The sequence below is a fragment of the Trachurus trachurus genome, assembly GCF_905171665.1.
Source record: "Trachurus trachurus genome assembly, chromosome: 21".
Taxonomy (NCBI): Eukaryota; Metazoa; Chordata; class Actinopteri; order Carangiformes; family Carangidae; genus Trachurus; species Trachurus trachurus.
In genome coordinates, this window is record NC_139899.1 from 12835005 (window position 1) to 12907093 (window position 72089).

General features: G+C 39.8%; 1 protein-coding gene across 1 annotated transcript; it reads left to right on the forward strand.

Annotated features, from left to right (window-relative positions):
• The first annotated feature begins 1512 nt into the window (after positions 1-1512).
• cps1 (carbamoyl-phosphate synthase 1, mitochondrial) lies at positions 1513-56881 on the forward strand. The gene is made up of 38 exons (XM_083996272.1): positions 1513-1750; positions 2978-3087; positions 3312-3456; positions 4226-4315; positions 4404-4460; positions 4550-4642; positions 4753-4842; positions 5236-5364; positions 5597-5703; positions 5925-6066; positions 6336-6413; positions 7941-8039; positions 8487-8582; positions 9598-9787; positions 10003-10160; positions 10386-10514; positions 11394-11538; positions 12400-12610; positions 13009-13207; positions 13321-13497; positions 17308-17426; positions 27550-27691; positions 28330-28395; positions 28624-28687; positions 29227-29408; positions 32253-32447; positions 33995-34062; positions 36606-36681; positions 39151-39228; positions 41684-41791; positions 42005-42094; positions 42384-42554; positions 48026-48100; positions 48221-48319; positions 51994-52053; positions 52275-52387; positions 55368-55497; positions 55630-56881. Exons 1-38 carry the CDS (start codon positions 1625-1627, stop codon positions 55741-55743), a joined length of 4521 nt encoding a protein of 1506 aa, XP_083852398.1. The 5' UTR covers positions 1513-1624; the 3' UTR covers positions 55744-56881.
• The last annotated feature ends 15208 nt before the right edge of the window (positions 56882-72089 follow it).

Consider the following 72089-nt stretch of genomic DNA (forward strand, 5'->3'; position numbering starts at 1 on the left):
AATTAAATGCATCACTTGCATGTGTGTGTTACACATAGAGACGTAAGTGTGTCACATGATCATCACCTGTAAAGCCGTCATGACTGGCAGTGAAATGACACAGGAAGCTTCCCACTTGGTAATGTAACTTATAGCTATTAATACAGAGAGAGCTGCACTGTCATCTACACATGAAGTGTGCCACTACAACATTGGTGCTGCTAACTCAAAATATACCTCTCTATGAATTGAGCAAAAGTCACCACTGGATGTCAGCAGTGCTCTACAGACGAAAGATAAGCTCTGGGGCTAAATTTGGTCAAGAGAAACATGATCTATGTGTAGCGCGGGGCGTTTAGAAAAACACAGAAAAGCAATACAAAGCTAAAGTTCAAAATAAAGGCATCAGGCACAAATTAATTTAACAGTATGCATTCAAATTGAAATGTAGGCTAAGTTATTTTGCCATGAACTGTCTCTACTCACATTTTTAATGATGGGTTTTTGCAATTTGGTTATCATAGTTGTTTTATTTTGACAGATATAGTGTATTGTTCCACATCAGACATCTGGAGAGTGGAGGTATTTCCTGATCTGCACAGGTCCTATTACTCACACCCACTTTGTTCAGACTGCTGAACCCAGCAGAGTGGCAGTCAGGCAGCCTTCTCCACAGAGGACCAGTCTTGCAGTGATCAGCAAATACACAGACCACTCTAATCCCACCACCATGGAGCCTGTCCATGGCCAGTTTGCCTTTTTTTTTTTTTTTTTTTGCACGCAACTGACCTCAAAGAAAAAACTGCAAAAGAGTTTGTTGCACAGAAACCACACACAAAAGTTTGTTGTAAGCAGGTGCAGTCATTCCCGGTCGACCTGCATTTCCCTTTAGTTTATTTTCAATGTGCTAAAATGTAGGTCTGTTTATGTAATTTTCTATGTGGATTTTTTAAAAACTCACTGTAGCATTTTCTTTCTTTCATAGCACCAGTGCAGAATTAAAAAGAATAGCCTACTATTAAAAATAAAGAATTATATTAGTGAATTAGTGAATGAATGAATGAAAATGAAATGAACAAAAACTGCTGTCTGATGTTCAACCATATATGGTACAGCCTACAAATTCAACACAGAAAACTTTATAAAAAATAACAGCATATTCAATTGGTAAACAAACGTGTAGGCTATTTAATGGTCACGGCTGTATGCACTACAGTATTTCCATTCAGTTTGCTGGGTTAGTATTAAGATGCATCAGACTGAGACAAGACGAGACACATCATTGTTCACACCTATCTTGTGTTTTGGCATTTAGACAGATGTGAATCTCACGATCATCCCTCTAGTTTCACAAAAAAAGATAGGCGTATGTTTGCAGACCAATCTAAACGCGGTGCGTTTCACGTGTTGAGAAAAACAACGCACCGCGGCCAATCCTGTGCAACTTTTCAAGCGCTCAGTTGAACTGTGTGTGTGAGCGAGGACACGAGGGGGACAGGACAGCCCATAACTCACTCATTCATTTGTGTTTCAACGAAATTTAACCCGCTGGCTGCACAAGTCACCAAGTTGTAACACTGTGTAGTTGTTTAGTCGTTTATTTCTTTTTGTTGTTTTTTCCCCACACCGATAACTTTATGCTAACATGACAAAAATCCTGTTAGCTTACAGCGTTGTTAAATCTCTGAGACATGGATGTGTGGTTGGCAGGAGAGTGGGTAACACGTCGGGCTGGCTAAGGCTGCAAACTACCAGACTTTTTAGTGTGAAGGTAAGAAAGCGCTGTGTGAGGAAAAAACTGTTGTTGTCAGCGGTAAAAGGAAGAAATTAGAAACAAAAACTTTGTCACAACTGAGCGCTAAAGCAGGCCGAGGCCAAACTCCACCGAGAAACCTGTGAAGTCTGCAAAAGCTGTCCACACGTGAATGTATGGTTACGTTAAAAACTTATTACCACGTATTTAATGAATTATCAGAGGGAAACCTTTTATTCGGCTAAGGTTTAACACAACATACAGTTATTTTTTAAACGGGAGCTGCAGTTTTACATTTCGGGTTTAACCGCTCTTGCATCAGAAACGCAGCATGGTGGACAGCGGAGCAGCAGCGTTGGTCGGTTTTAAAAAGTTTAAAAAGTGTTAAACACTCTCGCTGTGTGTGGGTTATCATTATGCCGAAGTGAAATTTATCTATCTTTGATTAATAATTAACACAGGAAGTCATTATATAAAGTATGCGGTTATTTCCTTTAGTAAAACCTGAATAAACTACTAGATTTTACTTTGCAGTTTTGAACGGTGATTGACATCTCACCAAAAAATAAAAATAAAACGTTGAAAAGAGATTTTTTTTTTTGTCATGGCTGATTAGATTCAGGGTGCTGCCTCAGCAGTTGTGTAGCATGCACCCACTAGACTTGTATGTGTGTGAGTGTGTGTGTGTGTGTGTGATAGGCGTGAGAATTATATTGTGAAGTGCATCATGGTACAAGGGCAGTTGCAACATCTCACTGACCTATATACCACATACATACCAGAAATCCCACACCATCAGAGTTATGGTTGATGCTCAAGTGTCGGCTCAACTTTTGAGCATGGACAATAATTTTATAGTCAATATACAGTATATTGGTGACATCAACACTAGCCTGTATCAGAATGTGGACATTTTGTGTGTATTATAATGTATTTGAGTAGTCATGCTGCAACCTTTAAATGAACATAATACACACACTACACAGACACACACATATACACACACACACGCAGAAGAACAGATTTGTCGGTCTCAGCATTCACAGCACAATTCACAGTGGCCTGCAGTTTCAGCATTAGGTCCCAGAGGCTCACTGCTTTCCATCACCATCACACCTAAACTCATAGTCTACAACACATCAAAGTTTTGCCTTTGGTCTCTCCAAATTCGCTTCATAAAAAGGGAATGCATTATTCTTGGGTGAGATTTTGCTCGACATCTGTCTGCTCTCTTTTAACTGCCAGGCCCAGACAGCCCACCTGGTCTTGGAGGATGGCACCAGGATGAAAGGGTTTTCCTTTGGGCATGATGCCTCAGTAGCCGGAGAACTAGTCTTCAACACTGGCCTTGTTGGGTAAGGAGGACAAGTCCTGACATAAATCAGACTTGATTGGATTAGACAGAATTGTGCAAAAAGATTGTATGTATATTTTGCAAACCTTTCAATACCAAAATATAAGTCTTGCATTTCAGTATATGTATTAAGTTTTAAAGTTTTCATAAAGTGTTACATTTTAACCCTTTTTTTGCACCACCACAAAAGCCTGGTATATTTGTTGTGTCATTCCCCTGCTTTAGGTACCCCGAGGCCCTGACTGACCCCAGCTACAAAGGTCAGATTCTGACCCTGACTTACCCAATCGTAGGGAACTATGGAGTACCCAACACCCAGGAGTTGGATGAGCTGGGACTGAGAAAGCATGTGGAGTCAGATCGCATACAGGTTGGAAAACTGGCTGTGCTATGCAGGTTTTTCGTGGAAACCTCAGTGCATTTTATTTCTCAAAAATTCATGGTTTTTCACATTTTCATTGCATCGATTTTGTTTCCGTCCTTGTCTCTTCTGTAACTTGACTCATTCACAAATAATAAATAATTGATTAATGAATTAATCAGTAAATTAGTTAGTTATGTAACAGAAAAGTGATGGTTCTTAAATTTGATTACTATTTAATCAAGTTCATCATCACATTCGTCTGCTAAAATGCATAATACAAAACATTTGGATTTTAAAAAGGCAGATTTAGGGTGATACCATATGAAATCAGGTTACTGGTGTTTGTATGTTTGGTTGCTCTGTAAACAGATAGAACAGCTAACCCTCTGTTATACTTTGACATGGCCAAATCAACCAGGTCTTACATCTTTATCATTTCACCTTTAATAGAGTAACCAAACGGCAGATCATCGCAGCCCTACTGTACATGCAATGACAATCACAGCATTGCAGTTTTTCCTGGAATGAGAGCCAACATTAGCAACAGGATTTTAACTGAGATTCACATGCCTAAGAAATAGGATTTCTTTGTTTTGAATTTTCCCTGCTCAGGATATGTTGGGAAGTTCACACACATTATAGTATTTTGTGCTTGACAGCTTGACACCATACAGTGCTCATATTAGGGTCAGGTGCAGTTAATGGACAGAGGTACTTCCATGCTTTTTTAGTTGACCTTTTTCTCAAGGATAATATTGTGTTTTGGTCCCTCTAGGTATCCGGCCTTCTGGTTCAAGACTATAGCCACGAGTACAGCCACTGGAACTCTGTCAAGTCTCTGGGTCACTGGTTACAAGAAGAGAAGGTTAGGAGTCAAATTGCACCTGGGGTAGAGTGGTGAACAGGACACTACTGGTGGTAAATTTCCAAAATTTTGCTCTGATCCTCTAAAGGTTCCTGCACTGTTCGGGATAGACACCAGAATGCTGACCAAGGTCATCAGAGACAAGGTACTGTAAATACAAAACTGTGACCTACTGCATCTTTCCTAAGAGGATAGCTTTAGCACTCAGTGTTTTGAATGTGCTTGTGGTTTCAGGGCACAGTTTTGGGGAAGATTGAATTTGATGGGCAGCCTGTTGAAATATCTGATCCCAACCAGAACAATCTGGTAGCAGAAGTGTCAACCAAGGTAACAGCTTGCACCCATTATATTGAACGGTTTTTGAACAGCTGTTGTGCCCACTACATCAGGTAAACCTGGACTCAAAACGCATTCTCTCTGTCCCCTCTTCTTACCAGGAAACCAAAATCTTTGGAAAAGGAAACCCAATCAAAGTGGTGGCTGTTGATTGTGGGATTAAACACAACATCATACGCCTGCTGGTTAAGGTGAGAATGAATGCAGAAGGAGTTCTTGGCGTTCTGTGTGTATCCTCATTAGATTACACACTGAGAGATGATGTTTTTATGTCGGAGGCCCTAATGAACCTTCTCCGCACAAATATAGAAAGAGAAATCGACACTTTGTCGCATGTTTCCTGCAACCTGACCTAGAAAATTTGTGATAAGTAATGTTAGGTCTAATGAGCTCCAGAAATCATTAAATCATTCTGTAGTATTTATTTGTGTCATCCTGTTGTAACAGAAAGTGGGTTTCTCGTTTGTTTATGCTCTAGTTAATGGTTTTATGTTATTTATAATGTTGATATTATCTTGCAATTGGTTGTTGCAACCTTGCAACAGTGTATTCACTACAGATTTTCTCTCTGTCTCTGTGTGCAGAGGGGTGCAGAGGTTCACCTTGTACCATGGAACCAGGACTTGCTGAGTCTAGACTATGATGGTCTGTTCATCTCCAATGGACCGGGAGATCCGTCTCTGGCCAAGACACTCGTCCAGAATGTCCGCAAGGTACAGTAGGACGGGATGCTCTCCAGTCATTTTACATTAGAGGACAAAAAACTTTGTTCAACAGTAGTGCAACACAATTTTGCACTTAATAAAATCACTTTATAATGTCACATATTAGCAATAAACATAATTAATCTGTAATCTGTTTTTTTCTTACATATTCTTACAGTATATTTCTACAATGATCTAAACCATCATAAATAAATAATTGTGTTTGTTTTGACTTGTGTAGGTGCTGGAGAGTGATCGTCCTCAGCCAGTGTTTGGAATTTGTATGGGAAACCAAATTACTGCTCTTGCCGCGGGAGCTAAGTCATATAAACTACCTATGGGCAACAGGTGAGCTTGTAAACATCTAAGCACGGTGAAGAATAATTAACAAGATGCACAGTAATGATCTCTCTCAAGTCTCTGTGGGCCCAGACTGAGACTCTTGTGGTTTAGTATGGTACTCAGTGTGATGTATGGCTTTATCCATTTTTAGGACTTTCAATATCTTGTCTCCATAAAAAGATAAATAAAACTCAGACTGTGTTTTATGCATATCTGTGGTTTCCCAGAGGCCAGAACCAGCCGGTGCTGAATGTGATGACGGGCCAGGCGTTCATTACGGCACAGAACCACGGCTACGGAATAGACAGCGAGTCCCTGCCCCCGGGCTGGAGCCCACTGTTCATTAACGCCAATGATGGCACCAATGAGGTTGATTTCACTTGATGTGAATGTTCAGTGTTTCTATAAGACAACTTGGCATATTGATATTTTTGTGTATGGATGTTGCCCAAAATTCTGAAGTGTCTCTCATAAAATAAGTGCAGCCAAGCAAAAAGATGCCATATGGAGTCTTCAAATGTTGGTTTACGAAATAACATTTTAAGGAGACTCGCTTTTTTTCCCCGAGATGTTACTAAATTAGATTCAGAAATGTAAAATACTGCTCTTTCCTTATATCCACTGTGCATATTTTGCAGGGCATCATGCACAACACTAAACCTGTTTTCACGGCTCAGTTCCACCCGGAGGCTAAAGGTGGTCCCACAGACACAGAGGTAATTAAAGACTTTGATAGCGATGCATAAAGTACCTGAATACTATACTAAAGCTGAGTAAAGGTAATACCACAGCATTGGGATTAAGTGAAAGTTGAAGCCTTCCATTGAATTGTAGCCTGGATAAGTCATTTGGTGTTTTGAAAGAAGAGGAATAAAGGAGAGAAGAAATAGGAAAAGAAGTTATGATAAAAACCTGGAGTGTAAATGTGTAACTACACAAATAGGCAAACCTCGGTAAAAAGCTTGAGCTATCATTGATACTTGAAACATAAAACATGTGATAAAACATGTGATGCACCATATTGTAATCTGTGGCCAGCTTCTAGGTGTTATTTTTAGATTTGGACTTAAAATACCCAACAAACAAATAAACCATAAAGGCCTTGATATTTGATTGCACCAAGGCTCAGGTGTTTAGGAGAACCTCTAAAAGTGCCTGTCCTTTTCCCTGCAATAAAGCTTTGATGAGTCCGTGGCACAGTCTCCCACATGGCGGGCAAGGACTGTAGTTCAAGTCCTGGTCAAAGTTTATGTTGTAACCTCTGTCATATTAAGGCAGAATAATAAGCCACTTCCCCTGGACCAAAATATACAGCTGACAGCTCAGTTGGAGAATTCCTCCACCTGGGGTTGACTCCGGGAGATGTCACAAAAATTTTGCACAGTGTCCGTGACAAATGTTTTATAACCATGACGCGCAGGGAGATGGATAGTTTTCTAATGCATTTGTTTCAGACATTGAGAAAACTTTTCATTTTTTGTACTTAATGCATAATATTGGACAAATGAAAGTTGGTCTGTCTGTTGAAAAATAGGCATAGTCAGTTACAGTGTGTCATAAAAGCAAGTTTAGCTTGACAGGTTGGCACATGTCAATAACAGCTGACAATTTCTTCCTCAGCCTAAGTTTGTTGTTACTCTATTTTAACTGGCAGTGATTAGTTTTATAGATTAGATCATTTAACACACCGTCACACTGTCACTTTCACTGACTCTGTCATGTCACTCACCTGTAATCTAAAACACAGTGGTGACTTTATTATCATTGAGGAAAAAATACATTGTATCTTGGACTCCTCTTAAAAGCTGTAATGTGAATCATTTTAGCCCCACATGTTATAATATATAACATGCAGTGTATAGTATTATATGTTTTAATGTGAAAGCTGACAACTTACTCAAGTCCAGCTACTTTGTTGCTTTATTGTGAATTTAAATGATGCAGTGCCAGTTCATAAAGTCTCAGTGTTTTCCTGGATTGTTTGTCTGTATATTTTATACAGATACGACGTCTTTTAATAAAGAACACTCTGAGCCAAAACTTTATAAGAGCACATCAGAAGTAACAAGGGTTGTTTTTTTTCAATGTGCAAAAATTAATTAGAAAATCAGTAGATTTCCATCGATCACAATTTTAGTTCAACACCCAGTATGAAGGTAAAACAAAAACAGCAAACAATACTCTGAATGTTATTAATATACTGTTAATACTAATATTATAAACATTTTTCTCTGATTCTACAGTTCCTCTTTGATGCCTTCATATCCTTGATCAAGAAAGAAAATGATGCCAACCTGGTGTCAGTCATGCCCAAGAAACCCAGCATCCCTCCCAGGGCCCAGGTACAGCACGAGCATGTCACGCAGGTTCTCCAGGTTAACCTTGAACTTTCTGAGCAGCAGATAATTATAGGTGTGGTTGACATTGATGATTACCTTGTACTGTATGTGTAAAAGCTTATCAAGTCACTTAACAGGAAACTATTAAGAGGGGGTATGTAATAAGCAGGGAACCAGACTCCATGACATCCTCTCAATGATTCATAAGTGAATACCATTTACGAACGAGCAAAGAATTACTTTCCTAAATCATTAAAATGCTGCTCAGTGCTACGCTGCGTGTCAGAGTTTCAAGTCAGGAACATCGTGTAAGCACTCAGAAAGACATGAATGCAATTATGTTAGTTAAAACTTAATTGCAATGGATCCTCATGCTGCACAGTTGCTGTTTTATTTACTGCGTTACATGCAGATAATCACTTTGGTTATTGTCTATTTGTAATAACATAGGTGTCCAAGGTGCTTGTCTTGGGATCCGGTGGTCTTTCTATTGGTCAGGCTGGAGAGTTTGACTACTCTGGATCTCAGGCCATCAAGGCAATGAAGGTGAGAGACAACACAACAACAGATCAGTGGGTATTTTCTATGAACACTTCACCCCATCATTCTCAAACATGTCTGTGAATGATGGCTCCCTATACCTTTTATATGTAGCTTCATGTTGAAGGGGATATCAACCAACATCAGTGTAATGCACAATGTAATATGGGAAGACTAAGACTAATATCACATCATTGCATCACATCATGTCCAATTATTTGTCATAATGACCTAATTTGTCAGCATTTCAGGCAATATGACCTTTATCCTAAAACACTATAGGATATACTGTAGCTGATATTTTTTATCCCTGATTACCTTATGCCTCTGTACCATACACCTTAAGTTCTTTTTAATGTAAAAAATATAATAAAGGTTGGGCACTAATGTGTGCTAATCTGCAGCTAAAAATAGGTTCCAATATTATTTACTTTGGTTGGAGAAACATGGTTAAAACTACTGTGCTCAGCATTTAAGATAATAACTTCTCCTTCTGTACCCATTCTTAAGACTGATATAAAGATTAATGGTCTTGGTGCAAACAGACATAGATAGATATTTTAGTTCCAGTACATGCCAGTTTTTATAATAGATGAATAGATTTATTTTATTCATTCATTTACTGATAAATGAGTCTGTTTTAATGCGTTTGCTGAGTTAAGGCTGAACTGAATTGATTCTCGCCATAGTCTTTAACATTTAGAAGCGTCTTTGCTGGAAACCTTCACAACAGCTTTTATACAACAGTTTGAATAATTTGTTGTGCATGCTGTGTTTTACCCATTCTAGTCCCTGAAATGAAATAAATAGGCCTTTTTCACAGAAGACACTTTGACATGTCACAGGAGGAAAAGCGAAAAAAGTGCAAATAGGAAAATTAATGACGGCTAAATTCTTTTTAGCTGCTTTGGTTTGAAGGTAGAAAAATCAGCACATTTATGAATGTTGAAGCTCATAACTAATCTTCATACTCGAGCTTTCTTTTAAACAGATTTTAATTAACCCAGTGGATGTGTTGTAGGAGGAGAATCTGAAGACAGTGCTCATGAACCCAAACATAGCCTCTGTTCAGACCAACGAGGTGGGCACCAAGCAGGCCGACTCAGTCTACTTCCTGCCTGTCACACCACAATTTGTAACTGAAGTCATCAAGATCGAGCGTCCGGACGGCGTCCTGCTCTCCATGGGTGGACAGACTGCACTTAACTGTGGTAAGAAATAGGAGTGACCATTTTTGCAACTAAACTCTTTGGAGAGTCGTGAAAAAATACAAATTGTCTGACATTGCTGAAAACACACGTGATAAAAAGTTTACAAACATGTTGATACTTTTATCTATCTACTTTTATCTTTTACATTTAAAAAAAAAAAAAAAAAAAATCTTCACCAAAACCTGTATGCGGCTCTGTGTTTGTGTGTTGTTCAGGAGTGGAACTGTTCCAACGTGGCGTCCTGGAGAAGTACGGAGTGAAGGTCCTTGGCACCCCGGTGGAGTCCATCATGGCCACAGAGGACAGACAGCTCTTTGCTGACAAACTGATGGAAATCAATGAGAAGATCGCACCCAGTATCGCTGTTGAGTCGGTGAGTATACAAGATCACTCACACAAACAAATGTGTATTTATTCAACGCTGTAGCAGCAATTAGTGATTGCATGACCAGTTATTTTTTGAGTATATAACTGTAGTTTTGCCTTTGTAATACAAATACATATTGCAGACATTCTCAATGTATTTGGTAAATTCTGTAATGGCTTCCTGCATGTGTGAGTGTTTTTGTGATTTCAAACATCTTTGTGCATCTTCCAGGTGTCTGATGCCCTGAAAGCAGCAGAACAGATTGGCTACCCAGTGATGCTACGCTCGGCCTATGCCCTGGGAGGTCTGGGCTCTGGTCTGTGTGCCAACAAAGAAATACTGGAGGAAACTGCCCACAAGGTCAGAATAACATTTTCACAGCAAGGATGATAGGCATCTGGGTACAGCTATTATCATTAATCTGTGTATGTTTTCTTTTTCTTTTTTTGATGCTTGATCAGTCGTTCTAGTTAGATCAGAAATGGAGACATTTTACCCAGACCTTTACCAACAAACTTTTCTTTAGGTTTATATCTTCACCTGTGTTTACAGCATAAACCTGCACAGAGATAAAAGCTCTGTAATAGTTGAGATGCGTTTCTTTGGTCTTCTGCTAAGAAAGGGATAGTTTTGCTGTTGCTAAGCAACATTCTTTTGTGCTCCTTCAGTATCCAGCATTATGTCTGACAGCTCAGTCAGTTCTAATCTGTGATCACAGGCTGCAAAATGAACTGTTTGTGCCAGACTGTTTTAGATTGATGCATACCTTTTTATGCCATGCTGAAGATTCTTTACTCATCTGCCATTTTAAATGATGTACCGTTCAAAGGTTTCCATGGCAATTGTTTTTTTTTTTTTTTTTTTACCAGTTATGGTCAGTTAGTATCAGTTCGTAGGAAATACATGTATTTCCTACGAACTGATACTAACTGACCATATTGTTGATTATATATAATATAATATTATATTATATTGTGAATTATACATCTGCCATGTATGGCAGATGTATAATTCACAAGATCTTCTTCTAATCAGTGAAAAAAATAGAAAATAAAAATCCAAGATAAACACTTTTTTATACACTCTCGTTCAATATCATATTAGAAACAGTTTATACATGTCCCTGTAGAGGCTAAGCAAGTTATGTTTTTAACAAAAATAGAATATAAAATAAAGTAAATAGGAATAAAAAAAACATCAAGTCTCATCTAAAGTGATGACATTCTGTGCTTGTTGTAGGCTCTGGCCATGAGCAGTCAGATCCTGGTGGAGAAGTCTTTACTGGGCTGGAAGGAGGTGGAATACGAGGTGGTGAGAGATGTTGCTGATAACTGTGTTACCGTCTGCAACATGGAGAACTTTGACCCACTGGGCATTCACACAGGTACCAATGATACAGACTACCTACTAATGTGTTCCTCAGACTACTACAAACTACTACAAGACTGTGCTTTGTGTTACTGTTTTCTTATCTGTTCAGATTCTTGTTCTGGGGTGTTTGATTCACTTTTTTTTGTTGTTTTCAAGTCTGTTGTTTTCAGTGTAGGCTGGTTGCTCAGGCAGACCAGACTCACTGTGTGTGTACCTTGCAAGATGATACAGATGTTTTGGACAACTGTGTTCCTTGCCTCATTCCTTTTGTCTTGTTTCTGTAGATCAAGGAAAGTACTGAAAATCAATATGTGAGCCGCAAACTTAAACCTTTGGGTTTAGTTCAGTTCTGCCTGTATAGACTCACTGAGATACTTTGTGGTGTATCTAAGATTAAAGGTGTTTTGAGTTCTCCTCACAAAATCCATGGGATAAACAAGAATGCTGTGTTGTTTATCTGAAATGTGATTCTGTACCCCAGAGATCCTCCTATACAATCCAACAGATGAGAACAAATTTTTCAGGTTGCCAACTGTAAAATCATTTTGTTGCACATTGATTTTAAGAACTGTACATGAACTACTGTACACAGAATTATAATTATATAACAGATTTAATATTTAGTTTCTGATGATATACAATGTATTGTTTACTTCTGGGAAAAAAAGGGCATAACCTTTTTGGTTAGAGAGATAAAAAGATTTGCTTTACACATCGATTCTTTTCAGTTTAAAATCCAAATGAAAAACAAACTTTTGTTACTTTAGGCGTAAGCTGATGACTTTTGTGTAGGATGAATATTTTTCACGTTGTATTCAGATGCTGTTAATATTGTTTAAAGCCACTTCATGTTCTTATCCCCCTTCTTCTTCAGGTGACTCTATAGTGGTGGCACCGAGCCAGACATTGTCCAACGAGGAGTACCACATGCTCCGTGAGACGGCCATTAAAGTGGTCCGTCACCTCGGCATTGTAGGCGAATGCAACATCCAGTACGCTCTGCACCCATCATCCTTAGAGTACTGCATCATTGAGGTCAACGCCCGGCTCTCCAGAAGCTCAGCTCTGGCATCCAAAGCCACTGGGTGAGAGAATCCCTGCAGACTCCTGATAGCAGTTTTATAGTTTTAAATAGATATCCTAAATTATTAATGCAGCATCACTCCAAACATTATGTTCATTGCATTTTTCCAGACAGTGAGATTGTATCAGTTCAGTTCAGACTGGAATTAAGAATTTTAAAAGCACATTTCTAAACAAACCCAGCCCTGTTAAGTAATATAAAAAGACTGTGGATATCAAAAAGATCTTAGACTTGAAGATCAAAATATAAATGTCAAAACAATATTACAGTTTTAATCAGCATCGCCAGTTTGATGATGGCAAACATGTTTGTGTTACAGTGTGAGAGAGAGAGATACAAAGTTTGCTGTCCAACATGAACTTATTTTGGTCATCCTGCTGCTTGGTCTTTGTCTCACAGGTACCCCTTAGCGTTTGTAGCTGCTAAGCTGGCTCTGGGAATCCCCTTACCAGAGATAAAGAATGCTGTATCAGAGAAGACCACAGCCTGCTTCGAACCCAGTCTAGACTACATCGTCACCAAGATCCCCCGCTGGGACCTGGACCGCTTTCAGGGCATGTCCCGTGAAATAGGCAGTGCCATGAAGAGTGTTGGAGAGGTGGGGGAAGATCCTAGGATAAACAATCACTCTCTCACTCATTCACTTGTTTATTCACTATGCTCGCTCACCCATATTGTTCTGTGTCGTATCTCCCCCTCTTCTGGATTCAGGTGATGGCGGTGGGCCGGACCTTTGAGGAGAGTATGCAAAAGGCCCTGAGGATGTGTCATCCATCAGTGGACGGCTTCGTGCCCCGGCTGCCACTCAAGAAAGCCTGGGCCGACACTCAGGACCTACAACAGGAGCTGGCTGTGCCCTCCAGCACCCGCATCTTCTCCCTTGCAAAGGTACACTAATTTTTCATAGCTTTAATAATGAATGACACCAACTACAGTTTTCTCATTAAAACCACATTTTGAAGTGTTGCAGGAAAAAAAATCATCATGAAAAAAATATGAAAACTGTGTCCCTGGCCTTCCTTCATGCAAAGTTGTGAATGCCTAATTGTGTGGAAATGCTCAAAATGTAGATTTTGTTCAGTTGAAGCAGAGATTTGATCATCTAGCTAACAGTATCCCTTTCAGAAATGTTCATATGTTGGTAATAATTTGAAATGTGTTTTTTTGAAAGTTTGCTTTTGTACTTTCTCAATAGTCAGTCTCTATTTTCCCTCATACAATCACAGAAAAGGAAAGCAAAGTAGCACTTTTGTAAGCACATCTAGACACAGGGTCAAGCTCCATCATTCAAACACAGAGATGGTACATGAACTATTACAAGGTGAAGCACATCTACAGGTCTAGCACTTCAATATGCTTTTATCACCAGCTGAGAGAAGGGAAGACTGAGGTCACATCAGTGTCAAACCCTCCAGCTGTGTGAGCTTGGTGTCATGACAGGGGAGACAGATCTGTTCCCGTAAGTACGCTGTCATGGGGAAGGCTACGGCATTAGGGATTAATGATCCACATCTTATCTCCGGGCAATCAAACACCAGCTACAGACAAGCGTTGGTACCCTTACACCTCATTTAAACAATGCTGAGTTCCAAGTGAAAAGTGTTGAAATGTAAAAATTCTTTCGTGATGCAGGTTTCAATAAACTGATAATCAATCATTTAACCAACTTAAATGGAAAAGAGTATTCCTGCTGTTTGGTATCATTGTGTGCACTATGCTCATCATGGAAAGGAGAAAGGAAAGAAGAGATAGGGTAAAAAGTAATTGCTAAGCATGGTCAAGGTGGAGGCTACAGGACCATCTCTGAGCATCCTGATGTTGCTTTTGTCACATTGTTAAGAAGTATACGGTCTATTTGATTGCTGCCAACCACCAACCATGGCTGCATGATGAAGAGTTAAAGTGATGGAAAAAGAACCAGGGAAAACTTTAAATACAGATACAAGCTTAACCCCAGGATCAAAGTACAAGAGTGGGCTGAAGACTAGAGTTTGTTAAAATACACAATGGAATGCAAAGACGCAGTGCTTCTCAGATTACTGGGTTTCTGTTATCCGGTAATTACCGGATTTTGACCGGTAAAATCTGCTGAAGTTCGGTATTTTTTAACCCCTTCGTCAAAGTGTCCAATGAAAATATTCCCTCTATGCACAAGTTGAATTTTAGGCAATTTCCACATGTTTTTTATAAAAGTGTAGGCCAGGCCTATGTGGAACGAAACTTTTTCTTTTTTCACACGGTACTAAACTTGTTGCATTTGTTTCATTTACTGCACGCATTCTACGCGCAGTAGCTACAACAATAGCGCAAGGTCAGACATGTCGAAACAAGCAAATCTTAAAAACTATTTTCTGAAACCAAACAGGTCTAAGGAGAAAGATTTTTTATAGCATCTATATTTCAAATGCATATAGCGAACGGACATTATTTGGTTTCAAGTTGGCAGCACGCTGCCTTAAGTATGAGCCAGTCCAGATGTGTCCTTTGTTTGCAAACTGATTTATCTGAGAATAGGTAGGCATTCAGCTATACGTATGTGCCAGTTATGCAGGGCAGTCCCTGTGAAGTAAGGTGAGACGATAAATGGACGTCTGCATGTGTGTCACCTGTAAGGACGGTGCTGCTAAAAAAAAAAAAAAAAAAAAAAAAGCAGCGCTGCGTTCTCCAGCCGGTTCACCTCTAACTCACCTGTAGCTGACTGTGAGGAGCTCTGCTGTTCCTCTCTCTTAAGCCTGGTGTTTGGATGCACTTTGTATAAAAACAGTTCATGTGAAGAAGTGCTGATCAGCTGAGCCAGAGCTCAGTGGATGTGGCTGCACAGCTGTAGCAGTGTGTCTTGATTTATAACATAGGCAAGAAAAAAAAAGGAAAATAAAAACATTGGCGATCATCCTCTCAATGGCCAATAGAGGATCGGGTTGCAGATCGGCACAAGCCTATAGTCACAGACGTCGGTTATCAGTTATAAAATATATTCAGAATGTGCATCCCTATTTTCAATAAAAAGATTATAAATTGGCATGCCTTGAGATGATTCTTATATAGCCTGCATATCATTTATCATTTTAAAGCAGAAGTAAGCGATCCGGTCGTTTTGGCTAATGCTGCATTCCAGGCAGGCTTTTGAAACCGTAAATTACAGCTTCAAGTCACAACTTACGACTTTGTAGCGTTCCAGGCAACCCACTCGTGTTTTTCCGACCTGTTTTACCGGTGAAAGTCACTATAACGGCCACTCGTAACTTCTGACCCGTGAACTCGTACCAGATCGAACTGGTACAACTTCACAGGTCGGAAAAACACGAGTTACGGGCTGCCTTGAACGCACCATAACAGTCCTCGTCCCTACGTCACCACATTCACGGCGTCCCTTGGCTGCACACACAGCCCTGCATGCCGTTCTCTCTCCTCATTGGATAAAAACTGTAGGATACGAGAAATGTTTTCTCCTCGGCTCAGAGCAGAGCAGAGTGACTGACAGACCCGTGTTTCGGTCCAAACACTCTATGTAAGTGATTGCTGTCGGAAGATATAACTATTTAAGACTTATATTAACACAAATATATCACTTACTTCTGCTTTAAGCTAAAAAATTCAGATAATAGGCTACTTGACCGGAATTTCAAACAATTGTCAGGTAGATTGAAAACCTGACGGTCACGTTGTCCGGCACCATTTTTTTCTAGCAGAAATCCTGTCAGATAATATCATTTGGACAGATGAAACTTTTTGATAGTTGGGTGGGTGATTTGAATCTGTTCAGGACAAATCAGAAGATTATAATATAAAGGGGTTCTGGAGCAACATGTATCGCCCACTGAAGCCCTCCCAAAGGTGGCCTGGAATAACTTCTCTGGTCAGACATGTACTGTAATATAGAAATAATGAAACATATTCACGAGCTGTTGCCAAGGCAACGCTTCTGTGATATTACACGTTTTTTTTAATAAAAGGCCAATATTGGCAAATGACGTACTGTATTGTTTCTGCAATATAGTTTGCTTGAAGGAGTGATGGATAAAGCCATAGTACTAACAGTGGCTGTTGAGTGTGACCATTCCCTTCCAATGACACTTCACTGAATGATCTCTTACATTATTTTAATTATAGCATTAACAGAATTGTTATGACCCGGCTCAAACGGCTGCAACAAAAGATGGGAGACACGGGTATATGCTGAACAAAAAGAACCAATTTATTGTCCAAATTATAATAAGCCAAATCAGAACTTCAATAACTGGTGAGGTGTGAGTTTTCAGCCGAGTCAGTAGTGTGGGTGCAGGTGATGACTGTGTGGGAATATGATGAGGTGCGAGTGTGTGAGAGATGCGTTAAAGGAAAAAGAAAAGAACGATAAGGTCGGGGAGTGGAGGCCCGGCTGCACCGGCAGCGCGGCTCGAGTGGAGAGGGGGAACCGGAGGGAAAGGCGGGGCTTTTAAAGCTGGAGAGACACCAGGCCCGGGTGCCTCGTTAACGGGGAAGACGCTGCCCACTACCACAGCCAGCTACAGAAGAAAGACAAGACACAGCACATGCAGGCCAGCAGGATGCTACAGGCATACCAGGGGCTGTCACAGAATCTATTGAAACATCAAATCTATCAGATGTCTGGTTAAAGAATTCTCTGATCAGGGCCGTGGTTGATGAGCCTGATAAAAATTATGAATGTGATGCTGAATCTGTTTCTCTGTATTTTAGGCCCTCCACAGTGGTATAAGTGTCGATCAGATCCACCAGCTGACGGCCATAGACAAGTGGTTCCTTCATAAACTCCGCAGGATAACGCAGCTGGAGCAGCACCTAAGAAATTACAAGAGGTAATGCAAACACACAGATGCACACTAATGTCAAACAAAGTAACTTTTACAAGTCTGTAATGTGCTGGCTAACTAATGGTCTTATTTGAAAACTTAGACAAAACAAAAATTATGATCCACAAAAAGGGACGTTAGTGCAACAAGAGGAGGGCAGAGTGACTTGTCACTTTCTGCCATGGATCACTGCATTTGCAGCATAAGTAGGGCCACGGGGCAATCGCACTGAGCACTAGTTATTGTGTGGATTTTTTCTTATCTTTATTCCTCTTCCGGACACAATTTCGATTTGCTACTTGTCCTACAGCTTTAAGAGGACCCAGGTAAATTATATATCAAAACGTGCGTCTTTACAGAATACGAAAAACTGCTAACATTTTCTCATAGAGAGTGAATGGGAGGAGGTCAAAAAATTAACAAATCATTGAACATTTCGTACTGCCTACTGCTGTCTACTGCTCAGGCATACTTTCACCTAGAAACTCCATTTAAACTTTAAACAGTAGACACAAGTCTTTTGAAGTAGTGTACTAATTCACGTTTTGATAGGTCATATCGTTTTTGATCAATCACTGTTCAATGACCATCATCATTTTTGGAGAAATTTTGAGATTACTGTATAATGGGTGTGTATTGCACGGAAAGTTTGTGTCAGAGTGCGCGACATCATCGGTCAGAGTGGGAGAGAGCCCCAAAAAAATCCAGATTTTGGGGCCGTCCATACGAACCCGGGTATTTTTGAAACCGTGTGTTTCTCTACACGGTTTGGCCTTTCATCCACACGTAACCGCAGTTGTGGGCTCCTGAAACCGACAGGAAATGCTGGCAGGAAAACAGGACATGTTTCACAAAGCCCCACCCCCCTTAGTTACTGTTGCTAGCACGTCAAGCTTCTCGACGCTGACCCATGGATCATCATGCGCTGACCTGCTACTGTGATCACTAAACATGCGGACACTAATACAAAATCGCGTGGTCCCCATATGTAAACATAATGCTGATATGGCGAAAATAGGCTTTTATCAAATTGTAAATTGCGGTCACTTCCCCACTGCTTTGCTTCCTCCCATCCCGTACATTTGTTTTCAATGAAGCCTTTCAGAATCAATCAGTGGATCGATGGATTATCGTTACGATGTGTGTATTTGCGTATCTGTCATAAACAAGAGATTACGGGCGGGGTGTGTTAGTATAGCGCGGACTCGCGGTGCCGGTCAGTTTGAGCCTCCACTCCTACAAGTTACTGTACAGCTGCTTTCCTGTTAGGAGTGATATCGCCACCTACTGCTTTGGAATGTGCATGACATTGTTTGAGATGGATTTGCGGTCTCATGTGGACTGAGTTATTTTTTATCACACCGGTGGTGTGGACGCACATTTTTTTTTAACCGGGGTCCATAAAAGTTCAGTTTCAAAAATACCTGTGTTCGTGTGGACTAGGCCTTTGTCTCTTTCCACACTCCTCCTGGACACAGTTTACACTCTACACAGACACATGATTTTTTTCAAACTTGTTCTGTCTCTCAGAATGTGCTCAAAAAATCAGAGAGATTTACAGAATTTTAATTGTCAGCCTCTAAGTGCGGCCAAGTCTGTCTCTGCTCCTCATTGACTTCAATACAAAGATTTTCTGAGAGAAGCAGAATGGACCCCTGTTTTAAACTCGCAAGTGTCTACAAAATATTTACTGTAGAAACATCAAAATCACACCAAATTTTTCAGGAAGTCCTTACAGCGATGACGGTCTGTGTTTTTTTTCTGATAGGAGCTACCGTTATGTCAGAATAAGCCCAAATGTGAGACCAGTGCAGAGGCAGAAAATCGCCCTTTTTCTCCACGTTTCTGTCTGCCTCAGTCTGGGGGGCCCCTATCGTCATTGGCAACCGTTTCCGTGGTACCTGTAACCTCTGAGCCTCTGGCCAGAGCCACGTCTCTGTCAAACACAACCACATACATGTGCGCGTGCATATGCGCGCACTCCTCTACCACACACATATGCACACACACACAAACACACACACACACGCTCTCCCTTACCACACACACACAGGTAACTTAATGTGATTACAGCTCCTCCATATCAGTGCTCAGTGAAAGATGATCATGTGTCTTGTCTGATCATCGTCGTGGGTTTGATTCCCATGTTGACAGAGATGGTATCCCCCCGTGGTCCTATCAAAATTTCCCAGAGAAAATTTTCTAGTTGGATAATAATCTCCTCAGATGTTGGTGATTTACCTGACCCCTCGGCCATCCTCAGGCTTACAATGCCTGTATCTGCACTGTGTGTTTTGACTAACCTGGTCCTGAAACGACAAGAAGAGATCCACACATCAGTTTTTGTAGTCAAACAGCAGCCCGGAGGACCGGGGCATATCAAACAAAGAACTTGTTGATTCTGATGGTGTAAAGGTGTTTTCCTGGTCGATTTGATTATGATATTTGGAAGAGTAGATGCTGTATGAAATTGACTCTTGTCCTCACTGCCAGATCTAAGCGGTGGCAGACACTCCTGGCTCATCAGGTCTGGGTAGTAGTAGTGTAATGCCATTTTTGATGGCAGTGTTTTGTAGCACGCGATATGCCCTGCCAGTATAGCAATCCTAAAAAGGAATTTACACATTGTATTACAGTCACATAATGATATTTGAAGAATATCATTTCAGAGGCAAACCTTGCTGGGCTGGTATTGTAGCGAGCCTTTTCTCCCAGATGAGCACAGCCAATGCCATTTAAGCTGCCCTGTGGTGTGCTGTTGTCTGTTGTACATATGTGGGCTTTGTTTGTATCCTGCCTCTTGTTGGTTTGAGGGATTTATGAGGGGATTCATCAGACATGTTTTTAATGGGTGGCCTCAGTCTCCTGCAGTTATGAAAACATCATTCAGATATTGGCTCCCAGTAGCACTTAACATTGCAAATAAAACATAACAACAACACAAGTCACTTTCCATCTCCAAAGTTACTGGTGAGGAATCGAAATATTGATGCTCCAATTGCTCCAATGACATTCTGAAATCCAGCTATGGCATGGAAATTACTTTTCACTCTTTCATGTTGCACAACAGTATATGGAAACTAGGCTGCCCAAAAATAAAATCCTGATTTTCTTCTCTCAAAAACCGATTGACGTTTTACAAATATTTTTATATATATATATATATATATATATATATATATAAAATAATTGTATCTGTGTGCAGTTTGTGTCTTTTTAAATGGACCTGGTGTCTAATAATGGAATCTATCTATCTATCTATCTATCTATCTATCTATCTATCTATCTATCTATCTATCTATCTATCTATCTATCTATCTATCTATCTATCTATCTATCTATCTATCGGCTTCCACTGAATGGCCAGAGCATTGTCACCGGAGATGCGAACATCTGACACGAGAATCAAACCTGCTAATTTAAAAAACACACTGACAACTAGAGGTCGACCGATTAATCGTTTTGGCCGATTAATCGGCGCCGATAGGACGTTTTACAAACTATCGGAATCAGCGGAACTTGGTTCCGATAGTGGCCGATGGCTGCAGTTTTTTCCACAGCGCCATAAACTGCCTCTTCCCTGCCGCTCTCTGTCTCTCTGATCACTGAGGGGCGGGGCTGCTCTTCACACACACACAGAGCATAGGAGAGAGAGAGACGGGGCGTGTGCAGCGGCAGCAGCGGAGAAGTGACCCAGGTGAGGGTAGGTGCGGTGCGACCGCACTAAGAGAGAGGTGGCAGGTGGAGGGGCTGACTGGAACGAAACTGTCTTGTTATTTAATGAGAAACACTGTAGTATTTTCTCTTAATCATATACGTATGTACAGGGTTCCTGCATAGATAATGTGGTGGCGGCTGCCACGCTAAATATCTTACCGCCACCAGCTCATGAGTCAGTGTTTTTTTTTTTTTTTTACCCCCTCTGGCTTTTTGTGCTTTCATTTTGAAAGGACAGCTAGAGAAAGACGGGAAGGAGGAAGAGAGAGCGCCGCTTCAGCTTCAGAGTTGGGGCAGACGCACAATAATGGCTCTTTACACTACAAAGTTGGGCTCTATGGGCTCTAATCGACTTGGTTTAGGTCCTGTTCCATAACAGCCGAGTTCCTCCTCAGCGGGGACGGGGTCGTCATATCACGGTCGCTCTCTTTTTTCTCTCCTCCCGTCAGCTCCAAGCAACTCGATCACGATCATTACAGTGTGGTTTTTCTTTTTACAGTCTATGGGTTTTCCACACAGTAGGCTAATTGTAGTGAAACAGTCACCTGTTAATGTACGGCGTAACCACACCACATATATACGTATATATATATATATATATATATATATATATATATTTTTTTTTTTTTCCGCAGCGGGGTGGAGGGGTGGGGGTGGTATCGGCCGATTAATCGGCTGATTAATCGGCTATCGGCTTTTTCCTGCTCCAAACTATCGTTATTATATCGGAATTTAAAAATCCACTATCGATCGACCTCTACTGACAACTGTGACCACTTATCTGTTCTGAGACTGTTGTTACTCTGTCACCTGAGTTACATAAATGGCTGGTCAGTAATTGAGGTGCAGACGAGTGAGAATCGGAAAAAGAGAGCGAGACGACGCGGCCGTAGCCGGTGTGATATGATGACCCCGTCCCCGCTGAAGAAAAAGACCTAAGTCGAGTCAAGTCGAGCAGAGCTGTAACTGTGTAGTGGAAAAGGGCCATTGGTCTTTTTGGCAACAAAATCCTTGCTGGCCTTGGGAAACGCTGACATGTTTGTTTACAGTGTGTGTGGAGAGCACAATGGGAGGAAGGAGGTGGAAATCACTACAGTAACCCAGTGCAGCCCAGATACATGAACGGGGGCTGTATCATAATTACCCTAGTTAGAGTAAAAAAAATCGATTTTAAGATTTCACGTTTTTAACTAAATGATCCAGATTATGATTTTAAAACGATTATTCGAACAGGCCTAATGGAAACAGTATGTGTTGTTGGATCAATATAATTCTGCCATGGAGAATGTCAGGCAGGCATTATTAGGCTCATGGTTGGTTGTGAAATAAATGAATGTGAATCACCGTTTCACAATCTTTCATTGGAATCTTCCAGCGGCCAAAAAAATCAAAACAAGTTTGGACCTTTGTATAAACTGGAATTGCATCAATGTGCTTCATCTCCCTTTCTAAGCCTGGACAGAGTTGGCTGCAGAGACCCAATCAAATATGCCTTAGACAACGAAATCCACTAAGAAGCAAGAAATTTCTCTGAGGAAAAATAAACAAACAAACAAAATAAATTGTTGAAAAAAAATATGCATGCTCCTTGAAAACATGCTCACTGTGTAATGCAGCTTGTGCTCCACCAACGCGAAATTTGCCATTCTGGACAAGGTATAAACTATGAGTGATCATTTTGTGACTTGTTACAAATGTTGTCTTATTTAACTGCTTTAAAGGGCTAGGTCAGTTTTTTTTAATGGAGTTGTATGAGGTACAAATGGCCCCTATAAGTACAACATCTGCAGTAGGTGCTCTCCCCCAGTGAGCCATACCAGTGCATAGTGCTGGACAGGGATACAGGCAATAAACATCTGTGAACGGACCCAAACTAACAGCATACAAGTTGAGCAGTCTGCCTGAGTGGAGGAATACGATCGATGAGTTGGTTAGTCCCAGATAAACAGCTTTTTTCTTATAATACACTTAAATGGTGTATTACTTCGAGATTGGACTTCTTGTAGGCAGCAAAAATACGCTGTTAGGTCGGGTCTGTTCACAGCTGTTTATCGCCTGTATCTCTATCCAGCATATGCGCTGGTATGGCAAACTGGGGGAAAGCGCAGAGCTGTCTACTACAACAACAAGCATGTTAAATAGAAAGAAAGAAACATTACGGAAATTCTGAATTCATCCGAGGTAACTGAAAAAGGTTGGTGCTCAAAATGAGATGAATGCCAGTCTCTTCACGTCTGTTTCCTTCTCTGTCGTGGTTCACCTCCTCTCAGCTGCCGCCCTCTCTGTCTCTCTGCCCTCTGGCTCTTACCTGGACAGCTCAAATCAAAGCCGCTGTGAATTTTCACGGCTCAGCCACAGGTAACCTGCTGCTTCCGTCTGGCTCTGCTATTTAATAATTAATGGCTGGCCGCCTGGTGAGCACCCAGCGCTACCAGCTGACGCACAGTGGGCTGTTGTGCTCTCCTCTGCCTCTGGAGCAGGGGACTTTGGGATGGGGACTTAACAATAGGCTGCTGCTGCCAGACCGATGGAGCGTAGAGCTGAGTACAGGTGGGCTTCAGGCTCTGTTGGTCAGCAGACTCGTTTGTGTGCATAAAAGTGTGCTTTCGACTGGCAGATAGTCAACATCGATTCCTCTTTTTATTTGTGGAAGAATTACTTTTAATGTTTGGGTTGTTGTGTAGGTTAAGTAGTAAAGGAGGTGTAGGAGTAAGGAGTGACAAATGGTTGGTTCCTTGAATGAAGCTGTCCACATTGGCAGGTGTGAAAAATGTCTTGACCCCAGGGTCAAAAATCTTAGGCAACCTACCTGTATCTGCCCCAACATTTAATATGTTGTTATGTGAGCCCAGATGCGTCTTTTCACCAAGTTTGGTTCAATTCACACCAGAAAGTGCCGACAACTGAGTGAGGACAGAATGAAAAATGTCTTGACCCTAGAGTCAAAAAATCTAATTTTAGGCGACCTGCCTGGATCTGCCCAAACATTTAGTGTGGCATCTGTACTACTACTGATATTACATGACGTAAGTTGTGAAAAATTCTGAAACATTTCCCATTGAAATGAGTCTGGAGTGGGAGAAGTCATCTGAATTTTCAGGGTCTGAAATCTATTTTCCAAAAGTAGGGGGAATCTCCCCCCTAAGACTTCACATGGGAGGGACTACAGATCTTATACTGTACGCCCATTTTGTCACTCTTCTGCAATTTAAAACAGTGTTCATTGAACTATATGTCTTTAGTCTTCTTGCTCTATTCCCTCCGGAGCTGAAATATCACATATTATATTTTATGCATCAGATATAAATGACGCTGCAACTTCACAGCAGTTCAAAGTTGTATTTGTCACATGCTTAGGTATACAGTAATACTTAGTTAACAACTAAGTATCAGAGTTGGGTGGACATCTGCCTGTGCTTCACCCTGTAAGGATGATGCTGCTAAAAAAAAAAAAAAAGAGAAAAGAAAAGGACGAAGCTGCGGTCTCCAGCTGGCTCACCTGTCAGAGGAGTGCTCTGCTGTTCCTCTCTCTTTGGCCTGGTGTTTGGCGGCACTTTGTATAAAAGAGTTCAACAGATCTAAACACCATCTGAGCCCTCATCAGCTGAGCCAGATAACAATGGCGTGTGTGTTTTATACAGTAACATTGACAAGGAAAAAAAATCTTTACCCAACTTTACCCAACTTTATTTAGTAGGCTAAACTAGTCCGAAATTGCGGCACGTATTTGACCTCATGTTATGTCGATCATGTTTGACAGCGGCTCTGTCATTAAAGTTTTCGGAACCCGTTCGATTTTCTGCATTTTTTGCATCCATGAAAAGCCTTTCTGACAACTCAGTGTTTCAAGGCTGTTAGATAGTGTGTGTGCCGACTGCACTCCTCTCGCTCTCTCTCTCTCTCTCTCTCACACTCACACTCATACACACACACACACACACACACACACACACACACACACACACACACACACACACACACACACACACACACACACACACACACACAACAGCTCCTCAGTCTCAGTGTCAGCCCTCAGAGAAAGAAGATCATGTGTCTGTCTGATTAGCTCGTACTTGACTTTAAGGTCGTGGGTTTGAGTCCCATGTTGACAGAGATGGCAGCCTGGCAGCGGCCTCTGTGGCATTCTGCAAATAAATTGTCTAGTTAGGAAATGAGCCCCATGCATGACCTGTATTACGATTAAGAGGACTGCAGTTATACAGCACGCCAAAAGTGTCATTGTAATAAGGTTCAATTTTACAAATGACAAATGAAAAGCATGAAATCACAGAAATTGGTTCTCACAATTTGTATGTTTCTGTGTGCTTGTTTTATAACTATATGTATCGAGCCGTCCTTCCTTGCACATACACACACACCATACTTTGTGCTAAAACGTTTTTCAAGTTTTATTTGCGTAGGATGGTATAAAATACACAACATACAGGATTTCCCTCATGCTCTCAAACTGCCTTTCCAGACGGGACAGTTCTTCAAAAGACAACCAAGCTCTCAGATCAAATTTCATTCCTTCCTGTGATTTTCAGAAATCTTGCTACTCTTTTTTTTCCATTGGTCCTAGAGTTTGTTATTTCTCAGCCCAGCCATGTGCGGTGGGAGTTAAAACACATTTGACATTTCCAATATTGTTACGCTACAAGGTCATAAATAATTCAGAAAGGGAGGTAGGGAGAGCAAGTTGTGGTTTACCAGAAATAAGGATTTTGTCCTGTTGTCTCTACAACATTATGCTTGTTGCTTTCTTAGTGGGACTTAGATGAGAAGATCAATATCAATTTCATCACCATGCATTCATGTGTTTAGTTTGACTTTAAAAAACAGAAATCAAAAGGGGAGTTGGCCAAACTCAGGCAAAAGAGCCTTCAGCAACTCCAGAGCTGTCACATTTACAACCTGTATCTTTCTCACTATGTCTTGTAATAGAAAACCAACCACTTTGATTTTATACCTACAGTATTGCTCATGCATTGAAACTATTTCATGACCAAACACAGTGACTGCACCTGCAACTCAAATGTCCTGTCCTTATTGTGATTTTGTGTTGTTGTTTAGCTTGGGGGAAATACAATAAAACTTTGTAAACCATACAGTTTTAGAGGGCTTACCGGTATTTTAGAAATACCTCTCATGGCAGAAGGTAGCCATTTAACTTCAGGAGCTATTTGCAATTTTTGCTATGGCTAAATAGTGAGAGTTAGATGTAGTACTTCTCAGCCTAGTACAGGTATTTGAAATTAGCCTGCTAACAAGCTAGCCCATCCCATTAGCGACTTTCTGCAATCTCCAGTCTGTCCTGAAGACATAGAGCTGCATTTTTATTTACAGCACATCCACACTGCCCTTACTTTGTTGCTTACTGGGTAAAATTAATTAAAGTAAGACATATTGTATTCTCAGTGAAGATTGCATGTATGATATTTTCCCTCTATTATAAAAATAAACCATCATCATCAGAGATCATATCCTTGGTTATAATTTCTCTGTCAGACCGTTACTGTCTGGTTTCAATTAAATTAACTACTTTATTTTATTTATTTGACTTCCCCTTCGTCATCCCCTTTCTCACTGTCTCAGACTGTCTAATCACTAATACGTGCACAGTTAATAAAGTGCATGAAAGTACAGGTGCAAAATTGCTTGAAGTTTTTAAATAGTTCATATTTCTCCAGTTCAGAATTGCAGAACTGTATTTTCAGTTTAACCTCACAGCTCACATTAAAGTTTTATTGATTTAAAATGGGTTTTAAATGGTTGCACTTGCCAACCTGGTGCTCTGGAACCTTGGTGCCTTGTTTGTCGATGTGATATTGATCGCTCTGAGGTGGGCCGTTCCCTGCTGTCCACACTGCTTGGTAAGCAAGCCAGTCATGACCCACTTGCTAGATTGACCCTCTTAGTTCAGTGGACTTGAAAGTACCACAGACGGGGAAAAAAACACACACATTCAAAAATAAACTTGCTTCTGTTTCTTTTTCGTCTACTTGGGGACACTTCTTTTTCCTCACACAGCATGCCTGATTCATGCCAGACATGTTGTGCCACTAAACCGTTAAGCTGAAGAGACAGACAGATTGACTTGTGGTAACAGAATGAATATAACAGTAAATCCTGCACTTTTCTCCTGGTATAAAGGGGGATTTGGTTACAAAACACCAAGAGCTCTGTTGCTCCATTGCAAATGATGTCGAATGTTTTTGGCAATGATCCTGATGCCCAAATTAGTCAAAGACAGAAATTCTGAAAAGCCAAACTCAACCGAAGTACACATTGCTGAATCTTAGTAAAGATTCAGTTACACTGACTTTTAATGAAGCAATTAAAAAAAACTATTGTAAGATGTGACAAAAAAACAAACTTTGTAATGTTTACTTCCTGTCCTTTCCTACAGTGACACAGTCTCCAAGGGGCTGCTGCTGAAGGCCAAACAGGACGGCTTCTCAGACCGACAGGTTGGTCAGATTCTGGGATCCAATGAGGAAGCAGCCAGAGAGCTGAGGCTCAAGCATAATATCCGACCCTGGGTCAAACAGGTGAGAGTCACTGGCTGCTTTTTACAGCTTCCAACATTGCTCAGACAAACTTTCAGTATTTGTCTAAATGATAACAGTTACGCCCCTTACGGTTAGGGTTCTGTACATTTTTATCCACAAATCATTGATCACCCAAAGCTTCAAGGCTTTGAAGCAGTTTAAATAATAGATTAATTTGTTAAGAAGAACAATGTCAGCCTTAATTGTTGTTTTCAGTCAGTTTCTTTTGTGTGTTTTTTATTTTTTAATCAGAAGTAGAAATGGCCACACTGGAATAATACCCATCACAAGTACCGTAATAGTTTTGCATTTAAGCATTTATTCAAATTAATGTACAAAAGAATGAGTGGTGATGTTTGGCAAAAGTAAAAGTTATTATACTCATTATGTAAAATTGCTCCTTTCAGAGTGTTAAAATATTAGTGCACAAACCATGTAAAAATAATTCCTAGGTCTAAACTGAAACAACTGCCACTTTTCTGTGATGGAGTTCACACTTCTGATAATTGAGATAAATGTAACAAGGAATATTAAACCTTTTCATTACTGCTACTCTGTGGCAAATCAACTAACACTCCCTTTGCATGTGAATACATCAGCCATTTCACCCCTTTCTTTTCTGTGTTCCCTCTTTTCAGATTGATACCTTGGCAGCAGAGTACCCAGCTATGACCAACTACCTGTACTGTACCTATCATGGTCAGGTATGTATTGCATATTCTACATGTATGGAGCCATTATGATGCATATATGCCCAACTAATCACTGAAAATAGAACTAATATATAGTATACTAGTATATTTGCTATGATAAAAATATCTTATTTTTAATCTAAATTGTAAGATGGATGTTGTTTCGCTGTGTAAAGGAAAGACTGGCTTCTACACAAGTTTGTTTGTACAATGTTATGGTTTATTTATCCTTTTCATCAGGAACACGACCTGGACTTTAAAGACCAGGGAATTATGGTTCTTGGTTGTGGGCCTTACCACATTGGTAAGTCCAACAATTTGATTAGTAGGTTTCTTGTATATTCTGCTAAATGTCGCAGTTGTAAATATATGAGCCTGTTTATATTCCTGTGGCATGCTATATTTATTTACAACAAGAGTTCATACATAATAAATGATTAGGTTAAAGAATCAGACTTTTTGTAAAAATACAAAAAGTGTCAACCTCACAAAGGCTGACAGTATTAGAATTTTTTTTTGCCAATAATAATCAGCAATGGTTTGTATCTCGTAAACAGCCAGCTGTTACGTTTAAACTTTGATTTGGAAAGACTTACTGAAAAGGGTTGTTTCAGCTCTATCCCAGTAATATTGTCCAGGAACAACAGACAAGATCTTACTAAGAAATGTGGTTCTAACACGTAATTCTAAATATGGCAAGTTAAAAGTTAATAATTATAAAATAATAAATAATAAGACATTTGCATTGTATCCCTGCAAGTGACAACTTTGTAGTTGTATAGTTCTTATGCTGAATTTGTGATCTTCATGGTGCTCAAATTCATCAGCATTTTCATCCGGCAGGGAGCAGTGTTGAGTTTGACTGGTGTGCAGTGTCCAGCATCAGAGCCTTAAGACAGATGGGCAAGAGGACGGTGGTGGTGAACCACAACCCTGAAACAGTCAGCACTGACTTTGATGAGTGTGACCGCCTCTATTTTGAAGAGTTGACCCTGGAGCGCGTCCTCGACATCACACAACAAGAGGTAAGGACGCACTGGCACGGAGTGTTTTTCATTTGACAAAATTCAGACAAAGTGCACAAATTCAGAGTTACCTTGTCCTTTTTGTTGTGGAAGAAAACATGTATTCTTTCTAACACTACAAAAACTTTCTTCATGTTATCCTTGGCCCTATCTTATGCATTGAGAGTCAAGGAGGACACTCTCGTCTGGTCAGATATCTATCAATAAAAACGTATATATATGCATATGTATTGAGTAGAATCTGATTGAAAAATTACAGTGCGTGGCAATCAATTTGGAGCATAATAATATTGATCAGTACCACAGAACAAATATAATGAAAGAAATCATCACATCACACATCAACCAGGTCAAAGGGAGGAAACACACAAACAGTGGATTATAGACTAAAAAACTAATATAGATTTAATGTTCTAAAAACTGGCTCACATTCATCAACATAATAATGACCCAATAATTAATTCAGCTTAACCTTTTGGATTTGTGTCGGCTTGACTGTACAGCTCAAGATGAATTCTTTATAAAAAATGTATAAATCAAACATTAGCTGAGCTGTGTTATTATCATGGAGTTCCCACAGAGCAGGAGAGTGCTGAGGGAAAAGAAAAAAAGAAAAAACATGACATGGATGCAACATAACCGTCAATATCGTGAAATTCTCTCTCTAAATGTTCATATGAAGTCAATGTATAAACTCATTAAACAGCAAACTGCCCAGCTTTTTTCTGCCTTAACCTCCAGGATGGTCATGGCCATTAAAAGCCGCCAAACAAAACCTTTATCCCTGTCAAAGAGGGATGGGAGGAAGTATAAATTGGTCCTAATTGGGACATATATTATGCAGCACTAAAGACTCATCTAAAATTTAAGAGCTTAGGTTTCTGTAGTTACAGGTGTAAGGATTTTTTTCTGGGATTTTTAATCTCTCTACAACACCCATAGTTAATGTAGTTGTGCTTGTTAAATACTTTTTGGGGTAAATATATTCTTAAACAGTCATTTTATATTGCTGGGAAGCTTTTTATTTATGACTAAGTGCTGAGGAACATTTTATATTATATTATTGTCATTTAAACTGTAGAAATCTCTTCTGTATACTTTCAAAAAAAATAAAAATAAATTGGCAGCAAGTGCCCAAGCAAGTAGGCTAATAATCCTAGTGTTGTGACGATACATATTACAGTGTCACATAATAGTCATTTGCTGGTCTAAATTTAGGATAATGCCAAATTTCAACCAGAAAGACCAAATGTAAGGATTGTGGTTTGAATTACATCATGATATTTGAAATAAGGGCACCATGATTTTCCAAATACTGAACTTTCTTGTAAATAACACAATTTCATATGTAACCAGACTTAACTGGTTATGCCATATAATATGATTTTTTTTAAATATATTATATATATATATATATATATATATATATATATATATATATATATATATATATATATATATATATATATATATATATATATATATATATATATATATATATATTTTTTTTTTTTTTTTTTTTTTTTGGGGCATTTTTTGCCTTAATTTTGATACTGTAGGACATTGTAGAGAGAAAGGAAAGCAGGGAGAGAGACTGGGGGAATGATATGCATAAAGGATCGTCTCGGTCGGGAGTCATATGCATATATGCCAACATTACATGGGCCGTGCTCCCTAACCACTCGACCATAGAGCACCCCCCGTATAATATGATTTGGACCTTAATATCAAGTGCTGCTCTGTGGTGTGTTGGGAGTCAAGGTAAAAACCTCCTATCCCTCTGATATTTATTCTGCACAATATATTTCATGGCGTCTTTGTGTTTATGTTGTATTGTGTCTCTATACACTAATGTCCATTGACTTTCCAATGCAGAGGAATTGTAATCCAGTTAAAGTTGTGATGGGATCAGAGTGTGATTAAGTGCTTGTTTGCTCAGGGAGATAGCATTACCATCAATCCTTCTCTCAGAGCTACAGTCCCCTCTTTCTTTGTATGTGTGTGTGTGATAAATACGGCATTAGAGCATGGAGATAAACCCTGGACAGGAACAGGAGAGCAGGTCCATGAATAATGAAGCGATACAACCTGGCATTGCCATGGAAACAGCCTCCCCCTAGATCAGCTAGACAGGAGAAGGGTTTGCATTCTGTGCATACACACTTGTTCAGGTTCGCGTACTCGCGCCTGCACGCACGCACACATACATACGCACGTGCGCTGACACACACACACACACACACACACACACACACACACACACACACACACACACACACACACACACACACACACACACACACACACAAAGTGCATTCAGAAAGTATTCACTTCACTTTCTTAGAATTTCGTTTTGTTGCAGACTTACGCTTAAGTCATCGAAATTCATTTTTTCCCTCATCAATCTAGACTTGGTGCACTATAATGGCAAAGCACAAACAACAACGTTAAAAACAGAAATTTCACATTGGCATAAGTATTCAGAGCAGAGATTGATGGAGATTGATGAGGGGAAAATGAATTAGCATAGCAATTAGCATAGCAACAGCATAAAGCTGCAGCATAATAAGATGTTGGGTCTGAAAACTTTCTCAATCCACTGTAAACCCCATCCAACTGCGGTTATAGCAAAACCTGCAACAGTATGGGGATGAACTATTTCTGTTTGTCTCATATTTATAATGTGTGTTCAGTGGCCAGAATAAATGTGTGGCCTCAGGTTTCAGACTGTAAATCTTGGCTGATCAGGACGCCGACAACTCATCAGATTATCTCCCCTTCTCCCGTTGTCCTTCTTCTCTTTCTTTTATTGTTTCTTTTGAACTCCTCTCCTCTCCCCTCTAGGGTTGCTCTGGCAGCATTGTGTCAGTGGGAGGCCAGATCCCCAACAATCTGGCCGTCCCGTTGCACTTGAATGGGATAAAGATTCTTGGGACGAGCCCCCTGCAGATTGACCGGGCGGAGGAGCGCTCCATCTTCTCCAGTGTCCTAGACGACCTCGGGGTTGCCCAAGCCCCGTGGAGGGCACTGAGTTCACTGGTGAGAGGAATAGGTAGTGGGTGTGTTAAAGATAAATTGTAGCATGATATTTTTATGACAGGATTTGAGCACCGAGGGACAGCTTTTGTGTCCTCGAGGTGTCATCTAAGATAATGTTCTACCTGTCCAGCAAGATAAGCTCAGTTGCACTGGTGCGACAGCTTTCCCTACTGAGAAACTTTACTCATCGCTTTCAGAACTATGTTCCTCACAGAGGCAATGCACCCCCTAGTTACAGTTTAGATCCTTTGTGTGGCCCTTTCAGCCCGCTGTCGGCTACGAGCACTGGCGAAACCCCACTGTGGAACATGTGGGGCAATGAAAAGTGTCTGCAGTTAACGATGAAATGCGCCTCCTCCATTACCGTTCCTCATATATTCAGTTACCGCTGAGGAGTGATTAGCTGGCATGCACAAAGAGCAAGTTCTGTGTCTCTCCAGAGTCCACCTCCATCTTCTATTTCCCTGCAGGGCGTGAAGAAACAGTTTGTTTTTATTGGGCCAGAATAACTTTGAACAGCCATGAGGAGATGCTTTTTGCGTCTCTGGGAAGCTATTTAGTGTTTGTAAATGGTACTCCACCTAGTGAGTGAGCAGTGGGTAATGATAGAGAGGAAAAAAAGCCTTGCCCCGCAGAGAGCCTGAGAAGGAGAGAAAGAAAGATGATAATGATGATGAGGAAGAGGAGGACAAACAGCATTTCTCTCACTGCTAGACTCCTTCCACAACTTCTGCTCTTTTATTTTGAATGGAAGAAAACAAAATCAGAAGGGAGATGAAGCAAGGCTCCACTTACTGGCTGTTGGTGCACTTATATTCTCCCTTTTACTCTTGTGATTTGGCCGATATGGTTTTCACCTGTCATTGTCTGGAGCCTTTTCAAATGCACGTGTTTGAATTGAGAACACCTTAGAATGAAGGTTATTGTATGAGAAGGTTGTTACTGGGAGGACGAGCACAACACACCCCCTTAATATGATATTGATACTTTGTTTTCTCTCTGAAGTGGCTGCAATCTAAACCTTTTAGCATTATTGAAGTCACGTAAAGATTCAAATACAAAGGAAAAGTTCAGTGTTCTTGTTTGAAACCATTTTTTAAACACCCTTTTCATGAAATGTCTCTATTGGTTGGTTTTCAGTGTGTTTGTGTTGTTTGTTAGAATACTCTGTTGGCTCTGAAAATGATTCATACCTCAGAGACAACACAGCAGGTATCTGATCTATATTACGTGCATTTTGATGTTTTGGCCAATAACTTACAAACTATCAGGTCTAGATCAAAACTCTCACCACAGTTCAGTGACTATTCTTTTTTTCCCATATACTGATACAGTCCCAACAATTTGTGAAGGTGGAGGTGGATGTGTACGACTGCATCTGTGTCTATTACCCAGAAAACTATACTGTTGGGCCATAGTGCATCACTTTACCTCATGGTCCAAACTTGCAGAGGGTTTCAAAGTGTGTCATACTCACTGTTTACTAGTCTCACCTTTATAACATGATTGTACGTTTAACATTTGTTGCACTTGCTCGCCTTTCACAGGATGATGCCTTTGCGTTTGCCAACCAGGTGGGCTACCCCTGTCTCCTCCGCCCCTCCTATGTTCTTAGGTAAGTCTTAACATATGTCAGCCAACATAAAGTAAATAACATTATCACATCGTCATATCAACAGCCTCTTATTCATGAATGAAGTAGCTAATTCAACTTGAGACTTTTATTAACAAGCACATTTTTATGTACTTGTGTTATACACTTCAATGGCAATAATTTACATAGAGTTATAGCTTGTGCTAAATAACTGACAAACACAAGGAAGAAAACCACAGTCTTTGTCAGCTGAGGCATGAAGAGGGGAAAATATCTATGGTCTTTGTCTGAATTCTTATTGCTAACTTTAGTTGAATACAGTTTTAGTTCTGGTGATTAATAAACTGAATTCAGCAAAGTGCTCCTTCAGTCATGCAGTGACACTTCTATCCAGCAGGTGTCGTGGTGTGACCCTGTATTTAGCAGGGCTTAGTGTCACTGAGAATACACTTATGCATTATGAAGTTTTGGACTTTACATTCATACTCTGATATTTTTTAATCTTTTAAGAGAATCTATCTGTATTGTTAAGCACTGTGGATTACCCTGACTGTCAGCCAAAAGGTCACATTTTAAAACTACCAAATTCCAAAGTAATTAAATTCAGTGAGGGGGTATCCAGCGCTAGCCATTATTATACCATTAATAATATATAGTTTATTATTATTCACAATTTCCTATTCTAGTGTGTATACTGCACATGCAGAATACTGTTTTAGATGAGGATGCGCTCCTCTCCTGCACTGGTGCAGGGTGAACTTTGTCTAATCTTTCCCCTCCCCAAAGGGTTTTCACTCTTCCCCTTTGACATACTTGGTAATGGTTTTTGAATGTTCTTCCCAGCCTCAGTGCATATGCACAAACTCACAAATTTACACACCAAAGACTCTCTTCCTTGTCAGATTCATGCTTCATATTTATCTAACGGTGAAATGCAAACACACACGCACGCTCACACCCAAAGTTTGAGGTATTTGGCCCTGAAATATATTCATTTGATAAGTTTATAAAATTCTTATGACCCATGTCTTATTTGCATACAAAAGTCCATCACTGATTTTGGTTAAGAAAACACAATTTCTCTGACAGACTTGACACTGCGGGACACAGCTATATAATGATGTGTGCAAGCAATTAGACAGGTTTCAGGCTAGACCATAGTTTAATCATTTTTATCTTCATGTCACTCCGCAGTGAAACCGTCTCAGTTCTTCAATGTTTTGTAAGAGCTGCAAAAGCCAATGTTGGCAGGAGAGAGGGAGTGGAATGTAAATGCACGGTAGTTCTGAGGAATTTCTGTCTGTGTGAAAGCATATCTGTGTGGGTGAGGGGTGTAATCAATCAAACCCAAGTAATAAACACAAGCATGAACAACCTTACCCACTTTTATACACATCAATCAAATGGTTTTTGTTGTGATCACATTGTTTTATTATCATGTAATATATTGAATTTTATTTTTTCTTGAATTTTTATTTTTGCCTCCATACGATATATCTTGAAATCAACAGAAAAATGTACATGAAAACAAGAGTAACATGAACACAAAATACACACTCCCTGGCCAGTCTATTTTTAGGTCCAGTCTTTATATTTGGACAATTACATGCCAATTCCCTCACAGCCTTAACAGATAGAGCAGGTGTTCAGTCTACATTAAGACAGAAATGTCACTGCACTTCTTAAATCCAGTTATGGTAAAAGTCACAAGTTTTCAACATCCACCGGTATAAAAATATGAATTAGACAATTTCTAGTGAAACAAGAATAGACAAACTGAGGACTACTGTTACTACTTAAACCGTCAACACTATTAGTACCTGCCTCAACTACTGTTACAGCTAACACTAGACTGATAGACAGGAAAACATAGTTCTGCATTATTATTTTATTCTTGTAAAAGACTTGAGGACTGACTGGGAGAGAATATAATCTGTTTATAGTTATTCCAAATGACCAAAGGATTCATTTGAAAATTCAGAGGACAGTGATGCAGGAACTAGATGGCATCCAAGTCAAGGCTATGCCTCGATGTAAATGCATATGGACCTTTTATAGTTGGTGCTCAGATGAAGGGTCAGTATTGGTTGGAGGGTTGGACATCTGTCTGCCCTTGAGCTACAGACAGTGAAGGAAGAAAGCTCTGACTCAAGCCTGTGGCCTTGATGTGTCCTGTTTCTCTCAACCACTCCTTTTCAAACAGGAGAATAGTCTGGCTACCAGTCTAAAATCAAAAACAACAACCACAACAAAACTAGCCTAAATCTGTTGTTTTTTAATGACGAAGTTCTGAACTCGTTTTGAAGAGCCCGGAGTGCTTTTCGACCTAAATAGCTGTTCTTTTCCCTTTCTCTCTCTTCCTCTCTCTTGTGCCTTATTTTGACTGTTTCCAGACCTTGTTCCCGATGGTAATAGTGATGCAACAGAGAGATAATGAGTGTTTTGAACAATCATTAGAAGCTTGTATGTTCTCCCCTTCGCTTGCTGCTCTTCCTCTCCCGTGGCCTTCTGTTTTCTCTCGCTCACTCTTACCCCCTCTCTCTCTCCCGCTTGCATCTCACCAGTGGCTCAGCAATGAACGTTGTGTACGGAGAAGAGGAGATGAAACGGTTCTTGGAGGAGGCTGCTCAGGTGTCCCAGGTGAGATCACTGTTATCATGTCTACACGTGTGAGAGAGACATATTGCCAGAGAGCTCCCCCAAAAAGTTTCACCCTGGCCTTTCATTTGTCGCTCTCTTGAAATATATCAAATTAGCATGTTTGGACATCCACAGGATCTTGTTGTCTCTATCACACACATACACACGCTTTCAGCCTCTGTTTTTCATCTCTCCTTCTCCCTCTGCTTTCAATTAACTACTGCTACCAGCTGGCATGTCTGTTGGCTAGTATTGTGTGCCCATCTCTACCTCACTGAGCACCCAGGTGGCTCGGGGGCAGCTGGCCCCTCCGAGGGCCTCTACCTGGGGCTAGAACCACACAAACACACACACACACATGCACACCAGATCCTCGGAGCACCAAGGCAAGCTTGTTAATGGTGGTTTAATAGATATAAAACAACTAATGAGGACATATTCCTGTTTTACATTTAATTCTTAAAACATGCAAACAATGACGCTCGTAGGTGGATGGACAAACATGTGAACATTAGTTTGTATTTGCTCCATCCAGCAGATATGATTTATAATGAATCGATGACCACTGGGTTAAATGACTGACTATCAGCTTTAGCTTTAGCAGATGAGCAGTGTAGGAATCACGGAGGATCAAAAGAAAGTCGACAAATTACCATAGACTTGAAAAAGTTAATATATACAGTATTTAGTTTCATCCTTTGCAGTAATGACTGGCTGTTTGAAGTCTGTGACCCATAAACATCAACAGGCACTTCCCTGGAGAAGCTTTGCCAGGCATGATCTGCAGCTATCTCTTTTTTTTTTTTGCTTTTTTTCCTGTAGTCTTGAGTTGGAAAATATTTACAGTAGGTAAAAAACTTTGTTACTGTAGCTGTACAGTATGTTTACAGGTGATGAGAGAAATAATGGTTATCATTTCATTTCATTTAATTTATTTAGATCTCCATTAGCTTTGGCAAAGGCCATCGCTATTCTTCCTGGAGTCTACCTTCACAGATGAACTGCCCATTGCAGTCGATAAATACAAAAACACATCACACCATAAACACAATAACAACATCCATAACCACACCAACTCACAAACATCTACAGGACAAGACAAAACAACAAAACATAAACAATACAAACAACATATACATATTACTGGACCTTATTCATTTCCACAGTGTAGCCATTACCATAGTTGTGAAATAATCAGATGTTCAATCAGATGTTCAAAGACATTCGTTCCTCATAATTACATTAACTTACAGAAACAGTACCCAATACACAAGCAGACTGAAGATATTTCAAGTAAATCAGACAAACACTACTTGATTGTACCAAATAGCTTCAGCTAGATAGAGAGCTGTTTGACTAATAAATGTTCTTTCAATAGCTCTTTAAATCTGTATTTGTTATGTCATAATGATCCATCTGTGAACCAATTCAAGAATCAAACCAACTAGGTACACTGATGAATAAAGAGAATGAATAATGGTAATAATCTGTTCATACTTAAACTCAAATCAAGGTTGAACAATAATCAATGGATTTACAAAAACATGAGATAGCTGTCATCAGAAATCAATCACGAGTGCGCGTAATATATCAAGGCGTTTGATCATAAGTGCAATAAACATATCAAAGCCAAACCCAACCATAAAAAGGACAAACTGGGTATATGGGTGTATAAATTGTTTAAATGCGCAGCTGTTAAAGCTATTTACTAATAAGAATTACACATCTGTCTTCTACCATGAACATACAGTAAAACATTCAATATAATAACGCAATATATACAACCAGTGGCGCTAATAAAGAAAACATTATCAAAACAAATGTGAATTTCATAATACAAAGCTTAATTAGGCATATTAGAAGTGGTAAACTAAATGTTCCCCAAGCTAATACTAAATGACTGTGGATTACATAGCAGTCCTTTTTCTGTAATAGCTGTAATAAAGACACTGTGGATACCTGTAATATCAGGGATTTAGTATCTTAAGACCAACCTGTGTTACATTTCAACTATTCCATTCAATAAAAATCTGGTGATTTAATTTATTTTTACACTACCACACCATCCTTTTGGTGTTGCTTTTTCCTATTCAAGTAACAATCAATAGACCTAGTGTCCTTATTACAAAAGAGAGATTATTGTTGTTTACTTGTGTCCATGTGTTGATCCTCTGGATCTGTTTTACAATTAATGAATTAGTTGGATGGTAGGAGGTTAACTGTCAACTTTAGGTCCATAACTCTACGGGTTTGTGACTAATGCCAGATCAGGTATGTTCTCTGCAAAATGAATAATTATCTTTCTGTGTCACTGTTGATTGTGGAACTGGTCAACAGTTTTGTACCTGGGTACAGAGCCAATACAAAGAAGAAGAAAAAAACAGCAAAAAACACAGAGACTGTACTGAAATCACACAACAATCTTGTTATTTAATTGGCAGATAATCTTCCTTTGTGTCTTTCCTCCAGGAGCATCCAGTTGTCATCACCAAGTTCATCCGTGGAGCCCGGGAGGTAGAGGTGGATGCTGTGGCCAAAGCAGGAAAGGTGAGATACTAATGCCATATTCTGTCTAGTGTTGGAAATGGCAGGTTATCACTTAACACAATAATAACAAAAGTAATATTGAATAATAATTTCACTACAGCTCAACTGTGACTGATAATTAACTACAGCAAAATGACCATATCAATAGTAACACTAACTGGTTGTTTGTCTTTTGGGGCAGAACTGAAGGATTCTGGGTAGTTGAAAGGGCTGTCATTTGCCTATAGAACAAAAGAACATGTGATCTACACAATTTGAATGGACTTAGGCCCAACACCAATTATACAGGCCCCTGCCTCTGTAATGCCATTGATTTGTCACCCTGGCAGTGTGGGCTTATTGTTTTGCTAATGTGAGCCAGCTATTCAACATGCTGCATTGGTTACAAGCACCAGGGGACATACACAGGTTACATATAATATACATTCTCTACACAATGAAACATAGTATGAAAACATTTGTTCATCTTTTATACATACTGACTACTTGTTGACCACATTTTAATTTATAACAGTAACATTGTTATTAATCTCTGTGGTCTCGCCTCATTCAGACCTACATTATTTTTCCTTTGAAATGGAAAGGTATCAAAGATGGTGAGCCCAGTGGATGAATCAAGTGGATGTAATCTCATTCATCTTCAATGAAAAAAGATATACCAGTCCAGACAGATCTGATAGGGGAAATGGAATACATGAAACCTAAAATACGCAAAACTGGTGACACAATCAGATCACATGGGATGAGATTAGGGTGTATCGAAATTATTCTTTTCATACAAATAATTTTCATATATGATTGACATCTGTGAAAGGTATGTAGTTTTTTTCTTTCTTTCTTTAGGGGCTGGGGGGCATATCATATGACTTCAAAATTACACTTGTTTTTTAACCTTTACCTCGATTACAATTGACGAATGATGGACTCTTCATATCCAATGTGATCATGTTCCAAGTGACTAAACACATTGATGGTGTTACCTTTGGTCAGAGTTGAGAAAAGCACCTGCATCATTGTCATTAGAAGTCTGTGTTGTAGGGGGTCAAAACTTGAATAGGGTGTAAATGAAGCAAAAGCTCATTATTTGTCTGAGTGAACACAAACTAACATTAGTTGGACATGAATTAGGTGTGTAATATTTTTTCGTCTATTGCTTTATTCTAACTGCTATAAGTGTTTAATTTAGGTTTAACCTGGTTTGTTTCAATGAATGACCAAACTTTAACCTAAAAATAGTAAAATCCATTATTGGAATATGAGAAAGTTTAAAATATTTGTTTTTCTCTACTGTTTCACTGCATCTTCCACAACTTTTGAAGTAAGAACATAATTTTAAACTCTCAAAAGAAGAATATTCTGTCTAATACTGGAGATGTTAACATGTTCATTGGTAATCATGGAAGTTTTAGTTTTGTTATTAAATAGCAGGCTAAAAACATAAAATATAACAACTTTAATTGTTAGCATTGTAAGTCACAGTGCAGGACGGAGCCACGCAGGTACTTGTCCTCAGCGCCCTATCTGTTTCTCTATTGTTCAGGTTGCAGGAGTCATTTCAAGGGTGTCAGTTTGAACGTGGGCAAACCAGTTGTATGGAAGATTCTCTCTCTCTACTTTCCCTGAATACAGCCCCTCCTTTATCTTCAGTATCACATTAACAAGCTGTCCATTCATTGAATACCAAACAGGCTTCATTATTCCTGGCCTGTGTGTGTGTGTGTGTGTGTGTGTGTGTGTGTGTGTGTGTGTGTGTGTGTGTGTGTGTGTGTGTGTGTGTGTGTGTGTGTGTGTGTGTGTGTGTGTGTGTGTGTGTGTGTGTGTGTGTGTGTGTGTGTGTGTGTGTGTGTGTGTGTGTGTGTGTGTGTGTGTGTGAGTGTGTGAGAGCGAGTGAGTATATGTGTGGGAGAGTGGAAAAGTCAGAGATAATACATATTAATTACTGACTCTATCTGAAGAGTGCTAATGAATGTGGTGGTTAGCAGCAGTTTAAATGAACTAATGACACAGCAGCTCATTTACAGACACACACATTCACACAGTTGCTTGGTGATACAAATCTCATTTTCTGTGGGTGAAATGTTGGAAGTTATTCTTTTGACACTGCATATCCGCCGCATTGTTACTTACCAGCTTTGTCAACAAGTGCAGGGCCCTTTGTCCTGAACACGTTTTCAATGAGTGTTTACCTGATGAATTTATTTCCTCCACATGCACAGAACGTCACTCGCTGTTTTGGAACTGACTCAACATATTTTGACAGTACACTTTTGTGTACTATAAACTCATCGTGTCTAGAGACCATCTGCCTCCTAATCAGAAAAAAAAAACTCATCAGAAAACAGACTAAGGGTGTAATGGCTGAGTTGCTTTGAGTCTGGATTTCTGTTGCTTTATTAGAGTTATAATCTGTATGCAAATACTTTCAGAGTGACTTAATCACTGTCTTTCTGTTCAGGTTCTGGTCCATGCCATAACAGAGCATGTGGAGGACGCTGGGGTACATTCAGGAGATGCCACCCTGATGCTGCCAACCCAGTCTATTAGCCAGGGGGCACTGGAAAAGGTCAGTTAACCCACACCCGCAACACTGGCATGGTGATCCAAACAAAATCAATTGTATACATTTTCATATAATTGAAACTAATATTCAGTGTGCAGTTAATGATATGCATGGTTTTTTTTTACATTCTATGTGTACAGACATACTTTGGTATGAAACATTTACAAACAGCCTTATATTGCATATGTGTGTGTTTTCCTTTTTCATTGCTTTCAGGTTAAGAGTGCCACCCGAAAAATTGCACAAGCATTTGAAATTTCGGGGCCCTTTAACACTCAGTTTCTGGTTAAAGGCAATGATGTCATGGTAGGTATTATTTCCTAGGGTATGACAAAATGATAGATGGGCATTTTCACATCTAGTTGCAGCAAATGCAATTCCCTCACAAACTGAAATCAATTTATGCTGGGGTTTTATCATTAATGTTTCCTTAAGTTTTAATGTTATAGCTAGAGTGCATGTACAGGAAATGTGTATACATATATTAGGACTTCTTGTTCCACATGTAGGTGTATCAGCAGAGCATCTTTATTAGCATTTATTGATTAATCAGGTTTTTTTTTCAATGGCGGTATTATTTTGTGTATCCCTCCAGGTGATAGAGTGTAATCTGCGGGCGTCACGCTCCTTCCCTTTTGTGTCAAAAACAATTGGTGTGGACTTTATCAACGTCGCAACCAAAGTGATGGTGGGAGAGCCTATGGATGAGGCGAGTCTGCCCTCGCTGGAGAGACCCATCATTCCTGTGGACTACGTGGGCATCAAGGTGAGAAGGGAAACTGAAATATCTGTTTACAGCTGGGGACTGTGCCACTTGCTTTCTTGTGTTTTTTTTTAAGGTTAAGTTTTATAGAGTGCATAGAATGGATGGATGGGTGTGGGTGGGTGGATAAATGAATAAAACATTGATGGCTTTATAAGTACAGTAAGTGAGGCCTTTTCACACTTGCGACTTCAACACAACCATGCTCTGTAATTGGCTGTCTTGTGAAACGTGTCTTGTAAGGACAGACAAGGCTTTGATGCACATGTAGCAACTATAATAATCATGATGGTCCTTTTTCTGACATTTTGACATGTCGGAGTAGGAAAAGCACATTTTACAAGACTAAATATGACATTTAATTGTGGCTGAGGTTCCAGTTCCAGATGTTCCACACGGTCACTGTGTCATTACTTACCTGCGCACTTGTTTAGAACATGGCTTTTAGTTAATGTCATTTATAAAACCAGTACTTTAATGTACCTTTAAACAACTGGAACATGACATTTCCTTTGCAGTGTTCCTGTTTACTTACTGATTTTGAACCTGCACATTCTGTCAAGAAAATAAAGGCCTTGAAAATGCACAATGCAAAAGGGTCCAAGTAAAAACTTGGAAAATTACAATGTGTTTTAAAAGGGTTTATATTGCTGTTAAGATGTCAGGTGGTCTCAACTCATAGAGCCATATTAATCTTGGACTAAAGTTCAGACTTTCAGAATTATACAATAGCCACAAGTTAGTTTAGGGGTAATAGCTCCCCTTTAAAAGTACATTGTAACCATGTCTCTGAACTTCCTGCAGTCGTGTTATGTATTGTTGGAAAATTAGGTCCTATGTAAAGAGCCCTACTTGTGTGATGTCTTAATAGGTAGTGCAGGCTCTGCTAGTACAGATTTCATTGGATCACATACCAAAGACAGCAATTACTGCTCCATCCTTCTACCTCGCCATGATGGTGGGGAGTATGGATGCTTTCTCGTGCCGGTTGGGAGGCTTACCTCTTAGATGGGGTATGAGAGAGTTTACGTGTCGCCAGCTGTTCCAAAGCTATTTTTTCCAAAGTAATTTCTCCCTCTAATTACAACAGAGCTGCTGTAACAATGGCTGTAGTTTGGAGCCAATCACGCAGGTATAATCCCCCACTCCTCACCGCCACCTAAAGTTTTCAATTTCTAGGCTGCACAGTGGTGAGGAATATTAATCAGAGCTCTGAATACTCCAGGCACCAGGCTTAAAAGACTTCCAGTTTACTTGGAGTGTACAATACAGACTTCATATACACCGTCTCATACAGTCTGTGCTGGAAACTGTGCCACATTACATGAAGATTGTTTAATGAAGTATTGCTAATTTCTTATTTCCTGTTAAACACTTTACTGCCACCATAACATCAAACCCCCACTGTAAACACAATGTGATGTCTGGACCTATTATCCAGCCTTCACAGCCTGAAGTGTGTACCATCAATATGTACTCTCACTCAGCCTTTATCCTCACTGTATCATCCCATGGTTCAAGTCATTGCCATCCAGAGAGACCATCTTCATTTATCTGTCTCGTTCCCTCCCAACCTCACTCTCTTGCTCTTGCTGTCTCTTTCCTCTTACAATCCCTTGTTTGAGGCCATGTTGTTTTCTTTTCACTAACAAGTCCCTATTGTGTAATTTCTGCCTCAATATACAAACTCATAGGACCGATAACACAGTTGTATTTATGACAGTGAGAGGAAGAAGAGTATGAGAACAACATTTGAGGAGGAAGCTGATTTGGTGTCGGCCCCCTGTGCACACTTAATGGCTGAGGAAAAATAACCTCCAACTGTTGGATACTCTGTCCCCTTGACCATATAATGCCAGGCATTGTGGCAACTTCTGAAATAGACACATCCTCGTGAACGTGATGACCCAGGAAAACATCATAGACATAATTCGAATATAAATGCTTTAATGTCAGGAAGCTATGTTAATCAACTTGTTAATGTGTTTAATCACACAATGGTTACTACGGCTCCACCATGTCAGGTATTACTAATAACCTCACATACCGTCATCTCCATGTGCACATACGATACACTGACAAATGTTGGTCTCTAATATGTTTACAATGACTGCTGCCTGGAAACCGTTACACAGTTTTATTAACTCTTATCCTCCCGGTACACAATTATTTCATTTCACAGAGTAACTTTAATCAGACAAATACATGTATGTCCTGTAAGGATCAAACTTTATTGTTTTACATGCCTTTTAACATCTTTTTTAAAATGTTTTTTTCACTATTCAGCCAGTATATGTCTAAGTTTTATCGTGTTTGAAAACCTTTCCAGGCAAGAAAGTGGGCTAAATCCCACAAGAAACACTACTGTCACCAAAGATACTGTACATGTGTTGCTACCAAGTACACACACACACACACACACACACACACACACACACACACACACACACACACACACACACACACACACACACACACACACACACACACACACACACACACCCCACACACACACACCCCACACAATACTTTAGCAATATTAAAAGACCCTACTTGAAATACCCTAGCAACTACCTTGTGACCTAGCTGAGCACATTGTTCTACTGTTTCTACTGTACAGCACAAACAAAAGCAGTCAATTGGTGTTCACCATTTATACATTTATAAGCAATACCCTTAAAAAAAAGAAGAGGACAAAGACCCTGACCCTGCAACACTGAACCATCAACCACTCAGCTCTCCTTACCAAATCAGATCACTTCAGGAGTTTTCAGAAAGCTGAACGTTTCCTGCTTCCTTTGTTTGAACATCAAACTATCCATCAATTGCAATATCAATAGAAACAACAGATTAATGAACTGCCATTCATTAACCTGTAGGTACAAAATGTAGCTGTTCATTTCCATTCAGCTGTGAATATAAAGACATTTATACAGGTGCCACTTCCGCCTCCAACAAGGCCCACAGTGAGCAACAATGTTGTGTGTGCGTGTGGAAATGTCTTACTTTATTCATTCCCTTTTCCACTGGAGCTCAGCTGCTGCCCCAAGATAACATTGTTCATGTTGCGGAGCCTCGCAGTTCTTCTGTCTGGTAGGAGTGGGCGGTCGGTGTGGGATAGGGAGATGGGGCGGTGTGTGTGTGTGTGTGTGTGTGTGTGTGTGTGTGTGTTGGTAGGATGTTGTGGTTAGAGAGGCTTGGCGATTGTGACAGTCGCATGCATCCTTCCTGTTACTTAAGACACACCACTCTGTTCGAGTGTATGTTTGCTCGTTTTCACAGCATTTAAATCTCCCTGGCTTGGTGATGCCATTTTTCTCTGTTGCTTTCCTCTTGTTTGTGGTTGGATTGCATTTCCACTTTTAATTCTGCTTCATAGTTTTAATGGCCGCAGTAGATTTGCCTCCGCAGTTGATGTCAATGTGGATAAGCAGCCCTCTTCATTTGGATGACATACAAATCTACTGCTCTAGATTCACATTTACTCAGAGACCGGCAAACATATCTTTCACAAATTCTCTTCTCTGCCATTAATATCATTGTAGCTCCTTGTCCTCTTTTTATTGCACACTAAAAGTTCCCCCTCACTGTTCTTCCCTCTCTCTATGTGTTCCTCTCCCTCTGTTTCATTTTCTTTCTTGGTTACATTGCACCATTTTATCTCTGCATACTACCCTGTCTTTCTCCAACTCTTTGAACAAAGCCATGATAAGCGGTGCTGGTTTCCTGTCTGCAATCCCTTCTTTTCGTCCCTTCATACATTAGTATGCTAACATTACATTCAGCTGATTAGATAGCTCGCTTCAAGGATGAATCCCCCCTTGTGGTCCTTGCCTCTACGTGTGTGTGTGTGTGTGTCTGTGTGTCTGTGTGTGTGTGTCTGTGTACACGTGAGCCATACAACACCACACCTCCTCTTTCTCTTTTGTAGGTAATGGCTGTCTGCTTTTACATGGCAAAATAAGATAAAAAAATTGGAAAAAAAGTGAAAAAAACAACAAGTTTTCCACATGACGTCTGACTATTCTTTATTTATCTACAGACGGTGCTTTCTTCTCTTGTTCCTGCATTTTCTTGACTGTCATTTTCTCCTCTTGTGACTATTGCAATTTTATCTTTCCCTTCCTCTCACCTTTTGTTTAACTATGTAATTATGTAATTTTCCTTCTTGCATTGACGTAATCTGTTCTTTTAAGTCTACTCATTCACTGTCTACACTCAAGCCATTTGACTTGCTCACCTATCCTCTCTATAGTCCTTCATTTTCCTCTTCTACTCCACACTTGCTTTTCTGTTCTGACTCATCCTGCTGTTGCTCTACCTTCTTCTCCCTACGTCAACCAGCATGTTAAAGCAACAGGTGTCCTGTGGTTTAACAAGTCTCTTTCTTTCTTTTTTTTTAATATTTTCTCATTTAATCTGTTCTAGCAGTTGTGAAGTAATTTTCAATCAACCTCTCTTGTCTCTAAATATTTGCCTGATGTGCCCTTAAAGTTTCATAGCGGAACCAGAAATGGTGGTTTGAAACAATGATTAGTAGTGGGGAAAAAATGCTCATTATTATTTTGTATGATCTTTCATTTGTTCATTAAACAGACATGATTTGACATTTATACTCTCATATGCATATGCAACTGCCAGCCTTGGGTCACCTGTTACTTTTGAAGGCAACGTGAGCTTTATTTCACCTATAGGTGGCAGCAAAGTGATTCCAGCCAACTGAAAACATCCTGTGTGATGATTAGCAATAAAGAAAATGATCATCCATTGATTTTAGTTTTAACTCATGCTCTTTACTATTACCCCCACTGCTTTGGCAGCAGCAGCAGTGGGTTTTCTGTCGATGCTGTGGAATAGGAAATCACCTTTTTTGATATGGCTGAAAAAATGACTTTGTGACTTAAAGGGATAGTTCAGCTTTTTGAAGGCCATTAAGTATAATATTTGCAGTAGAAAGGTCTCTGCTCCCTCACACTGAAAAACAGAAAAACATTGTCAAACTGTCGTGAATGAGGGACGATTAATCAGCATATTTTCGCCGCCTACGAGAAGTCCCGTCTCAAAATACTACACCAGTTCAAGAGTACGATATAAAGTAAGAATTTACAAAGCATCAGCTAGTTGGAAAAAAAGTTTGTATATCTAGAACTAACCAGCTCACTCAGTATTCCTCCACACAGGCAGGCTCCGCGACGCGCTGTATCACACCGCCTCTTCCACACACCGCTGATCCAAACAGCTGATAGGCTGAGTGATACAGCACGTCGCGGAGCCTGCCTGTGTGGAGGAATACTGATTTACAGTAGTACTGAACTATCCCTTTAAGTGCTGTCGGTGTGTTTCGGAGCTAAACAAGAAGACTTCTCAAAGAAAGAGGTGGAGTTTTAATGGTAGCTCAATAGCATCACGCATAGAGACTTCTTATTACTTCAAAACCATGTCTAAACAATTTCCCTTCTCTTTTCTTCCACAAGGCTCCCATGTTCTCGTGGCCACGTCTGAGGGATGCAGACCCTGTGCTTCGCTGTGAGATGGCCTCCACTGGAGAAGTGAATATAATACAGATATTGAAATATTACAACTCAATTTCCTCTTAATTCCCTAACTAATTTGTAGAATTGATCTGAACAGTTACTCATGCAGGTTTCTGTTAATGTATTTTCTTGCAGGTGGCTTGTTTTGGACCAAACATTTATTCAGCCTTCCTGAAAGCTATGCTCTCCACAGGCTTCAAGCTGCCACAGAAGGGCATCCTTATTGGGATTCAGGTAAGACTACAGCCATCTGGAAGTCCACTTGCCTCCTGTTTGTGTTTCCTCTTGGTGCCTTCTGCCCACTAGACACCCAATGTGATTTTCCTTACGAACAGGTGGCCTAAATCTTTTCGGCTGTAAGCTTCATTCACTGCCAGCCTGGTACTCCTCACTTTGTTTCACTTCAAATCACACCTTGATTCTTGCAACAACCAAGTCTCATGTTACTTAAAACTATGATCTAACTGTCAGAGTGTGAATGACCACAAGAGGTTCGAGTACAGTTAGCAGAACGGATGATGCCCCTAAGGTGAATGGAGGAGACATGTTGATCTGATGGTGATAATAAGAGGCCATACACAGACATAAAACTCAATCAGTTACCAGTCAAAGAAACATGATCCTCATTATAGAATCTCCCAAGGTGATAATTAACCTCTCATAAAAAAAATGACAAAAACTAATCAAGTGTAAAAATGCTCTGTCAAAAGGAGACTTGAATCACAATTTCTGGGTAACAGTGCTGCAACAACATCCCGCCATTCACACCAATCCACACACACTGATAAGAACAAAATGTAAGTCTGGGTTTGTACTTTTTAATGACATCACATTACATGAGCTTTAGTAATTATGGCTAGCTGCCATCCTGGGTTGCCAAACTGAGTTTGAACAAAGCACTCACAACAGTAGCTGTGTAATTGGTGCTCTTGGGGAACAGGTCTATTTCAAGGCAAGTGCCTGGGTGGTGTGGTGGGGGTCACATCCGCACTTTAACATGGCTGACGAGTTGCAACAGTTATGGTCCACATTTCCAGAACTCAGAGGAACACAGAGATTTACCTCCCATAGTTTTAACAAATATTGTGAGAGAGAATAAGTTGTTTTTTTTATTTGAAAGTGCACTCTTGTGAGACAGTCTTGTGGAAAAGACTGAAAAAACTGTGGCCTCCAGCTTGAGGACGGTAATTTTCAGTTTCACACAGGCAGCACTGAAATGCCATATTAGTATGGAGACTCCCTTGTACCAAGCCCCTTTGTCGGTGCAGTACTCCTCATGTAGATTCATTATGAATATTCTGCTGGGAAATTTGACTAATGTGATGCCACCCCTTCAGCAACACAAACACAAGGAACAAATTCACAGAAACAGTGATTTACTGTAAGTTTCTATATTTTTCTGTGGTGCAGATGTTCTGAATTAGAAATGTATCGTACTGCATATCCTTACACATGTCTATCAGACAGACTCTGTAGCTGTTGCCCTTTTTCTGTGTTCTACATTTACCAACTCCCTCAGCTGCACTGTCACAGCCAAGCAGCCGTTACTGGGCTTTTTGATGAAGCTTATACTCTATCAAATCAGCAACATTTCAAATATGTATGTGAGGCCTACTGGAGTGGTACTCTCATAATCCAATGTTTGGAAGATACGTAGTGCCATTTTTGTGGCTTACGTTTGCAAAGACAAAAACACAAATACAATTTCCTCAGGTAGCATATGAGCTTACAATGGTACTCCACCACTTGGTTTAGTGTTTTCTCTGAAAATTAATAAACACACTTGTTGAAAAAGAAAGCTAACATAACATTACAAGCTGCAGAAATAGCCCAATTCAAGATATTCATTTATGAGCCTGAAGACAACATTTATGGACTCAGTACTACGATTTTGATGTAAATTCTGTAGCCTATGTGCACAGTGTTGTTAGCTCTTTCTTGTTTTCCATTTTGAAATATTAAGAGTTCTAAAGATAGTTTTTTTCAAGCTGTGTAACATCTTTTACTCCTGCTCTAAGCCCATAATATAAACAACATGCAGCCCAAGTGCCCAACACACGCTATTCTCTGTCTATTCTTCTATGTCTTATGCAGATAACTACAGTGATTGTGTGTTGGGCTCTGAGCTCTTGCAAAACACAGGTGACCTACGATTCCATACTGTGCTGAACCCATCCTACGCAGAGTGCTGGAGGAGCTACAGCTATTCTGCTAATATGCTGCTCACATTATCTCCTCTATGTAGACATGGTGTCAGTGTCACTGCTTTCTTCAACCTTGTTTCAGGAACTAGTGGCCACAGCACATCTTTTCAGTTTTCCTCACATTTGGCACAAACATTCACCTGGACATGAGGATGAATTGATTACTGAGGCCAGTTTGGCTGCAACTCACGGAATCATGTGTTAATGATGACACAATTCGACACAACTGTTGAATATGATGCAATAATAGCATCTTATATCCAAATGGTCAAAGGTTAACTTCACTTTAACATCATGATATTCTCCACAAACACTTAGGGCTTCTGTCCAAGGCTGTAACTCAGGAGGTGGAGGTTGTGACCATATTTCCTGCAACTTGGCTGGTCGGCAGAGGCAGTAACTCTTAGTTTCGGAAGTTGACACACATCAGTTGGAAATCCCAAAGAACTGTTGCACATCAATCCATGATGTCAAGTGTGAGAGCATCACTGCTGTGTGCGCTGGTGTTTTGTCACTCGTAATTCACCCCCGGTGTGTGTTACCCTCAATGTCGTACAGTGAAGTGAAATTGATGTACTATAACTGTAGTATTACATTATTAGAGCCACCGCCTCTTTAGTTGTTACTGTCTCCTCACCTGTTGCTGTCTAGCTGGCATAATCTCCCTCGCTCTCTTTATCACACACTCTTAACTCTCCTTGTCTGCCTGTCTTGTTAATTAGGCCCACCTTGTTTTTATACAAATTCTGCAGCTGTGTCAAAATTGCACACCGAATTAGAAACTTGTATGTCATCATATACAGCTTAGTAAGGTGGGCTTGAAAATATCCAAAACATATCAAACCGTGTCACAACGATTTTTGGTGGGATAGCAGTAATTTTAACGAGCATATTGTTTACAGAGCTGAAGGGCACCCAGTTTGGGCATAATCAGTTGTGAATAAGCAGCAAAAAATAAATTTCAGCACTTTCATGCTTTATGCTTGGTGGAATCTGTTAAGTAGGTCGTTTGAAGCTAATGTCTAAAAACATAAATGCATTGCAAATTGACTTTTTGTTTTTCCTTTACATCCTCATGGTATTGCTTTGGTAACTAATCCAACCCAATGAAGTACGGCCTACTCCTGAGTTGTGTCAGCTGTAGTATGCTCTCTAATAATTCACATAATTTTATTTTCTGCATATTATGTAGTGTGTATTCAGTAATTGGTCTGATACAATACAATACGATATGAATATATGATACAAATTACTTCATAAATCCCTAAAGGGAAATTAATTTGTTTGATGCTGATACAGTACCAGGATCTGAATAATATGCTACAACATTTGGTTAAATATATTGTTACCAAAAGTGAAAAAAGAATGTTGCTGGGATGGCATTACATTGTGAAACTGTTTTCCTTGTTCTGTAATAATTGCCTAACATGGCGTAAAATGGCTCCATATCAGTCTATGCAGTCTTAATTACCATCATTCTGAAGCACAATAAGACAAATGGTTTGGAAGAGGAACCAAAAGGTCAGGGCAGATTTAGATGGAAGACATTCTCAATGATGAACACTACATGGAATACTTTGTCTCATGCAATTTCTTTCATCCATTATGTTTCAACAGAAACCCATATCAAAACAGACCTTCTGCAGGCATTATTATGTTGTTGCACCATTTTATTTTTCAAAAATGTGTCTGCCTCACTTCCAGCATTCGTTCCGACCCAATTTCCTGTCCACGGCGCACCAACTAAAAGAGGAGGGCTTCAAGGTGAGTGCTGCAAGCTTGAATGTTTCAAACACTACAGACCAGATTTCTCATTAAAAATCTGGTCTCTTCTCTGTGTGATTTTAACACTGCTGATGAGCTTTCTGGTTCGAATGATTCTGCCTTTATTAAGAAATGAAAAAAAAAAGAGTTACCCCAGTCCATCCAATATTGTTTTTGATATTCCTTATATTTTGTAATGTTGGCCTATTTCTGTCTTCCAGCTCTATGCTACTGAAGCCACTTCTGCCTGGCTGTGTGCCAATGATGTGCCTGCTACTCCGGTCGCGTGGCCCACTGAGAAGGGAGAAAACACCAGTTTGCCTAGTATTAAGAGGTTGGGGAATGTTCATTTTAATACTAAATTAATATTTAAATTCTTTTGACAGATTCATGGAAACATGGAAAACAAAGCCATGTCGAAATGTAGAGACTTGCTTACGGTTTTCCTGAGGCAGTGCTTAAGTAATACATAAACTGTGATTCATTGGATCCAAAATTGGGATATCTAATCAGCATAAGATACTGCCTTAAGATCTAAGGGCATAGCCCCTTCATTATCACCATAATATGCTGAAAAGATCAAAGCGGATGTAGCAGACTCTGAAGTCCACAGTCATTACATTAACCAGACTGGGGCCTAAATAGGAAGGATGAGGAAAGTCTTATGTCAGAGCCAAGTCAAGTTTGAGGAAATCAAAAATAAAGTGTCTTGATCTTTTTTTGACCATGGCCAACAATGAAGCAAAAGTGTAACCAACACATTTAAGCACAAAACATAACTAGGACCACTTTAACAGACATTTTAGTTAATTACACTGTTAAACTGCTTATTGTTGAAATTATGTAATTTGCCAGTGGTCACGTTTGCTTGAAAACTTGTTCAGATGTCAGAGGTACAAACCTTTTTTACATAGGTTCTAGCAGCACCAATAAATGTAGCAGAACTGCAATGTCCAGGTAATTACTCTACAAACAAGTCATGATCATGCTGCAGTGAAGCCATCTGCACCATGGATTTGGAAATGAACTGGTGAAGAAGATGATTTAAAGGGAATTTAATAGGTCTAGATCAAGACAAGACACACAAACATAAGGCTGGATGGCATCAGCTGCGCGAGGAGAAGTAGAGGCCAAGCCTTTATAAAGAAACATATGACCTTTGTTGTCACCATTGTTTGTCCTCCGTATCTTTCCATTAAAATTCATCGCTAATTCACCGCTGGCTGTCAAAGGCCTTCAAATGACAGAGGCAACACAGCAAAGCCCTGACTTCACTGTGTGTCTTTGTGTGTGTGTGTACTTGGACTTCCATCTGCAGTATGTGAGGTTCAGTTTGAGTCATACAGTAGTTCTTAAAGACAGAGAGAGACATTTTGATACCTCATAATGTAGGGTAACCTGATTTGTAGGTTAAAGGAGAAACACCTAAATTGTTGTCCTGATAGTCACCCAGTGTTGGGGGGGAGCAAAAAACGCGACTAAAATTGATGCAGTCAAACCTAAGTAACACCATGGCTACCCAGCGCTCGGGATAACGACAACGCTAAACTATGGGGGCAATTCTTTCAACCACAACAAACACTCAAAAAACAATCAAATATCTATGGTACATGACTGGGATCCTTACAAGACACCACTGAAGTCATATAGTGTACAGTATAAACAGTATAAACTTTGTGTTTTTGCATGTAGTCACTCACCTCAGATAGCCGAACTCTGAAACATCCTGGAAAGACATTACTATCCGATCGCAGAGCACCTGCTCTCCCCACCACAGCAACAAACACCTTTTCCTTGTTGTGATGATTTCTTTACAAAAATAAACGAGATATTTTGGACATTACCACTGCACTGCTTGACTGTTTATTTTTGTAAAGAAATCATCACAAACAAGGAAAAAGTATTTTGTTTCTGTGGCGGGGAGAGCAGGTGGATAGTAGGGATGGAGTGATTTTCGATCGGATCGTCTATCAGCGATCGAAGGGGACGATCGTGATTTCTTTTTCAAATGGCGATCTTTAAGGTGATCTTTAATTAATTTACTGCCATAAGATGTTAAAGAAATAATCTAGAACCTGCGCTCTACTGTGTATTTGAAAAATGTTTCGTGGAGCAACATGTCTGCATACAGAGCCTTTGGATCTGTGCAACAGAGGAGTGAATATTAAACACACACACACACACACTGTTGCATCTTTTTTTTTCTTCTCACTTTTTTTCGGAGGTGCATGCCGCGGACACAGGCTGTGCGGGGGGCGGGTCATTAAAAACACTGATGATGAAGTCCAGAGTGTGTTATCTGGGGTGCGCTGATGTTGACGGGAAAGCCGGCGGAGGTGTGAGGGAACCGGGTGAGACGGCGGCTGGGCGCATCAGCAGAGCGGGGTTGAAGCAGAGAGCAGACCGGGGAGAGTGAAGGCGGCGGCGGCGGCGGCGGCGGCTGCTGCACTCGCTGCACTCGCTGCACTGTGACTCTCCTCCTCACGAGCTCCACACACTGACAAGCTACCGGCAACACAGCGCCTCTGTCTGCCCTTTCAAAGTAAAAAAGCCCGCTGCCTGACGTTTAATTGCGGCGGGATGGGTTGTGAAAATAGATGCGGTGGGGCGGGTCGAAATACTTCATAGATGCGGGACCGGCGGGTTGAAAAAAAAAACGGACCCACGCGTCATGCATGCGGCTTGTCTGTGTGTGTGGACGACAATAACGGAGAGTGAGCGCTATGCGGAGATGAATGAACGGAACTATAAAGCAAGTTTTTTTTTTTTTTTTTATAAAGCTGACGTAATTGCACCCCCCCCCCCCCCCCGCGATTGGATCGCCTATCGGCGATCGACAGTGTCCACGATCGAATGATCTGAATATAGGGCCGATTTCCCATCCCTAGTGGATAGTAATGTCTTTCCAGGACGTTTCAGAGTTCGGCTATCTGAGGTGAGAGATTACAGTACATGCAAAAACACAAAGATAATACTGTTTATACTGTACACTATATGAGTTCAGTGGTGTTTCCTAAGGATTCGAGTCATGTACCATAGATATTTGATTGTTTTTTGAGTGTTTGTTGTGGTTGAAAGAATTGCCTCCATGGGTTAGCGTTGTCGCTATCCCGAGCACCGGGTAGCCATGGTGCCTCACAGGAACTTTAAACTGTTTGGTCATGCAGCCAACACATTACCAAAGCCCTGCCCATATCTACTATATTCAGATCATTTTCTGCATCATTCACTGGTTGATTTAAAAAATTTGAATATCTGTCGATAACACTGGTGGTTTAAATGTACTAAATAGATCTTTTTGCCCGTTTTTATAGACTGATCAACGAAGGTCATATTGACCTGGTGGTCAACTTGCCCAATAACAACACTCGCCACTTGAAGGACAACTTCACCATCCGCAGAATGGCTGTCGACCATGGTGTTCCCCTCATCACAAATTTCCAGGTCTGTGAATATCACGCTAGCGGTGGTTTATATCCTCAGTTGACATTTACATTCTGTCTCTGCATGCTGTTAGTTTGCGTTTCATCCTGACACGTGATACATTTTAGCTTACCTATTTTCCCCATGCGTTAGGTGGTGAAGCTGTTTGCTGAAGCAATTCACTACGCAGGTGAGCTGGACACCACCAGCCTCTTCCACTACCGGCAGAAGGAAAGCCAACACAGAGAGGCTAGCCAGCAGAGCTAGAGCTTCCTCCCCTGTCCCTCAGATCCTCATTCCCTTTGTTAAACTCCAGTATTCAGTGGCAGCAGATTTTTGTATCATAGTTTTTTTTAATTCCCTGTATCTGTTTTCCAATCCTTCAGTGTCAAGATTTGTTGCTAACAAAGGTATCAGGCAGGACATGGTGTATGTTTAGCACATTATCATACACAAGATGCACAATAAATAGAAGTAAGAAGCACAATACAAAAACACTACAGAATAACTTTTAAAATATTAACTGTTAACTGTTAACAAACAACTCTTGTGTTAACATTTGATGAAACATCTCTGCTTGGAGTTCATGCTCCAGCAGGACGAACGAGTTCTTAAGATAATTCAAGTTTGGAGCAGTGACTGTTAATAAGCTGTAAAAAGTGAGTTGTGGACAAGATGGTCTGATCTTTAATAAAGGTCATTGTCAAACAAGTACCAAGCTGGAGATGAAGATTTTTACAACCTGGGAGTTGAAATGTTTTTTTATTAATGACTTATAAGCGAACTATAAAGCTATAGTGAATGAATTATTAGTTAAATAAAAAACCTTAGTTACAGGATATAAATGCTCCATAAAGATGACTTATCATAAAGTGATACCAGAGAGGGTAATTACACTGCCTTTTTTCACTGAAGTAAATCCCAAAGAATGGTGTTGCAGTGGTTGATTTAGTTTTTAGCTCATTTATGATCAGTGGTTTATCTTGTGTTTTCTGCTTTTGAGTTTTGGACCTTTCTAAATTTGATGCAATAACCATTTTTCAGCTTCTCAGCTCTCCCTGAGTTCATTCTCCTTTTTTTTTTTTTTTTTTACACATTTGAGCTTATTCCTATATTTTTTAGTTTTAGATTTCAAGTGGCGTTGACACTAAACATCCTGTCAGCATCACTTTTAAAGATGTAAATAAGGTAGCTGTAATTAAGGTAAACCGTGTGCATTTTATGATGAGGAGAAACTTTTTATTTTTCAAGGGAACCAACCTCAAATCCTATCTTTAAAGTCTGTAGTTGATCATAACTGATCTGTTTTATATTTTATATATACATATATTTATGTGTGTATATACTGTAATTTTCAAACCAAGTCTGCATTTGAACCCACTTACACACAAGTATATTTAGCTACGTACAGAAGTTATCGCTCACTCACTCAGTGTTAAATGTTGTTTTCCTGTTTGTGTTATGTAGGAATCCACTGAAATAAAATAAAGTCTTATCTCAACCAAATCGGCTGTGTGTGTTTGTGCTTGCATTGGACATGCATGAAAATCAAAGTTCCTTCCATTCCTCTGCTGTGAACAGCCTATTCACACACAACACAATATAACGGCATTGGAAGCTAGAGGCTGAGCCATACTTATAACAGAACAAGAGGTTAATCCAAAATATAGCCTACTGGCCCTGAAGAAGGACATTGTGTTTACTAAAGTTTGAAAAGACCAATCTTCTTTGGGTTTTGTCTACCTGCATGTGTTTTCTTCAGTTGCAATGGTTTGAGCTATCAGGGACATCGTAGTGAAGTAATACCAACAGTTTACTTTAATAAATCGCTACAGAAGGACAACCTGAATCTTAACCCTAGCCTTTTCTAGGTTGTTCTCAGTTTGCTTTCTGGTATTGGTACCTTGGTGTGTAATGACACAAAAATCAAAACTCCAAGCAGACAAGGGTGCAATAACAAACAGTCTAATGATCTCTTTGTGGCCAATCATCAAGCATCGTTCATGTTTCAATGTTCAAATTAATTATTTCACACCTGAAGCAGTTCTGGGCCAGTCAACCAGATGCACAAATGCACGACCATCAAATTCATCTTCATCCTTCAGATACTTCCTTTGACAACTGAAAACTGAAAATCACTGAAAACACCTCATTCTGCTGGACCAAACAGCCATAAACGCATTACTACCTCCTGAGGTCAGATGGGGAAAAGCATCCATATGCCCCAGACAGGTGGTGAGAACTGAAGTGGAGGTTGGTATCAACCACAGAGAGCAGCACAATGCCCAACAAACACAGCTAAATCTGTTATAGAGCTAAAAGTTTATTTTAGGTTTAAGTAATACAAAACTTCTATTGATCTATCTCTAAATCCTGCTCAACCTTCCTCCATCTCTTTGAACCAGACTCTCCAGCCTCAGCTCCTCTCCCTCAGCCTCCAGAGGTACCTCAGTGCAACCTCAGCATTTGTCTTTGACTTAGTACATCCACTGCATCTGACTATGGCAGTGTCTCACTGCGACTCTTGCAACAGCAAAAACAAAAGGTCTAACGGTTACAATGTTAAGTCTCGTACTAGAGCCCTGGCGACTGTTTCATTATCCCGATTCCCCAAACAGTGACATTTAAAGTACTGTGTCACAGCTTGCCTCTGATCTTCAAGTGCAATATGACTGATGATGTACAAAGCAACCAGCTGTTTCATGAAGTTGTGAGTGGTGTGAACTTCATTATAAAGTTAACTGAATTACACACACTAGTAGTGTGGACGAGGGCCGAGAGCACACTCACTTTCCTCCATAGTGAGCACTTTTTTAGCCGTTTTTTGCTTGAGTGTCATTTCTCTGCTATAATTGCAGTTTTCTTGGCTTTGATATTGGCCAAGGATGTGAGGAAAATGTGAAAGAGAGAGAAAGAGCAAGTGAAGGCAAGAGACCTAAATATATTTTTGATCCCACGGAAGGAAAACTTCTGTGTTTTTTGGCTTCTATCACCTGGTGCTCTCTCTTCCTCTCTCTCTCACACACAAACACACACACAAAGAATATCAAATTCTGTATAAGCAAAGTCTCAAATCCTGTTCAGTTGGGCAAATTCAACCCAGGGCCATCAGAGTCACGATTCACTGCAGGCACAGTAACCAAGCAACAGGGCTGATCCTGAAGTTCATTGCTGACAATAACTCCAGGGTAGTCCCCTATGTCTTGAGCAGTATGTCGGTAAATCCCACTTTGATTAAAGTGCAGTGTTGTTAAATTTAAACTTACTCTCTGTTATTATGAAAAACTGATCTTCTGTTTTGGGTCTGCTGGCCTTGAAACCTCTGGGAGTACACAAAGGCCTTAGTTCCTTTATGAGAGCAAGCCTTTCTGGGTGTGCAAACTGACAAACACACAAAACATAGACTACCTATTTTGGGTCAGGTTAAATGTAAGATATTTTAGGTCTATTGCAAGACTTATACTTCATCAAAGCTGTATTGCCCCAGACAGGAAGAACAAGGAGAAGATCAGGAAGAAATTAGAAAAATGGTGTTCCTGGGTTAATTTCAAATTGCGATTACAAGCTCCAATTAGTCATGAATAGTGATTTTCAAAGAATGACGCCGATCCTTATTTTTTAAGCCTATATTTGTTTACATTTTGATAAATAGGCACCATCAAAAAGCATTAAATTGGCTTAACAGAGTTCCTGTTTGCATTAAGCCATGAATGCAATAGACAGCTACCACAGGATTATTTTGGTAGCGAAGAAAACTGAAAAAGGCGCTGATTCTCAGGGAAAATCTGAAGTTATAAAGAGCGTACCTTTTCTATGATCTCCAACCAGATGTTAATTTTCAATGGACACTGGGGATAATTATATGAGGCATCCTTGGGAAAGATGCATCACGCTGCAATTTAAATGCTAAGCCTTGACTTTATTTTTAAGTATATTTTTGGGGCTTTTTTGCCTTTAATGGAAAGCACAGTCGACAGAGACAGGAAACGGGGAGGCAGAGTGTGTGGGTGGGGGGAACTTGCCGGAAAGGGCCGCTCAATGCAGGATTTGAACAGGGGCGGCTGCTCTACCTACGGAGCTAAACACCACCTTGACTGAGTTATGACTTTGAGAAGAAGTATGAATTTTGATCCAGTTCAGACAATCCAACAATCAGATCTAATGTTCTTATGCAGTTTTTAATGTTACTCTTATCACAAAAAGTAATAACAGTAAAATTTGGGGATGCATACAATCAGGGAAACTGAAACCTCACTCTCACAAATAAGTTTATTCATAGTGTAGCACATGCAGCGTAGATATTTTAAGTAAGCTGTGACAACTAGTGGTTCAACATAAAAATGTCATTACCAGAGTGAGAACACACTTCTGTCAAACTATGCTAACAGTTACTAACTAATCCACACCTCACCGTTCCAGGTGCCAAAATAACCGAAAATATCAGTAACAGATCTCTGGTCCAGGACTCCTAAAGAGACTGGCTGCTGATCAGAAAAAAGTTGGAAGCAGGCCATTTTAAACTAAGCTAGACTTTAGTTTTGTTTGCAATTTCAATAATAAGTTTACCTAGAGGTTACCTAGACTGGGTAGTTTAAAATACAACACACTTTTTATGTCTATTCAGAGAAATTCAGCGTAATGACAACTCAAGTACCATTCAGTCTGGGTGTTCCTCAAGGATACTTGCTAAGGAAACGACAGGACAACTGTATCTGCTATATATTTTTTAGTATGTTACTGTCATGATGTAGTGTCATGCACTTGGTTTTATCTCATACTGTTGATAATATGTTCTGTAGTTTTAGATTAGCCGCCTATGGACTGGTGTTGAAAATTAGCACTTGTGCTAAACACACTCAAGCAAAGCATCTGGTCTGTCCACTGGAACAGTCTTAATGTATTTGTGATGTCCATATCAAATAAATAAACATAACATAACATCACTTATGTATTAATAATAATAAATAAGATTGGACTGTATTTTACAAATCATTAGGTGAGGAATTACAACATAAAGTATGTTGGGTCTGCACCTACAGCTACAGCTAGATCTACACTGTGTCGGCTTGTGACAATTACATACTGTATCATAATTTACGGTATCATGTTGCCGATTCTCAGTCTCAACTATGTTATTACCAAAATTCCTATGTTTATTGAATGAATCTGTAGACTATTGGCACTATTGCAAATGTTATTGCAAGACAATAGTTTAAAAAAATATTTATTAATTACACTACATTGTACACCCAACACAGCAGGGGCTTGTAAAGGAGTAATAGAAACTAGGGTCAATCACAGCATGCAAACTTCGAACCTTTCCTGACTGATAAAAAAGAGATATGCCAGCTCAAATCAAACAGAATAACTGACACCATCAGACTTTGTTCCTATTTTTTTTTTCTCCCACACAGAAGAATGACGCACCCAGGAATGCTAAATAATGCACTGTTTCGATGCCTTTCCCAAGATGGCATGAAGAGAGAAACCCGCTGTTTTTCATTGGAGTAAAAAAAAATAAACCTGGCTAATTGACATGCGTTTTTCATGCTGTGCTAAATGAATTATTTATGGCAGTGAGTAGCAGGCAAGGCATAGAAGAGTGTGCATCCCTGTGGGATGAGTCACATAGTGGTTGGAGGCCAATCACTATGTGTGCTAGTGTGTACAAGCCGATGTTAAATGCCCATTTTTCTTTTTTGTATGTGGGTTTATATTTAATATGAATTTTCTCTAAACCTGCCTGGTGGTGGTTTTTTAGGTGGACTACACTTTCTGAAGTCCTAGAGCTTTGGGAGTCAGGTTAGAACATGTCAAAAAATATGAAAATATGTCTTTTGAGGTACAAGGAACACAACTGCCTACAGACATGTCTCCTACAGTAAACAGCTGTGTGGCACATTGTTGTATGGCCGTTTGTCCTGTTTGTCGCGCCGAGTTGTCACAAGCTGCAACAGGAGTTTACCCGAGTAAGGAAAACAAATTTGATTGGTCGTTATCGAGCGGGCGGGATATTCAAAGCTTGGGGCGAGCCCGAGCTCCGTGTGTGTGTGTGTGTCTCAGACGTTTGAATGACGGATGACGGATCCAATATCAGTGGCTGATGAATCCTGTACAGGCTGACGTATAATCCGTGCGCCTGCATTATCCAATGCGGGAAAAAAAATACACACTTTCATCACGGATTTACTCAAAAATAGAATTTTGCACAAAGTTTGGCCGACATCGTCTGAAAGATGAGTTATCACATTAATTTTATGATCCAGAGTGGGCTCAAATTCAGTTTTCTTTTCTGTACACCTTTAAATACATGCCTCTTTTTTAAGCCTTTAATGGACAGGAGAGTTGAGAGAGACAGGAAATGGGGGGGCAGAGGGGGAATGATACACAGGATAGGGCCGCTCGACGCGGGATTCGAACCGGGGCCGCCTGCAGTGAGGGCTATAGCCTCAACACATGGGGTGGGTGCTCTACCAACTGAGCTAAATATCGCCCGTGCCTCTTAACTTTTATTATTTTTCTCTCCATGTTATTAGAAAGTATTATTTATATATAACAGTATTGAGTTTGAAGTTTTAGTATCACAATAACACTACGAAACTGTACCTGACTATGTCACAGATATGTACATTTGAAACTATTTTTTTTTTAAGTATATTTTTTGGCATCTTTGCCTTTATTTGATAGCACAGTGAGATAGACAGGAAAGGGGGAGGCAGAGAGAGGGGGAATGACATGCAGGAAATGTCTGCCCGACGCGGGATTCGAACCGGGGACGCCTGCGTTGAGGACTGTAGCCTCTACATGGGGCAGCCGCCTTAACCACTGCGCCACACACCGCCCCCATTTGAAACTATTTTAACCATTTCAGCAGGTGAAGACAATCAATGGGAAGAGACATGATACAAAAAAGTATTTTCATTGAATTTCTCAAATAAAACCCTGTGAGGTGGCACTAAAAACAGCTATAAGTGGTTTGAAATGAACAGTAGGCTATAAACCTTTGACTAATGCACTTGTTAAATAGTCAACAATTCAAAATTATGTAATGTACTTCCTGTATTAATGAGCATCAGTGTAGCAGTTCTTATGTTGTCCACAGGTCTGAACGGCATCATATCTTTAGCTTGGTAGAAATGCAAGTGTCTCAGCCATCTATATCCATTATTTGTATTTTTGTCAGTCACTGATAACCACTTGTTTCTCTCAGGATGAGTTGAGCAGGAAATATCTGACCATGGCTCAGCCTTGTTTTGTAACCATCTTCAGTGGATCATGGGGTTATGATCATCTTGTGAGCAATTATTTTGTTTGGTTGTGAACACATGGCTCCATGTTATCAGGGTTAACCCAGGACAGTTACAGTAGTATAATGCTAAAATGTAAATGATAAAAAGGTTTCTATACAGTAATTCACTTGAAAAGCAGATTGTAGGACATCTTACATACCTCAAACCTTCAGATTGCCCACCTCTCGCAACAACACTGACACGTGGCCACTGTCTTCAATTCTTAAATAAAAAGGAAATTCAAAGGGACAAGGGGTTTTGGAAAAGCGAAGTGTTTTCACACTACATTTATGAGCCTCCTTCCGCACCGTGAAATTCTTTGACCGGCGCAAGACAGACTCATGTTTTCATTCATCAAGAATTAAAGTCAGAGGTTCAAAGAGGTTCATACCATCGTAGTTCCGACCATAAACGGCGATTCGGTGGCATTATTGTCATGACCCGCCAGGCAGCGTCCGCGAAACCGAAAGTAAGGAAACGCTGGTCGGCTCGCCCAGCATTTCCGCCACCACTAATAATAACAAATAACAAAATAACGATAAGAGATAGAGACAAAACAATATATTTATCGAAAATGGGCCCATTAACAAGTGTGGGTAATGTAGATTCATCCACATTAATATGAGACTTTTTTTTATTGTCGCGGAATTTTTCGTTCTGCCGATGGAGAAACTCCTCGTTGTCCCTTTAACTTTCAGAAGTAGCCTATGGGATTTGTTCATTATGTGAACTTAAACATTAATAGAGCAGTAACAAATGTAACTGACACTGAAAAATATATCTTGATGGTGTCACCAAGGTGCAAATCTAGCGTTGAAGCTGAATGTGTGTCATACAGAGCCTGGACACAGCAGAAACATGTAGCATGTGAATCCTCTCTGTCCAGGGCTTTAGCTGCTGTGTCTCTCTGGAGATCTCCAGGATTTTCTTGTGCTTCTGCTGACTCTGCCCAGAGAACAGGCATGTTAAGCTTTTTAAAACCTCCATCTTACTGAATGCTTTCTGTAAATTCCATGACATAATAAAGTGCTGATGTTTCCACCACAGACTTACCAGTGTTTTGTGTTTGGAGAATGTGGATGTGATGAATCATTACTGACATTAATTAGATTAAATAAAACAGCTCATTTATTCATTATTTGTCTGATGCAAATCTCCTGATGAGCAGAAAAAGCTCATCAGAACTAATCCATTCATCCCCACTGATCAGTGAGACAGTATGGGAGTAGTAATAAAAATAGAAGTAACATTATTTTAAAATTAAATAATATGGTTTTATTGGTTGGAATCCAAATTTTAATAGCTCGTGGGTATGGTGAGCACTGGTTGATGTCATCAGCTGAATGTGGTGGAAATCCTCTGAGCTGAATAAACATTTAGCCTATTGAAGCTTGGCTGAGGAGAATAGTGCTAACATCATGTGCAGAAACAGTTTCATGTTGTTCTGGTCTGAGGGACTCCTTCCTTTAATCTATTTAACCCTTATGCCACATCACACGTGTGAAGATTCTATTTTATCTATATTCTTGCCTTCACCCTTCACCCTTTCATCAAAAAATGTTCTGTCCCCAATTGGATAAACCATCCCCAATTAACTGGTCTTTAAAGTCTCTGTTCTGTTTTTTTTCTCTCCAAAAGAACCCTATGTTAGACCAACAGACATCCACACACACAAATTAACACATTTTTGGATTTATGCAGTCGCATTAGCAAAATGTTTTACAAAGCCACAGCTCCTGTCCCGCCCTGCCCTGGTTTGTGTTAAATACCATTTTGGCAGCAAGACATTTTCCCCATCAGCTGTAATGGTGCTTCCACCCAAAAGCGATTGTGCAGTCTAATTGTTTCCCAGCCCATCAAACAGTTTGAGTTGCCATCTGTATGAAAATGGTTGCCATAATGTGTTTTCATGCTGCTACAACACAATCACCTGGTGTTTGATGGGCCCGATTCACCTCATGAGTTTTAGAATCCTTTACACCGAGTTATCCTGTTGACAATAGTTGATATACTTCACACATAAATGTACACCTGCCAATAAAGCTGTGGGGGTGGTGAGGGGCATTTATTGCATGTTAGGCAGGAATTTCTAATGCAAAGTCTTGCAAAAAAAAAGTGTCTTTTCAAAAACACAATTACTATGAGGCTGACATACGTAGAAGTGATGATGGCTCTCCATATAAAAGTGAATTTTATTGTACTGAATATACAATTATGTTCAAAATATTTTAAGGGTTCTGTGTCAACATGTTCATAATAAATGGAGTAATGAATGTGCCATTAAGTCACTGATTTAGATTTAATTAGGAAAAATTCATCAGTAAACTGGTCAGTGCATACAGTAGATTCACAGATAAGTAGTGCTAAAATGCAAGTACATTTACTTTATTATACTCCACACCATTAGGCTTCAGTTCATGCACTTTTTCAGTAGAGAATGTGGTCATTTTTGTGCCTTTATCTGATGTATGAAGGGGGTATTTCGCTACAGTGACCGCTTCCATTTCTGATAGTAATTACTTTACTTTGGAGTGAAATAAAAACTGAAAAGGATTTAATATGAAGGCTATGGCTGTGCTTTTAAAATCTGAACACTTTTCCACAGTAACCCTTATACAGCTAATAATGGGTAATTGGCTTAGGTTTCTCAAATACTGTATGCAGCTTTCAGTTATTCCAAACCAGATGATTCTGATTTTTAGTCTCTCTTTCCAATATGAAACAATGAATGGGAAAACTAAGGTCTGTCTTTGCAACAGTTTATAGTTTTTAAATAATAGTACTTATTTAAAAAAAAAAAAAGCTGACAGTATAACACTGAGTATGTTTTTGCTATTTTATAAAACACAAATTAATTAGTGCAACTACTGCAGCCAATTATGGTCTACCACAACTTACTCTAAAGGACTGATGATGTTTTGAGTCTATTCACCGAGTGTCAGATAAATCCATTTTATCAAACTTGGAGCCAACCAGTGGGATACCTGCATGTATCTTAACAATGAAGAATATAAGCTTTGCAAAGTAATTGCGCTTTACACCTGAATCACATTAAATCCCCCAAACATGTAAGCCAGCTAGATGAGCCATCTTAAATTACATCTTTGAATTACTTCCTTGTTAACATACAATTAGGAACACTGTGTGAGAGAAACGGCAGTGATGGCAAATTCCCTTTTGTTATGTTTTTACCTCCCAGGTTTCAAGGGAGGACTTTTGAGAATGAAGTCTTTGAAGAGTGTGTTTTGCAATCAGCGTAACAAAATTTTCACTAAGCTCAATCACACCCCTTGTTTAGCGAGAGGGGGTGGCAATTAAGTGTTGTGGTAGATTGGTCTTAGTATTCTGTCGGTGTATGGGAGATTTCCCCGTATGGTCCATGAAGGCTGTAACTCAGCCTCCGTCTAGAATGCCAAAGACAAGGTGTGTCCACAACCCACAACACATACATACACACACACAAAACTGTGCGACTACAAACTAAACTTTGCTACAAGTGCACTAACCCACAGTTAAGCCCTAAAACATACAGGAAAAAAACTTGGTAAAGCTGTACTCACTGTAACAGTTAAAGCCTAAAACCATTCTGGACTCCAATATAGGTTTACTACTACTACGATTAGTACTTGTATTAGTAGATCATTAACAACCAACCCCTTAAAGGTCTCGTCCAGGATTTTGGCTGTTATTCTGAATGAACAGCTGTTGATGATTCCACTCTGTTACTCTGTCTCACATCAACTTCTTGGCAGCCATATTTGAATGAGCACTGAGACATGTAAAGGTGTCCAAAACGATAAAGAGAGAAAAAGTGTGGAAATTTTCATTTCATTTCATCATTTCCCACTAGGTTCACTGTTATAAAAGCTTTACTGAGGACAAGGTGCAGACACACTACTCAGCTAAATATTTATCTTGTCAACATAAGGAGCAATGGGTGGCTTAAATAGCACAGGAACAGCATTATGTGCTTTGTGCTATGCAGTAGTTTTGTTTGCTTCATGTGAAACACAGTCCTGCCTCCTGCCAATAGTGCCACACAATTCTACTAATACAAGTGGCAATAATAATAAGACAAATTTGCACATTATCATGCATAAAAGTCATTCAATGTGCTTAACAGAAATAAAAGAAACACCTTAAGAGAAAAACAGAAGGGGTGCATATAAACAAAGATTGTGCAAGATTAAAAGGTTGATTTAAATCTAAAGGAGAGTACAGTATGCGCATAGAAGCACAACAACGCACTGTGCAGGCTACAAACACCACAGACTAGAACACAGAGATGTAAACAATAGAAAATGAGTTGTGCCAATATTTTATGAAGGAAACACATTCAACTTGTCTGTAGTGCACATGGCAACCAGGTTTGGACTATACTGCAGTTAGTATAATCATTATCATAACTTGCATATTTAAAATCAGCTCATAATTCCTAGTAGTAATGCAGATTTATCTACAAACAAGGTTAAGTTAAAAATTCAGTCAGTTACAATAACATGATGCATAAAAATCATCACATATAATCCAATTATCCAATATACACTATATATCTACAGTATAAAACTTGTACTTTTAATTGAAGCTGTTATATGGATCCTGAAAAATCACAAATTTTGAAAATGTTGTTTCAGGGACATAGCAAAAACAAAATACTGAGGAAGGTTTGAAAAATTATAAGATTGGTGTTAAAAGCTGTTTACATTCTCAGCTGTAACTGAGCTATTTCTTTAATGTAGATTTATTTTGGATTCTGCAGCTGTATCATCTTCCTTTTCAGTCGGGGAAGGTTTAATGGCTGATTGTTGATGGATGTGAGTAAAGTCAAAGTTTGAACAGAGACCAATGCAAAAATAGCACATTTTACTTAAGACATGTTTCCTGTGGAACCACAGGGCTTTATTAGTCACAAAGCAACTCATCTTCTGCCACTTTACCCTCAGCGACACAGACACATGGCCCAAATGCTTTTCGTGAAAATGACAGATTTTGCCTGATTATTAGGCTCATCAAAAGATCTCCAACCAAAACGGGGCTGTGCGTTTCATCCCTGCTCTCTTTCCCTGGCCCTGGGGTGCAGATCTGCACAGATGATTGCTGAGTGGGCTCCTTAAAGTGTGGGATTTTAAGACAAGCTACATGAATAGAGCTGGCATACTTGCAGATAATTAGAGACATGTAGGAACAATGGCACACTGCTGCTCATATCATAGAGTGTAAAAAACTTCTAACTTATCAGGCGACTGTGGAAGTCCATCTTACATTACATAATTAACAAAAGCAACAACACTGTATAACATCAATTCATAGACAAGTTATCTGAGGATGAGCCTCATGAGTTCAATATAATTCATTTGATTGATTTAGTCAGTTTATATTCAGATAAGAGACATTATATTGAAAAAACAGAAGGTCAAGGAGCTTGTTTTAAACTCCGCTTTGAATGAGAGCAGCACGATGAACTCATTTAAAGACAAGTGTACGTCTCTCCAGTGTGTTCACAACAACACAACATTAAACATTCATTGGCTCTGTTACATAACTAGGTTTCTTTAAGCTCATTATATATGAATCTAGGCCAAGTAAATATTTCACCATAGGCCACCATTACATCTGATCCCTAGCCTATGAAACTATCCCCTGTACCTTACAGCCGTAGACGCCTTGCCATTTTTAACCAGACCATGTTAATCATCTGTGGAAATGATTGTAGCTGATTTACAACATTAATTTGGCTTCCTCGTAGCAAGGAAATAAGCAGCGCCATCTTCTCTTTGTTGTCCTGTGTCTGTCACTTGATTATTAAAAGCTTACGGGATAAACTGAGAGAGAGTCTGTTCTGTGATGCAATACCGAGCAGCTTGTGTCAGCCATTTTCAATTTAACACTCCCTGGCAAAGGGGAATAATAACATTTATTATGTCTGGCAAAGTGGGGGAGTGGGAGAGCACACCAGGTATGACAAGTTAGTAGTGCAGTGGCAGCAGAGCCCACAGGGTAATGGCTGCTTGGGTAAAGGAACAAAAACCATAATGAGATAAGAGTGCTCATTGATTACCCCTCATTACAATACAGATGATGCCCATCTTTAACACTCAGTGTAGGTGGCTCCCCTCCCTCCCTCCATTTTCTCTCTCTCCAAACGGCTTCTGCTATTGTGATGCATGCATCCATTCTGGGCTATGGAGGGAATAGAGCAGATGAAATGTAGCCTGGGTGGGAGGTGAAGTGGGCTCAGACAATTTGTCTCTAACTTTACTGAAATCTAGAATCTAACAAGCACTCTCTCACTTCATACAGAGACTGTCCACGTGGAGGTGAGCGAGTACAAAAACTTTTCCACGACACAGGTGAAATATGAAAGATTTGGTATATGCATTGGCAGATAAGAACTGATGTGAACACTTTTTCACTTGACTTTCATCCTTTGCAGGCAAACTGCACATTCTCTGGGTTTAATTTAGAAGTTGTCCACTAGATTAGATAATAATGTAAAGTAACGATGGTGGAATCCTGTGGCTGATATCTGCATATGTGTATGTTGATTCCTGTTCTGATATTTCTGAGAGCAAAACCTGATGACTTGGAGTGTTGACTTGGATAAAAGATGGTAATGTTTACTGGTAGAAAGATTTGTTGGTTTTTTGAAGGGTTAGTGTTATTACTGCATGCTTAAAACCGAAGGGGAACCCACACTAAACTAGATAGTCACTGACAATTCAAAAGGACATTTGTGCCCCTTAAGGCAGGAATCACATCTAATAAACAAGTGGTGGAGTTCATTTTGGAAAATCTATTAAGTTAGTTAGTGAGATTTGGTGCAGGCTTTTACCGGAGAAAAGAGAACAATCCTCAGACAGTCTTAGGCATTGCAAGGAGAAGTGAGTCTTTATCAAATTGGGCAGACAAGTTTCAAGTGGGTCGTCAGGGTGGAAACAGTGAAAACACCTGACACCTGGAAAACCTATAGGATTTGTAAATGCCCTTACAGTATACATCATATCACATTTAAATGACTTATTCCTTTAAGCAATGTGCTTACAGTGCTGTAATTATGTCATGTATCTATTATGCTTTATAATATTGATATTTTCAGTGTGTTGTCTGCGAATCCCACAGTTTTAATATTACAGTTGTTTTTTGGTGGTCACTCCCTCTGATGGATTGCTCAGAAACTTTTATGTGTATCTCGGTAGAAACATCTACAGAAACAAGAATATGCTTCATACAGTATGTATACTGGAGGTACAGCCATGCAAAATTGTTTCAAGGGAAATTATTCTGTTTGTGTTGAAGTTGTGAGCTCTCCACTTTCGACTCTTCACACTTCTGAGTGGATTCTGTGACAGCTATAGCATGAAGGGTCAATGTCAGGGCAGATTATCTTTATTAAATTCGACAGGATAACGATTTTTGCTGCAGCTTTTTCTATGTTAATATTTCTTTACAAGGTTATTGTTTTGCAGTATGGTCATTGTTTTGCTTTGTGAAGTTTCCACTCATGCACATCTTGTCTGCTTTCTCTCTTCAGAGCTCACCACGCTATAAGTAGAGTTGTTTTCGAGGTAAATTCATGCAAAACCGCTGATGTGCGTTCCCGTCAGGAGCAGTTTTTCGGCAAGCAGTCTCTGCATTTGCCTCGAAAACAACTCCGTCTCGTAACGTCCCGTTATTATCTCATAGCGCAGTGAATGTGCAGGTCACAACTTGTCCATGAGAGCGTTTTGGAGTTGTTGGATTGTGTATTTGATGAGTTTGATTAGGGAAACAGTGGTGCAACCAACAGTTGCACTTTTTGCAAATGGAGATTTTCAGAGCAGAGTGGCCATTATTCATACATTTCAATGAGGAAACTAAAGTGTTACAGAATACCTGTGAGGTGAGATGAGAAAAGCAGTGGTTGCTAGGTAACAGACATGAAAGTTGATCACCAATGTTGGATAGAGTTTCAAGATTTCTAACCCTAGACAGGATGAAGGAAGATAAAATGGGATTCCAAAAGTTAGTTAGGATGTGCTTCTGTAATACAAGATCGGGTAAAACAAAAATCTTATCTTATATACTGTTCCTGTCTTAAGCCTTCACACATTCACACACAAGAATGACAATTTTTCACATTCTGCTGACCTATTTTGCTCAACACCCCACCTTGAGTGATGTATCCTTATTTTAATGACTATGAGTAAAGTCAACTCAATAAGGAATAGTTAAAGGCGACATGACTTGACAAACCTTTGAGGATTTACCACCAAACACTCAATTGTCACATGCACACAAGGTACACAGCATCAGCTACAATACGTTTTCAGTCCTTCAGCTTTATTACAGCACCATGACTGACTTTAGATTTTAAACAGGTGTGGCGGCTTACTGATTCTCACTAAATTCCTTCTATTGGGTGAGAAAATGTGTTTTCTTTGGATCAGATAAACCAACATACTGTATAAAATCCAAGACTTGGAGTGGTATAAAGTATTATTGAAATAAAGACAGATTTTTTTTTAGAGTTGCAGTAATAAATAAACATAATTTTTGTCATTGTCTGTATTTGACAGATTTACACGGCATTTCCAAGTAGCATTTCAAATATTCATAAATACATGTAAATATCTTAAGTAACGTCAAGATCCAGAATACTCACACTTGATAAAAGCCACTGCAGTGTTACTTTTTTGCTCATAATTTCATAACGACTAACACTCACTTTGATATTTTAGTAGTCTATCCATTGCTCAACACCCCCCCACTCACAATCCACTGCCCCCTGCTGTTCTCCCTCGCAGAAACCCTTTGCATGTAGTTAATGAGTGTAGACATCTCTTCAGAACAGAAATGTGCAGAGCCTACCTCCTTCCACTGCTGTTGATTTCCCCCGTATGAAGACGATTCACATTTACAGTCAGGAGCCATAACTTAAGATTATGGATATAACCCTGGTTCTCTGATTAGAACAAGTCAAAATCTCACGGAGGGGATGGGGAGGACTTCCTGCATGACCTCGTCAGAAGCACACATAGCAGAATGGGAGCCCTCATTGGCTGGCACTGGAGACGCCTATTCAGTAAGTAATGAGAACCTCCTCTCATACAGTATATTAGGATGACATAGGGTAATTTTCTCTTTCAAAACAAGCTCACCTCAACATCCCTTTTATAGCAAGGAGGGTGGTCTGGTGAGACACTCATGATCAGAAAATTAAGGTCATATTATTTACCTTTCTTTACCCCGGAAAATGACACATTGAGATTAAAAATCTCTTACACGAGTGTTGTGGCCAAGACAGCAGCAGCACAATGAATGAAAAAGATTGTAGCCATTTACATC

Coding starts and splice junctions, on each gene's coding strand:
- cps1 (XM_083996272.1), top strand. CDS start 1,625: ATGACAAAAATCCTGTTAGCTTACAGCGTTGTTAAATCTCTGAGACAT. Junction 28,688..29,226: donor TTGTGGGCCTTACCACATTG/GTAAGTCCAACA, acceptor TTCATCCGGCAG/GGAGCAGTGTTGAGTTTGAC. Junction 48,101..48,220: donor AGATGGCCTCCACTGGAGAA/GTGAATATAATA, acceptor ATTTTCTTGCAG/GTGGCTTGTTTTGGACCAAA.